Source organism: Lotus japonicus, chromosome 4, assembly GCF_012489685.1.
Source record: "Lotus japonicus ecotype B-129 chromosome 4, LjGifu_v1.2".
NCBI classification, from domain to species: Eukaryota; Viridiplantae; Streptophyta; class Magnoliopsida; order Fabales; family Fabaceae; genus Lotus; species Lotus japonicus.
In genome coordinates this window covers 60,449,846-60,515,011 of record NC_080044.1, presented here as the reverse complement: position 1 = coordinate 60,515,011, position 65,166 = coordinate 60,449,846, and the positions used below count along the sequence as shown (strand labels likewise).

General features: G+C 36.9%; 7 protein-coding genes across 14 annotated transcripts; 2 read left to right on the top strand and 5 right to left on the bottom strand.

Moving 5' to 3' along the window:
- The first annotated feature begins 5,003 nt into the window (after nucleotides 1-5,003).
- LOC130711231 (formin-like protein 20) lies at nucleotides 5,004-19,691 on the top strand. Of its 7 annotated transcripts, none has more exons than XM_057560759.1 (17): nucleotides 5,006-5,677; nucleotides 6,351-7,054; nucleotides 7,135-7,356; nucleotides 7,433-10,077; nucleotides 10,202-10,331; nucleotides 10,939-11,010; nucleotides 11,494-11,592; nucleotides 11,738-11,779; nucleotides 12,573-12,653; nucleotides 12,723-12,773; nucleotides 12,866-12,947; nucleotides 13,169-13,263; nucleotides 13,340-13,411; nucleotides 15,624-15,740; nucleotides 16,413-16,481; nucleotides 16,723-16,789; nucleotides 18,588-19,691. In XM_057560759.1, exons 1-17 carry the CDS (start codon nucleotides 5,605-5,607, stop codon nucleotides 18,632-18,634), a joined length of 4,668 nt encoding a protein of 1,555 aa, XP_057416742.1. In that variant the 5' UTR covers nucleotides 5,006-5,604; the 3' UTR covers nucleotides 18,635-19,691. The 7 variants fall into 7 exon arrangements, 5 of the variants coding, with proteins under 5 accessions (XP_057416742.1, XP_057416743.1, XP_057416741.1 ...); XM_057560760.1 differs by lacking the exon at nucleotides 18,588-19,691 and adding an exon at nucleotides 18,311-18,366; XM_057560758.1 differs by having other exon boundaries at nucleotides 5,007-5,677; nucleotides 12,594-12,653; nucleotides 18,560-19,691.
- Nucleotides 19,692-20,360: 669 nt separating this feature from the next.
- LOC130715166 (uncharacterized) lies at nucleotides 20,361-22,122 on the bottom strand. Its single transcript, XM_057565229.1, has one exon. The coding sequence runs from the start codon at nucleotides 21,665-21,667 to the stop codon at nucleotides 20,678-20,680; it is 990 nt and encodes a 329-aa protein (XP_057421212.1). The 5' UTR covers nucleotides 21,668-22,122; the 3' UTR covers nucleotides 20,361-20,677.
- A 7,838-nt stretch (nucleotides 22,123-29,960) lies between these two features.
- Nucleotides 29,961-32,302, bottom strand: LOC130710677 (uncharacterized). The gene is made up of 3 exons (XM_057560022.1): nucleotides 31,696-32,302; nucleotides 30,595-30,704; nucleotides 29,961-30,457 (listed from the first exon to the last, which is right to left on the bottom strand). The coding sequence occupies exons 1-2, from the start codon at nucleotides 32,140-32,142 to the stop codon at nucleotides 30,615-30,617; spliced, it is 537 nt and encodes a 178-aa protein (XP_057416005.1). The 5' UTR covers nucleotides 32,143-32,302; the 3' UTR covers nucleotides 29,961-30,457; nucleotides 30,595-30,614.
- A 1,018-nt stretch (nucleotides 32,303-33,320) lies between these two features.
- On the top strand, nucleotides 33,321-36,670 carry LOC130710675 (probable receptor-like protein kinase At5g61350). Its single transcript, XM_057560020.1, has one exon. The coding sequence runs from the start codon at nucleotides 33,711-33,713 to the stop codon at nucleotides 36,330-36,332; it is 2,622 nt and encodes an 873-aa protein (XP_057416003.1). The 5' UTR covers nucleotides 33,321-33,710; the 3' UTR covers nucleotides 36,333-36,670.
- Nucleotides 36,671-38,698: 2,028 nt separating this feature from the next.
- Nucleotides 38,699-40,491, bottom strand: LOC130710676 (probable xyloglucan 6-xylosyltransferase 5). The gene has a single exon (XM_057560021.1). It carries the CDS (start codon nucleotides 40,266-40,268, stop codon nucleotides 38,937-38,939), a length of 1,332 nt encoding a protein of 443 aa, XP_057416004.1. The 5' UTR covers nucleotides 40,269-40,491; the 3' UTR covers nucleotides 38,699-38,936.
- A 530-nt stretch (nucleotides 40,492-41,021) lies between these two features.
- On the bottom strand, nucleotides 41,022-45,431 carry LOC130716240 (pentatricopeptide repeat-containing protein At5g61370, mitochondrial). 2 transcript variants are annotated; one of them, XM_057566445.1, is made up of 3 exons: nucleotides 44,314-45,431; nucleotides 42,507-44,069; nucleotides 41,022-41,744 (listed from the first exon to the last, which is right to left on the bottom strand). In XM_057566445.1, the coding sequence occupies exon 2, from the start codon at nucleotides 43,995-43,997 to the stop codon at nucleotides 42,510-42,512; it is 1,488 nt and encodes a 495-aa protein (XP_057422428.1). In that variant the 5' UTR covers nucleotides 43,998-44,069; nucleotides 44,314-45,431; the 3' UTR covers nucleotides 41,022-41,744; nucleotides 42,507-42,509. The 2 variants fall into 2 exon arrangements, with proteins under 2 accessions (XP_057422428.1, XP_057422427.1); XM_057566444.1 differs by lacking the exon at nucleotides 41,022-41,744 and having other exon boundaries at nucleotides 42,320-44,069.
- A 248-nt stretch (nucleotides 45,432-45,679) lies between these two features.
- LOC130716239 (two-component response regulator-like APRR1) lies at nucleotides 45,680-51,675 on the bottom strand. Its single transcript, XM_057566443.1, has 6 exons — nucleotides 51,040-51,675; nucleotides 50,178-50,339; nucleotides 49,936-50,069; nucleotides 48,764-48,922; nucleotides 47,423-47,522; nucleotides 45,680-47,049 (listed from the first exon to the last, which is right to left on the bottom strand). Exons 1-6 carry the CDS (start codon nucleotides 51,218-51,220, stop codon nucleotides 46,094-46,096), a joined length of 1,692 nt encoding a protein of 563 aa, XP_057422426.1. The 5' UTR covers nucleotides 51,221-51,675; the 3' UTR covers nucleotides 45,680-46,093.
- Between the last annotated feature and the right edge of the window lie 13,491 nt (nucleotides 51,676-65,166).

Genomic DNA, 65,166 nt, shown 5'->3' with positions numbered 1-65,166 from the left:
TTTGCTTGAGTTTGGTATTTGTGGGTAGCAGTCTGTGTAAGCAGAACTTTCTAATAAGATCACAAATTAGTAAAGTTACACTTTGTTGTCAAGTGTCGTGTGTTTTGTGCTTTGATAAGTGTTGTAACCTGCTATGTGTTGTTGTGGATTTCTCATGCACCTCCTATTTTTCAACCTCCACCGTTAGTGTAGTAAAGATTGTTGTTTTCATATTGTATTTTCCCTGTTTTATTGTTCCTGTTTCTTTACTCTACTATTGTTTTCATTTTGTTTCTTTTGTTATATTTTGTTATAAGTCTAGTCCTTCTTGGACTGTAATCTCTTATATTTCCATGAGAGACTTTTTCTCATGGTTTTATCTATAATATTTCTCTTTTTCGAAAAAAAAATATTTTCAATATATTTTAGTCTATAATTTCTTTTATGTTTAGCCACACTGATATATAAGGTCTGGATCCGCCCCTCATTGAAGTACCCCTTGTACTTCCTTTCAATATAATTTATTGGCTTATAAAAAAAATAGAGATGACAATTAAACTCAAACTCATGAGTATCCCTGGTCTCGGGGCTTTTTTTTTAAAAAAATTATGGAAAACATTTATCAACTTGTAATTTTTTTTTTAAAGTAGTTTCCATTAAACTCAAGAAATAGACAACGAAGTCAATACATCAAAGTCTAGCAAGGACAAAACCTCAGTCGGTGTGTCCTTTACCCACACATGAGAACCGTAGGTGGCGGCATGCCGGGCCAAGTAATCCGCTACTGAATTCCCAGAGCGACTGACAAAAGATAAACGAAAGCTATTAAAACAGGAAACTAGAACACGACCGTCACATGGGACGCCTCCTTCACACCGGATAACAAAGTGGTGACAGAAATGAAGGCTGCGTTGCAAAAGTGAGGCGCCTTACGAAGCGACATTGATAAAAAGGGAGGTTCCTCATTGAGGAGACTCATGTGCATCGTACAACATATGTTTTTGGAGGTGTACCGTCAGACGCGACAAGTACAATAGAGACTCATCATGTGAGGAGACTCCCTTTAAAATATGAGTCGTCCAGTTTGAGAAGACTTCCTTTGAGGTGCCTCATTTGAGGAGTCTTGATGTCTATATATTTCATCTTTCATGCCACTCCACCTCATCATGACCTCTGCCTCTAGCACAAGTGAGTGTCAAAGTTGTGACAATGGATACATGTATTGCAGGTAGAGGCACATGTGATGAAGTGATTAATGATGCAGGGATTAGTGAAGGAGTGGAGAATGTGCGTGACAATGGGAGGCAATGAGGAAGTGACGATATGAGTCAAGGCTGGACTCCATGATTTCTGGTCGTGATTGCTGCTAAGAGCATCTTCAATGCTAGTTTTTATTTCTTAGTTCTTAGCATTATTGATGTGGATCCGTATTGCCACATGTGTTTAAGCAACTCTCAAGCAATTTTGCTCCAACCATGAGTTCTTAGTTCTTAGTTCTACTACTATTCATTTGGTCCCACCAACCGCATTATTTATACTTTTTATTTTCATAAAGTAATTAAAAAAACTCATAAAGTAATAAAATAATTTGAATAAGAGAGAAATAATTAATATTTTAAGTTAAGAACTCAAAAAGCAAAACTTCTTATATAAGAACTGAGTTCTTATTTTTAAGAACTAAGGAGTCCATGTCAGCACCTCCAATGGTAAAGTTCTTAGTTCTTAGTTCTTAACTCCAAAATAAGAACTAAGAACCTTGCATTGGAGATGCTCTAAGAGGTTGATAATGACACGATTGTGGGATGCACCACAATAGATTGCAACGCGCATCAACCGAAGAAGCATATAGCTTTAGATTGCAACGCTATCAACCGAAGATAGATAAATGATTTGGACGGGTTTAGATAGGTTGTCATGTGATTGGATAAAAAAAGCATAATTGGACAAAGATAGTAATCTTGGGCTTTGCTCTAACCGAGGTTATTGCCTTGTTCACATTAATGATGACCTTTTTGATTCTCTTTGTTTTCTAAGTTTCTCATTTCGAAAGGTGTAGTCCCTGAGGACGAGGCCCCCAACAATGGGGGGGGGAGAAGAGTAGGTACCAGGGGCGGATCCATACCACATATATCACTGTAGCTAAAAATAAAAGAAATTATAGACTAAAATATATTGAAAATATTTTTTTTTGAAAAAGAGAAATATTATAGATAAAACCATGAGAGACAGTTTCTCATGAAAATAGAAGAGTTTACAGTCCAAAGGTGATTAGATGACAAACACCCTCTGTCACAAAGTGATCTCCCCTGTATGTAGAGACATTCTTAAACAAAAAAACATGGCAAACAAAATGCTAGGTCCTTAGATTCACTATAATCAATCGAATCATACAAATCAAACAAATTTTATAATCAATTATGAACTACGTAATATATTAACACAGTCCAAAAATATATAAAAGGTATCCACAAATAACAATCCTTATTTACTCTCATTCTTGTCATCTCTATCTCTGACTTCATGATTATTAGTTTATTATTATGTATTAAGAGTTACCATTAATAATATACAATTAAAGAAACTGGTGTGGCTTTAACATGGATCCGCCCATGGTAGGTACGCAGGCGAGCTTCTTTCACTTTCGTTTTGGAGATAGAATTGTGGAGTAGCAAAAGGCACAAATAAGGGGAAGCGACGATTCCCCGGAGCAAGGCACTCCGCGGTTCCAAAGCTTCTTCCGGGTTGGGACAACATTTTGCAAGACTCTCCAAATGGAGTGGGCTTGTCAAGGTAATATATTCAGCTTCCAAAGCTTCTTCCGGGTTGGGACAACATTTTGCAAGACTCTCCAAATGAAGTGGGCTTGTCAAGGTAATATATTCAGCTTCCAAAGCTTCTATCAGAGACCCGAATCCTAGGGAATTGAAGATCTTGGGTTATCCATTTTTTTCCACTATTTTATACACATGTTTGCTGACTTTACAGTGAAAAAACCATTAGTTGTACCTTTCCAAACTAGACCATCATTCCATAGAATGTTCAACAATGGAAATCTAAGAATCTTCTCAGCCTCAAAAGGGAGAAATAAGGACCGCACCAGCTCCTGATCCCACACTGAACCATCTCTATTGATAAGTTGGACAACATGAGTAATATCATAATGAGTTGGCTTCAGAGACCGGAGCTTATTACCATTTTGATCCAGCAACCACAAATATCACAACCATCACCCACCCTCCAATAAATACCCCTCTTAATAACCCAACTCACATGATGAATACTTCTCCAAGTGTAGCTAGACAATCGTTCCGGACAAGCATTAATGAAGTTAGATCTTGGGAAGTACCTAGCTTTCAAACAACCATCAAAGAATCTGGGTATTGGACCATCATACAACCTTGCTTTGCTAAAAGAGCATCGTTAAACACCTTGGGGCCCCTAAATCCCATACCACCATCCCTCTTAGAAGTGCCCAACTTGTTCTAACTAACCCAGTGAATCTTTCATTCTCCTTCTTACTCCTCCACCAAAACTTGCTGATCATACTCTCAATATGGTTATATAACCCAACTGGCAAGGCGAAACAACCCATCACATACGTGGGCATGACTTGTGCAACGGATTTGATAAGTACCCCATTCCCTTCAAAGGAGAGGAATTTCTCCTTCCATCCCTTCAATTTCTTCCACACTCTATCCTGCACAAATATGAATACTTGCTGTTTGGACCTCCCAACAAACGTTGGCAACCCAAGGCACTTGGAATGACTCTCCACGACCTTAATCTGTAATATTCCCTATGCTTACAATCTTTTGGAACATTTCGGCTAAAAGAGAGTTCACATTTATCCAAGTTAATGAGTTGACCCGAGGTTTGTTGATACTCTAACAGTATCTAGTGCATCACCTCCACCTCCTGCATATTGTGTAACATCCCGATCTAACGACTGACCTCACGGTAATAACACGAGTCTTTTCAGTGCGCTTTGTCACTCACGCACTTCTCGGGAAAACTTCCCAGGAGGTCACCCATCATAATATTGCTCCAAGGCAAGCACACTTAATCTTGAAGTTTTTATGTTAGGCTCCCGAAAAGAAGATGCATCTTGTTGTTGTGAGTAGTACCAATCAAATCTTTTATGCCCTCCTTAGTCCCATACCTATACAATCTCGAAATACCTCTTGTTCGGGTGTGAGATCGATTCATTCATGTGCCCCTCCGCCTAGAAGCCTGCTAGGAGCCGCTCCTTGTCCGTGCCTCACTGCACCGGCGATCACTCCCTGGCCTCGTCGGCACTGGGTGTCACATATTGACCCTGAAAATCACTATCAGCAAAAAAACAGGTGTGAAATCTCATGAGCCTGCCTAGCAACTCTGACCCCATGAATAACATTTCTCTCTTGAGCCTTCACAATAAGGCCAGAAAAAACCTCAGCACAAAGAATAAGTAGATACAACCATAAATGATCCCCTTGACTCAATCCCCTAGAGGCCTGAAAAAACCTCGTCCCTGGTCTACCATCCAGCAAAACTGAGAAGCTCGCAGTAGTCACACATCTCATAATAAAATCGGTAATCAACCAAGAAATCCCATAACAGTGAAGTTAGTTTTCACAAAGGACCACTCAATTCGATCATAAACTTTCGCCATATCAAAGCTTCAAGTGTATTACCCCTCCTAAATTTAAGATAATTTAACTAATAAGGGAGAATCATAACAAAATGATGGAAATATAAATATTATATAGTTAATTAATAGTTGAGTTTAATTTCTATGCAACGACCGTCAACCAACCAATCAAATTGTAAGAGATGCGAGAAAATTTGATTTTTTAGTTAATTTCATTAATTGACGTGTCATATCCTTATAATCTGATTGACTAACAGTGCATAATCATTTTTCTCTAAATAATAACTCATGAAAATTGAAAATAAATTACACGTGCAGGGTAGCAGCCAGCCACGTCGCGAACCACGTAGACCTCAGACCCAGTTGCCCATACACATGTTGTCTGTACTCACAGAGAAAGAGAATTAGAGAGAGAAACTGAAACACAGACAGAGGTTTCAAATCTAACCTCTTTTTCTTTTCAGTCCACGCTTCCTCCAATGAATCTTTCCCCTTTCCATTCCAATTGTAAATTGCAGTAATAATCACCGTTTTCCTCCACATTTTCTCCTCTAATTCATTCACCTTTCTCTTCCTTTCTTATTACCAAATGAAATCAAACAGATAGATAATAAAAAGCGCATTTCATTTTATACCCGTACTTCTACTTCACTTCAATTTTTCCTTCTACCCATTTCTCATTTTCGATTTTATCTTCTTCTTCACTCATCACTCATCTATTCTTCTTCCCCTTTTTTCAAATTCAATTCTTCCTTCCACTTTTCATTACCTGAATTCAATTCATTTTCCCATTGGGTCACCCTAACCCCCCCTTTTGCGTTTGCTGCTCTCCTTCCTCGGAATTTAGCATTTTTAGATTCTGTTGGACTTTAATCGAATTGGGTATCTTCAAGATCTGCAGAACCATTTGTCCAGAGCAAAAAGTTTTGATCTTTGCGGTGGGACCTACTGGAACACCGGTTTGGATCCGATCGGGGTAGAAACAGCGCCATCAGATGGCGCTGTTCAGAAGGTTCTTCTACCGGAAGCCGCCGGATCGGCTTCTCGAGATCTCTGAGAGAGTTTATGGTATGCTTCCTTTCAATTTCTCTCTCTTTTACTTCTTCTCTCAATTTTTTTTTATTTTATTTAGTTAATCATTTTCTATGCCTAGTTCAGCTCATGAATGCATTGCCTTTTTAAGCTCTATATAAGTTAAGGGACTGATGGATTTTTAGTTTACTTAGGATAGTATTATTGAGCTTTAATTGATTTCATTTTGGAACAATATGCCTATGGTAGTGTGCTAGAACAATGTGGACTTTTTTTGCAACTTGAACTTTTTTAATTTCTCTATCACTTCTTCTAGTAGGAAGTTAGTAACTACTGGGAGTCATAGCAGCAGAAAATACAGCAGTATGTGAGTCACGCCGGTCATTCATCGAATAGGATTGCTTGTTGATGAACTTTAGAAGATTTTTTAGACTTTGAACATTCCTTGAAGATTTTATATTTTTATGGGATGCAACAGTTGGGAATTTTACACTGTAGGTTAGAAGTTCATTGGCAGAATGGAATAGTCTCCTTGGTTAATTCTTGATATTTTTCAGCTTCTGTTGAACTAGTTCTTTTCATATGCTCTTTAGTGTCTAGGATGGAAAAATGAAAACTTGGATTATGAAGTTCTGAATAAGTTTTCTAGTTCTATGATCCCTCTTTGCCATATCCGTAAGTCTTGACTATTCCTTACCCGTTTTTGCAGTTTTTGACTGTTGCTTCTCTGCGGATGTCTTGGAAGAAGATGAATACAGAGTTTATATGGGGGGGATTGTGACTCAGCTGCAGGATCACTTCCCAGATGCTTCTTTCATGGTGTTTAACTTCAGAGAAGGGATGAGGCGCAGCCAAATCTCAGACATATTTTCTCAATATGACATGACAGTTATGGAGTATCCTCGGCAATATGAGGGTTGTCCTCTTCTTCCTCTAGAGATGATCCATCACTTTCTTCGATCAAGTGAAAGTTGGTTGTCTTTGGAGGGACAACAGAATGTGCTTTTGATGCACTGTGAAAGGGGAGGTTGGCCCGTGCTGGCATTTATGCTAGCAGGTCTTCTATTATATCGGAAACAGTACAGTGGGGAGCTGAAGACTCTTGAAATGGTCTACAAGCAAGCTCCTAGAGAACTACTCCACCTTTTAACTCCTTTGAACCCACAACCTTCTCAGTTCAGATATCTTCAGTATATTTCCAGGAGACATTTGGGTTCTGAGTGGCCACCTCCAGAAACACCCTTATATCTGGATTGTCTGATTCTTAGAGTCCTTCCCTTATTTGATGATGGAAAAGGTTGCAGGCCTGTTATACGTGTTTATGGTCCAGACCCTTCAAAACCTGCCAACAGAAGTTCAAAGCTTCTTTTTTCAACTTCAGAATCTAAAAAACATGTTTCCCACTACCTACAGGTGCTGTATATATTTATACTACTGATACTGAATTGTGAATTAATTAGATAGAGTGTACTCTTAATAAATTTTAATGACAGGCAGAGTGTATGCTCGTGAAAATTGATATTCGTTGTCGTGTTCAAGGGGATGTAGTTCTCGAGTGCATACATTTAAGTGAAGATTCTATTCGTGAGGAGATGATGTTTAGAGTTATGTTCCATACTGCATTTGTTCGTTCAAACATATTGATACTGAGCCATGAAGAAATTGATATTCTGTGGGATTTTAAGGATCAATTTCCCAAGGACTTCAAAGCAGAGGTAAGTTATTGTTATTCTTCTGAAAAAGCCATTTTCTGAACAGTAGGAGTTAAACACATACTCATATCTGTATCAGGTGCTTTTTTTGGATGCTGATGCTGTTATACCTGATCTAAACACAGTCACGGTGAGTGGAGATGCGAATGAGACGGAAAGTGCTGAGACAGAAAGTGCTTCACCTGAGGAATTCTATGAAGTAGATGAAATTTTCAGCAATGTAATTGATGCACAGGAAGGTAGGGCAGAGGATGATTCTCATGCTTTTACTGACAATGCAATGGGTGATGAAAATCATAAAGAGGTCTGGAAGGAAGAGTTGGAGCCTCACTCTTTTCAAGATTGCACGTCGAATGATGGGATTCTCAAACAGGCTGACAAGACAGATTCTGGTATTAGTGCGGTGAAAGACATCTCTATTGATGATGTGAACTACAAGTTCAATGAGAACATGGATTCAGATCCTCATGTAGTGAAGGACATTGCTGTGGATGATGGAGAAATTAAGTCAACTTCCACTGCAGTCACTTCAGATATGGTGAAGCCTTTGGAAATGAAGGAAGTCACTGTAGATGTGCACCAGGAATCTACTGTTATGGAGAACAAATGTGAAGATAATGAAGCAACAGAAAAGGAATTAGATTCCATGGCCGGGGAGTATATGTCTGATATTTCCAAACAAAAATCTGGCAAACCACTTCCATCTACTGCCAAGAAACAACTTCCATCAAATTCAAAGCCAGTTGGAGATACCTTATTAACAAAGCAAAAGACTAAACAGCAAGAAACCCTTGGTTTTCAGGCAAAACAAGCTAAGCCAACTGCAGCAACCAAGTGGATTCCATCTAACAAGGGTTCTTACATAAATTCAATGCATGTCTACTATCCACCAAATAGGATTAATAGTGCACCAGCTGCACTGTCAAATTTGACCTCTTCAAAGGAGAAAATCGAAGATGCCAAAGCAAGATCTGTATCTGCTCCTGTTGTCTCTGCTTCCGCTGTTAATACTAAAAGTGACATGAAAACTCGCAAGTTGGCCATTTCAAAATCAGCAGGCCACATATTAGCAGAAGTAGATGCAAAACGTCCTTCATCACCATTACCATCAATTGAAGAGACATCTCTTCAGTCAGATACTCAAGTACAACAACAGAGCTCAGATCAAGTGCTACAGTCTCCCTTGCCATCTCCCCCTCCATCTCCACCCCATGGAGATACTACTAACTCTTCTTCACATGTCTTTAAACCCTTATCATTACAAGATGATGTATCACCTCAAGCCTCTCCATCATCACTAGTAACATCTTCAGGTGGAAAGGGGTCCATTGCACTGTCGCCGCCTCCACCACCACCGCCGCCACCAACTTTAGCATCATTTACTACACAAAAAGTATGGGTGGATTTACAACTTGCAACTTCTCCCCCTTTCTCTCCACCACCACCTCCACCCCCGCCTCCATTTTCTGGGCTGAATAAAAGGGACTCATTACATTCTACATCTCCCTCCATTTCTGAAGTGCTTACTACAGTGGTCCCTACAAGATCTCCTCCTCCTCCACCACCACCACCATTGCCTCCTCCAAGGTATGAAGTTCCATCCATTCCTCCTCCACCTCCACCTCCCCCCCTAACACCATCAACAACACCTCCTTTAGAGCATGGAGTTCCGCCAATGCCCCCTCCTCCTCCTCCATTTCCTACATCTTCAATACATAAGGCTCCAACTCCAACCCCACCAGCCCTAATCTCATCACATACAGCTCCACCGGCACCCCCACCTCCACCTCTCTTAGCTAATGCTCATATACCTACATTACCCTTAACTACACCTCCACCTCCACCTCCACCTCCATTGCCTTTTAATAGTGCTCCACCACCACCACCACCTTCACCTATTAGTAGGGCTCCACCACCGCCACCTCCACCTCCTTTTAGTAGTGCTCCTCCTCCACCACCTCCACCTCCCCCACCTCCTCCATTGCAAGGATCTGCACCTGCACCTCCCCCACCGCCACCTCCACCTCCTTTTAGTAGTGCTCCTCCTCCGCCACCTCCACCTTCCTTTGGTAGAGCTCCACCTCCGCCACTTCCACCTCCCTTTGGTAGAGCTCCACCTCCGCCACCTCCACCTCCCTTTGGTAGAGCTCCACCTCCATTGGGTGGAGGCCCACCTCCACCACCACCTCCTCCAATGTCTAGAGCCCCACCTCCACCTCCTCCTCCAATGCATGGAGCACCTCCACCTCCTGGTGGTCGAGGCCCCCCTCCTCCACCTCCTCCAATGTATGGAGCACCACCTCCTCCTCCACCTCCTGGTGGTCGAGGCCCCCCTCCTCCGCCTCCTCCAATTCGTGGAGCACCACCTCCTCCTCCACCTCCTGGTGGTCGAGGCCCCCCTCCTCCACCTCCTCCAATGCATGGAGCACCACCTCCTCCTCCATCTCCTGGTGGTCGAGGGCCCCCTCCTCCGCCTCCTCCAGGTGGTAGAGGTCCACCTCCTCCACCTCCCCCCGGTGCTTCTCCTCTTAGACCTCCTGGTGGTGGTCCTCCACCACCTCCCGCGAATATTGGAGGAAGAGGGCGTGGATATGCACGCCCAGCAGGAGCTAGTTCAATGGCACCCCGGCGATCCAACCTAAGGCCTCTGCATTGGAATAAAGTTGCAAGGGTGGTGCAGGGAAGTTTGTGGGAAGAATTACAAAGAAATGGAGATCCTCAAATGTAATCTTTCTTGTCTACTATTTCATGTGTTTGTCTGAATCATATTAATTTTGTATAATTGCACTCTGTCCTTATGATCTATATCCCCATGTTTTATAATGACTGGTCTTATGTTTTATCTTAGTGAACCAGATATTGATGTTTCAGAGCTAGAGAAGTTTTTCTCTGTGAATGTTCCCAAACCTGCTGATTCAGGTGGCAAATCTGGAGGACGACGCAAGTCTGTTGGATCTAAACCTGACAAAGTCCAATTGGTATTCTTCTGTATGAATATTATTGAAATTTGATTTCTTGAAAAAGCCATGTTTCATGTGTGAGGCGATTTGATTTGATTTTTTCCTTGGCCTTTCCTTCTTGAAATGCAATTCACCATATTTTGTAGGTTTACTTCACAATGGCTGCTAAAGTTCAACAGTGCATTTTTATTAGAAGTGGAACTTGATGCTATTGATTTGTAAACTTGGTGATTTACGTGTTAAAATGGGTCGTTTTCATAAGTTCATTGTGACCTAATCAGATAATTGTTGTCAACTTGTTGATGAGACAAATGTATAGTCTATACAAATATCCTGCACACCTTGATACATACATAAAGCATTAAATAATATTGGCTGTACTGATCTAGTAGATCAGCACAAATTATTGTTTTTTCATTGTCCCTTCTGATCACTATCTTTTTTATGCTCCATAAATGAGAATTCTAGTGTTTCTAATTTTATGAATTGTAAGGCGTATACTGATGTTGTATTTTGCCTGTTTGTGCTCAAACCTAATATTTGCTAGAAACTTATTGACTTGATGTTTATTTGGTGTTCCTTAATAACTGATCAAGTGCTTTTCTTTTTGTATTGTTGATTGTAGGTTGACCTAAGAAGGGCTAATAATACTGAAATAATGCTCACTAAGGTTAAGATGCCACTTCCTGATATGATGGTAAGCTGATACTTCCATATAAGCTATTTTATAGTTATGCAAGATGGGTAATTCTTTTGCAAGAATAGTTGCCGTGGAAATTATTACTTTTGTTTGCATAGTGGATGGTTCTTAACAAGTTAACATACTCCTTATGAGTAGAGTCAACCATCATTTTGGTTTCTGAAAGATGTGGGGTCGGTCACTTTAGTCCTTGAAAGATGAAAATCACCACTTTTATCCTTGAAAGATGACAAAACGATCAATTTGATGTTGAAAAAAGATTAGATTGATTGCATTTTTATATTTCAAGGACAAAAATGGTGATTTGCATCTTTTAAGGACCGAAAGTGATATGGTTAGTTTAATACTAAGGGCCACTGATAGTAGATATTGCCAGTAACAGTTTCTTGCCCCATCATATCTGCTGCAAACTTTTTCTAACTTCCGAAATCTCAACCTCTAGCGATCATTTGTATAACATGTTGAAATGGATATTCTCAGGCTGCTGTACTGGCTTTGGATGAGTCAGTACTAGATGTTGATCAGGTGGAAAATCTCATTAAGTTTTGTCCTACCAAAGAAGAGATGGAGCTTTTGAAGGTGAAATTTGTCAAGTTTATTCATACTGATATCGTATTTTGACAATTAAGGGTTCTAGTTTCTAGCATTTGCTTTTTCTCAAAAATGTATCCTTTTACTCTAATTTGTTTGCTTTCCAATTTTCCTCCTGTTTATGATTGTTCAGGGATACACTGGTGACAAGGAGAATTTGGGGAAGTGCGAACAGGTGCGCAATGATTTATTCTAGTTATGACTCATGACATTATATAGGGTAGTTATTGACAGGAAGCGATAACTGATACATTTATATGGGATGCCTTTTGTGGGTTACTTTTACTTACATGTTCATGCTTTGGTGTTATTGAATTTACATGAAGGTTCTGAAAGAAAAATTCCTATACTGCATTAGTGATGGGATAGATTTCTCACGCTTCAGTTCAGTTAGATAGGAAATGTAAATGTACAATAATGATAAAACTATCGAGTACCAATTGATTTGTTTGGTCATCATTGCTTTTGCATGCAACAAAATTTGGAAGAGGTGGATGGGAAGAATGATGACAAAATGATATAGCTAGTAACCAGAAAGATAGATAAAAAACTGAAAACTCTTTTTATGAAAACAATTGGTGTAATTTCAATTGAGATTTAGTTATTGCAAAACTCTGGTTATAACTAACAAGTATAGTTAGCTCAGAGATGCACTACACAACCTGGAAACTAGTGGGGCTTCATTTTAATTGAGTCCAACATTTAATTATATTGTAGGTAAAATTATTGGTAAGGAATCTAGTTCATGAAAAGGGCAATGTATATGGATTCAAATCTCACACTAATAAAATGTTAGTTTGGTTTGACGGTGTCTGGTTGGCATTTACATATCTGCACCATTCCCTATAGATATTTTGTTATAAACCAATTACTTTGGTCTTTGTTTATTTAACTTCCTATCATATATATGTATATGTTGTAATTATATTCTTATTTCTTATATATATATATATTTGGTTATATTTTAGTTTTTTTTGGAGCTGATGAAGGTGCCAAGGGTGGAGTCAAAATTAAGAGTATTCGCTTTCAAAATCCAGTTTGGGTCTCAGGTATGATGATATAATATGTGTTTTGTGGATTTGGTCTTTTCCTTCAGTCATACATTCCTCTTTATACAGGTTACTGAATTCAAGAAAAGTTTAAACACTGTGAACTCTGCCTGCGAAGAGGTACTTAGTATTGCTGAGTTCAAGAAAAGCTTAAACACTGTTTTCTATTGCTTGTATTTCTTTGACCTTGTGCTTTATTTTCTCGGTAATAGGTCCGGAAATCTGTCAAACTGAAGGAGATTATGAAGAAAATTCTATTTTTGGGTAATACATTGAATCAGGGAACAGCAAGGGGTAGGTCTTTCTCAGCCGTGCCAATTCGTTTCTGGACACAGTAGACATTTATAGTACTATCTCCGTTTTTAGCATTTTGAATCTAAGTTTTTGATAATCACTGGCTGTTCCTATTTGTCAGCAGTCAAACTATGTTATGCTGTTAGATCTTATCTTAATGTAGACAGTAGAATGTCCACTTCAGGGTTAAATATTAGTATCAAATGTTTTCATATTTGCAGGATCTGCTGTTGGGTTCAAGTTGGATAGTCTTTTAAAGCTCACGGAGACTCGTGCTTCTAACAGTAGGATGACGCTGATGCACTATCTTTGCAAGGTATAAATAATAAGTATCAGTTGTGATAAATGAAGATAATTTTTGGATGCTAACCCTTTTCTTTTTTCTCCCTTAGGTCCTAGCTGAAAGGTCACCTGGACTCCTTGATTTTTATGTAGACCTTGTTAGCCTGGAAAGTGCCACTAAGGTGATGACTTCTTTTGGTTCTTTATAGTTTGTTATGCCAGTTTCACTTTTCCACCTTGTTTGGAACAAAGCACCTTCCCTCCTGTTTTAATGACTACGATAACTACTCTGCTCATAAACCTAACCTAAACTGTGACTGGTATATAAATTAACCAAATACTATTTAGCCTGACAGGCCTTGTAATCAGAACAATATACTTCTTTTAATAATTTTCCAAAACAAACAATGCTTTCCGATGTATTTTCAGCATTCCCAAAGTAAACCAGTGCACGAGTGTGCTAACCAGCAAACTTATAAAATTAACAATCCAGTGCAAATTTTTTGATATAATGCAGATAAATTCAACACCTGTCCTTTGTAGCTGCAAAATGCCCAAGGTTTGAAAAAAAGACCTAAAAAACAATGGAGGCCTACCAAAAGAAATAATGCTACTAGAACGAATTGCTGCTGCTAGCAATCTACCACTTAGCTATCTTGAGATTTGGACGGGGAAATAATAGGGGAGAGTCACACAGACTTGGTGAGGGTATAAGCATCACAACCACTAATAATCTAAAAGGGAAACACATAATTAATGAGTTGTTCATTCCTTTCAAAACCAAATCATAAACTTGCCAATAATAAATTGAAATAATATTAATAAAACGTGTGCATGAAGAAGGTTAGCAATTTTAACGTGTTAACAATTGCAAATATAGAGGTATTTATTTCTTAAATGTGAGATAAGTAAGTAAAAGAAAAAATAAAATATATCAATTTGCAAAACAAAGAAAATCAACAACTCTAATACTATAGAGGCCACAAATTAGAGAACCGAAAATTAAGAGAACTCCATTTCAATGATAGTCCTGCTTCCTAAGGGTGGCCTTTCCCAAGGAAAAGCTCCATCTAATATCCCTTTCCTCAAGTCACATCACACATATCACATTATCTTAATCTATTTCATTGATAGTCCTCTTTGTGCACTGGTAACAACATTTTTAACAGACAGCTCTCTCCTTGACAGATATTCTATTTATTTCTTGTGTATTTCTTTGCTTTAAAAGAAACAGATGCATTTCAATAAATTTGTTTTAGAAGCTGATGAGTATGGAAGTGACTCAAAAAAATCAATTTACCCATTTCAATCATCATCAAAGCTCACTCTTGGAGACAAAAGTTCATACCTTTGACATTGTTATGTGGTCTTTTTTAGTTCTTTACCTAATGTAAAATGATAAGAACCTTGGGAGAACCACACCACAAAAGCTAGCTGTTGTAGTTGGAGAGCCCAAGGCCTTATAAACCCCACATTAGAATCCCATACTTCCAATGTGGGACTCAAGTCCCATACCTTGCAATGGGGTCCTAACATCCCACCACGCTCCGCAGCCCCGGCGCCCACGCGGGCTGGCTGTGCACTAGCCCCACGACTAGTCCCGGGCGAACACTGCAATGCCGGCGTCACCACCCGCGCCGCTCGTTTGCAGCTCAGAGACATGGTGGAAGGCTCTGATACCATTGATAAGAACCTTGGGAGAACCACACCACAAAAGCTAGCTGTTGTAGTTGGAGAGCCCAAGGCCTTATAAACCCCACATTAGAATCCCATACTTCCAATGTGGGACTCAAGTCCCATACCTTGCAATGGGGTCCTAACATAAAATATCATGGAATTTTGCAAATAATTGTGTTCAATAAAGTGGGGATTTACTTAATAATGTAAATATGGGGGAACGATAAATGGGCTTAGGGTGGCAAGTTGCATTTGCCCAAGCAAAGAGATGTAAAAAAATGTAAATAACTTTCTTCAACTTTGGCTATCCCTCTTGGTTTGAAGTTTGGAATTAATCCACTTAAAATTTAGTGCAAAATATTCCCTCTCAATCGTAAATCGTGCAAATTTAGAAACCTTAATTGGAAATGCAATTGTCAATAATCACCAAATCAAAAGAAATTTCACCTCCAAGCACGCATGTTGAATCAATTTCAATAACTCCCTTTTTATGTGAACCACATTCCTAGCTTCCTTTTAGTTAATGGGTGCAACGGTTTATTAACTTGATTTTGAAAAAATAGGTTTCTGCACCTTTGATTTACTTTAAGGGTCAAAGTTAAAATGGCTATTTGCATTTTATCTGAAAGAAACTGCTGTTGGGATGAGGCTAAATTACTCGTGATATTTGGTAATGATATTACAATTTGTATTGATTGAAAATATGACTTGTTTCAGATACAATTGAAGGCGTTAGCAGAAGAGATGCAGGCAATCATCAAAGGATTAGAAAAGGTTAAACAAGAGCTTGCTGCATCTGAAAATGATGGACCTGTGTCTGAAGGTTTCCGTAAGGTGTTTAGCATTTTAACTTTTGGCAAATATTTATTGGCAAATGTACATGAATCTTATTTAATGAAGATGAAAGAAAAAGGAATGAAAATCTGTCCTAATAATTCAACTGTATCATGGTAATATTTCCAGAAGAAAAATTGGTAAGAGAGAAACATTGTCCTAGAATAGTGTATTGCTAGCTATCATGAATGTCCTCATATTCACTCACAAACACACCCTTAAGGAGAATTTTTCTATTCTCCATTTCTTGGTTCAGTTTTTCAAGAATACATGGTCATTTTTGTCTTCTCTCTTTAACAGAATAAAGTTTTTGAATTGTGATTATGGTTTTATAATATAACAGGCTAAGCATTAACTTTTATTTTGAACAATAATAGGCTCCTAATCCTAATCTAAGTATGGAAACTAGTAATGAAATACAAAGAAATTTGGAAATGAATCCTAAGTGGTAAGCTAATATATTCTGAATTACTTTAAGATACATCCCAAATATGATCTGATATTTTTCATATAAACATTGATTATGTCAATGTGAATTGTGATTTTTAATTTTGTTATAATCAGTGAACAAGTCTTGGTCATATTACATAGACACATCTAAATCTACTTTACATGGTCTATTAACCGATTTACATTTCAATGTATTTGAAACGTTTTTTATGTTCTTTTCAGACATTGAAAGAATTCATAACAGTAGCCGAGTCAGAGGTGGCAGCTCTAACAAACCTATATTCTGTGGTGGTAATATGCTTAACCATCTTCTGGATACTTCACGCACCAATATAAAGAGATGAAGGGTTTTGATTTGTTCACCCCTTTTCTCTTCTTATCTCTTCTTTTCCTATCACATCACCTACCACATCTCACATCTCTTTCACTTTTGTTCCTATCTCTCTTTTGAGGTGTGTGGGTGGAAAGGGTGTCAAATGTCGATGAATTCTTATTGAGAGATAAAACGTTTGTGTAATTTGTATATGGACAGGGGAGAAATGCTGATGCACTTGCGCTATATTTTGGTGAGGATCCTGCTCGATGCCCACTTGAGCAAGGTAACTTTATCATTAATACTTGTTCATTTTATTGGTCTGATGTATGGCCGCTGGTCTTTTTTAATTGGAATTTGTTTTATCAGATTATAGTTTCATTAACTTTCTTAAGCAATATTTGTGGGGAAAGTACATTTTCATGACCTTTTGCATTGATGGTTACCACAAGAGTGTATTGTCTAGAAATTAGGCTGGGTTAGAAATGTGGTCTTAGAATTTGAACTGAGCCTAATTCAACTTTAAAAGACAGCTTATGAGGATTGCTCGACCCTTTATGCGGACTATTTTGGCAACATCTCTAATTAATGTGAGATCTTAACAACCCCCCACCTGAGCCCCCGCATGCTTGGACTTGACGCTCAAGCATGAAGATTGTAGAGCTGGTTTGATTTTGGATACAAGGAAAGCCATTGGGCTAGTTGATTTGCTTCATGGACATTGGTTGGTCCCTCAAGATCAGATTTAGGTTAAACTCTCATACCATCTTAGAATTTGCACTGGACCTAACTCAACCTCAAATAATAGCTTATGAGGTGAAGACTAGAGCCTTTATAAGAACTGTTTCGGTCATCGCTCCAGTTAATTTAGTATTTTAACTTCTGATGAAATCTGCACCAAGATACTTCCAAGCTTCTTAGAGTGGTAGCAGTGATAATGAGTAGTTGAATTGATAGAAATGCCTATCCTCCTTGGATCTTTGTTAAATCACTGTAGCGAAATTGACAGGTGACAGAAAAGTAGGAGGCGAGAGAGAGAGAGAACAATCAAGGAATTACAAACTAGATAGAGGGGGAATCTAAATGGGGAGGATTGAACTGAAATAAGTTTCATAATCCATGCGTGAGGAAGATGCAGTTTAGAGGATAAAGTCAAAGGTAAACATGGATTTGAAAATCAATGGTTGAAATTGTGATAAAAAGCTCATACGTATAACAAATTATGAAGTTAAAATCTTAACTGTTACTTTTTTTTGTATCAATGATTATAGTTTCACATTTATCCTCTTAGGCGTTTGGTACAAGGTTGGGAAATACATTCCCAGGAATAATATTCCTGAGAATCTAATTGTTGGGAATATCATTCCTGGGTAAGACTTATAGGTGTGTTTGGTTAGGATTTAGGATTCCCAGGAATATTTTTAAATTTAATTTAATTTAAAAATTCAAAAATTCAAAATGAAAAAAAATATGATGGAATTTGTGAGTAGTAGGAAGTTACATTCACTTTCCCATGGGAATGCAAGATTCCCAACCCATTTCATGGGAATCAAATGATGGGAGTTATGGAAGTTATTCCATTCCTGGGAATGTTTTATGCCCGGGCGTCCAATTTCCAACCTTGTAACAAACACGAGAATATGATTCCCTAATTCCCAGGAATGTATTTCCCAACCTTGTACCAAACGCCTTCTAAAGTGTTTTCATTTTAGAGGAGTCAAATCCTTGGAAAAAGTAGTGATATGTTCTCGTCTTTTCTATAATGCTCGAGCTAACTTAATATTGTTGCTGCTTTAATGAATTGCTGTTACTGCAACTCTTTTTAATTTTATATGGTTGAAATTGTGATAAAAAGCTTATACGCGTAACAAATTATGAAGTTGTTAAAATCTTAATTGTTACTTTTTTGTATCAATGATTATAGTTTCATATTTATCCTCTAAAGTATTTTCATTTTAGAGGAGTCAAATCCTTGGAAAAAGTAGTGATATGTTCTCTTGTCTTTTCTATAATGCTCGAGCTAACTTAATATTGTTGCTGCTTTAATGAATTGCAGTTACTGCAACTCTTTTTAATTTTATAAGGTTGTTTCGGAAAGCACATGAAGACAATTGCAAACAAGCAGAGTTAGAGAAGAAGAAAGCCGAGAAAGAGGCTGAAATGGAGAAGGCTAAGGGAGTCGACTTGACAAAGAAGAGTGCAAAAGATGGATAACGTCTTAAGTTTTCTTCTCCTTTACTCCGACATTACGTTCTTGCCAAAGAGCAGGAATCTACCCTTGTAAGGGGAATGCTTCTGAGACCAGTTATGAAGCCTCCCTTTCAACGAAGATGATGATGATGATGATGATGATGATGATGATGTGACAATTAGCCTTTCAAGCTGATCTGTTGAGGTGGAAAAGCAAATTCTTGCCACCTGTGGACCTTCGAACACAGCACGCTTCACAGTTGATTCTTTGATGGCATGCTGTTGAACCAGATTTCTACGGCGAATTGATCTTTTTTTGTTAAAATACTCGGGAAAGCCCAAATCTTGACGCAGAATGGATGCTTACTATGATTGGTTGAGATTTCATCTGCATCCATTGCATGCTATGGAAAAGATAGATCCAGTACCTGCCATGTTGATTCCAGAAGAAATTTTTGTAGTAGAGCATGTCTTCTGTTGCAGTTGAACTGGAATTGGCTTGCACCTTTCATTTGGCATATTTTGTCTGGCACCAAAGCAGATAGATGCTTTTGGATTTGCGAAGCGCAAAAGTCTAACCGTAGTACCATGAATCTTGTACAGAGCACTGACCTTCTCCTTTAGGATCCAATTCTTTCTCATGTAACATAGAAATTAGATTCCTTTCAGGTAGAGATTTTGGTAGATACCACAGAGAGAATGCTGTATAGCTATCAGGTTAAGAGAATAGAAATCAGGTCACTGTATTGTAGTAACTGTATTATAAGTGAGGAGCAGGCCAGGTTAGAAATGCTAGTTTCATTTTTCATGTGAAAAACAATACTTACTAGTGAAGTGCAAAACGCTCTTGTCACATTCTGCTGTGCCAAGAGCTCATGAAATTTACCACGCTGGATTGTGTGTGCCCACATTTTGGTTGTATAATAATAGTGAAAATTCAGGAATAATGCAGCTATTTAATGGTGCCGTCTGGAAATGTACCTCACTACTTGAATCCTTATCTGCATCTTGTGATAGTCATTTTCCAACTTTAACACTATTTATTATACCTGCTGATATTTAATTTCATTCAGAATTGTTTGTGAATAATAGAACAGGCTCTGCCAGCATCATAAAAGGCTAGTTTGTCAAGGTCCAATAGAAAATTGTTTATAGAAGAGCTGGTGCTGCTGTAGGGGGAAGAATTTACTTTGCTATTTTAGTTTGCATACTTCCCTTAAATAGTTGATTTAGCATGTCTTTGTGCAGAAATCTTCCAAGATCTAGTGGATGGCATTTCACTGTTTTTGCCATCCAAAATCGAAGCGTTGAAGTTGTTAAGAACCAATAATCCCAAAAAGCTTAAACTATTGGGTAAAAGATTCTGAATGATTTTATATTATTTTTCCGAGTGAAGTAACTGACTAATAAACCAGTTTTTTTGTTGTTTTTTGTTTGCAATGAATTATGAATTCCTTAATGAGTTTCAAAGACCCCCTAGCACGACAAATATCTTACCATTTGTTGGTTTTGGCAACTGTCTCTAGCGTTTGAAAGTACATTAAGAGACTTCAACTAATGCACAATAACTATGATATTCATAGTTGTCTGCGAAATCATTTTCGGTTTTCATTTGCCCAAAACACTCTAGTAAGTACGATGGTAAATTTCTGCTATAAGAAAAGCAATTAACATGAAGCATTTGTATTATTCACACTGTAAAAGATTGCCATTTCAATCTACAAGGTGTAAGCAATATAAAATATAAAGATCAGAGTTGAACAATACAACAGAAATACAAACAGTGCACTAATCTCTAGCTTCTTGTCTTTTCACATAGCTTCTCTGAGGAGATTGCTCTTATGAAAATCTTTATGCCTTAAAAGTTGCTCAATTCCCTTCGTGCAACATGAATAAATTTGTATATACCTTTCTATTAGCTCCTTCTCCTTCATGAAACATGAAGAAAAGCCATGAACAAGTTAAGCATTTGCCACTATGTTACTTAAGGTAGTTCTTCCAAATTCTTGGTGCCCAGGTAACCATTATTGTCCTCATCTGGCAATTCAATCCTGAAAAAATGCTTGTCTTCTTCACCAATCCATGATTCTTCCTTCAAGCTTTTGTAAAACATGAAGCTCACAATTGTGTCAAGGATGATGAAGATTGAGTAAAGATATGCAATGAAAACCCCTTCCAAACCCACAAAAGGTCCTGCTTTTCCAGCAACATGATATGCCTTCACAACCCTGAATTGGAACAAGGCTTCAATAGCAGCCAAAGCGACATTCACAGGCAATGCCAGGAACAAAGCCATGGATGTTCTTCCCCTTATCAAGACACAACCTTTCAGAATTGCAAGGTATCCACCATGTCCTTCAACACCAGAGATAGCCATTGCCATGTTGCATATGACAAGTGCATTTGCAAGAATCACAGAAAACAGAACTGCCCCAGATGCTGACATGAAAAAGAGGAAACTAGGAGAAGAAGAGAATCCAAGTCTTTCAATGAAGCTGAAGGCCAAAAACAAGAGGCCAAAAGCACTTGCATTTGCAGAGAGAATCAAGAAACAGCTGCATACATAGGTTTGAAGGAGTGGCTTGTAGAGGGATATTATTGATTTCAAGGAAGGTGATGAGAAAATTGTTTTATGGTTATTAAGAGCATGGAATGTGAATGCTTTTGCAAAAAGGAGAAAGGTGAGGGTGAAAGGAAGGGTGAAAATTGAAGAGCTGAGTGTTTGTGAAACCTTGAGGTTGAGAATGGTGAACAATTGTGAAGAGGAAGGAAAACCTGCAGCATCAAACAGAATCCTGAAGCGATTATAGATTTGAGGCAAGAGTGATGCAGGGGAAGAAGGAGATAAAGCCTGGGAGAGAAGCACTGAAGCTGAGAAAGGAAAAGCAAGAAAAGCTGCAGAAGAGGTGAAAAAATGATAGTTTTGAAGAAAACTGTGGATTGATCTCCTCAGAATCTTGCATGAAACTTCCATTGTAGTTGAAGATGTTGAATGGTTTGGGTAGCTTCTTAGTTCTGAGTTCTGAGTTCTCACCACCAATATAGAGAGACTCTTATGAACTCAAGTTTTCAAAGCAAGGTGTTGGTGATTTCTAGTTTTGTCTAAGTTTTGGTGAAATGGGTTTGCACATTTTTTTGGAAATGGTAGGTTAGAGAGTTTTGGAGGTTGTTGCTTTGGATGATAAGATAGGCCAACAAAAAGAAGCTAACAAGTGCTATCAGGTGGGAATTTTAGGACTTTGTTTTTACCTGAGATTTTGGACACATTGTCCTGTTTCTCTTTGTGTTCCACGACGACCTCTCACCAGATTAGCTGGTTTAATTAAGAGGGCACAAGCATGTTAACACCTTTTCCTTGGTGTAAAGATTTGATAGTATATTAGGAATTAGCAATAAGCCATTAAGAAATTTGGTGCGGCTGGTCTTCTGGTTTTGTCTTGATGATGAAACATCTCTCTTCAACTTTTAGGTTGCTTAAATTGCACATTGTGTAGGAGTTTATAATTGCTAGCTACATTGTCTTGATGATGAAATAGCATGTTTAGAACAACTTATCTTTTATCAGAATCAATTCTCAAATTAAAATATAAACAAAATAAAATTTTCAAGGCATATTTGGATATATGCAAAAAAATATGACGGTCAAGTCAAAATTCTTAGGGACATAAGCAAAAATAAGAAAAATTACTTTTATCCACAATAATTTAGGCTCACAGTAAATTTTTACCGTATATCCAACCATGCAGTATGAAACATTCTTGCTTCCCCATTTTTCTTGAAAATGAAGTGTCATCTTAAAATTTAATTAAGAGGATTTGATGACATGAGTGCAAAATTAAAAGGAAGCATATCAAGTGGGGTTTAATTCAAATTGCCGTAATATATAATGAAGATTGTATTTGTTAATATTAAAATAGTAACTTGCGATGCATGCTGCTTAAGGTAGGACCACGAATCTAGTTTTGACGCTTTTCATATGGTACAAGTGATTAATACGTAGCTTGTAAGCTATGGTAAGGTGAGTGTGCCATGAGGGTGGGGGAAACAACTCTTGGTCACACAATTATAGATAGATGAAAAAAACTAGTATGTATCTCTCCATGTATACTCAATTACAGGTACATGTTTTACTCCTAGTAACCGGGGAAAAAAATTACACAGCCATGTATATGTATGGAGCAAATCTTAATTATATAATTATACTAGAGTCGCTAAAAATAAGAGTTTTTTCATTGTTTTAATTATGATCAAAATTGACATGATTTTATATTTTAATTCATTAGTAGTCTAGGTAAGTATGCAATGATTAAAACTTGCTACCCCCACAATTTGATAAGAAGGACCTCATATTTTGATATGCCCACCATATAGGTTAATTTATACCCACTCGCACATCAAAAACAAAAATGTAAATATTTGAACTATAATTGAAGAGTCAAGGATTATTTATTAAAAAATCAATAGTCAAGATGATGATCCTATACTTGCTTTTTTCTTTTTAGATCATATACTTGCTTGCGTACATATAATAAATTATAGTATTTTTCTAAATTTCAATTATTAATTTTTCAATCAACGCTATTGTGACTACTAATTAATAAAGAGTTTCTTTAGTAATTGGCAAATTAAACGCCCGACAAGGTGAGGTTGGAAATTAAAAAAAAAATCATTTGTTATGAGAGATTGTTACAGTTTTACTGTGCATACTTGGGTGCCCACAAATTCAAATGAGTGTAGGCTACAGGAGTGAAGTGTACCAATAATCTTTTTCCATTTAATATGACATGGATAAGTAAAAGCTGACTAGATTCTTTTTTACACTATTTACGTTATCACCCTAGTTGAATTTTAGTTTACTAAATATGCCCCACGTTCTTAATAATTACCTCCATAAATTAAGTTTTTAACCACAATTTTTTTAGATAAGCCAGGGTGCCACCCATACATATACACAAATGTCAAAGAAAATACAAACCTAAACAAATCAAACCCATAAGACTTATGTGAGCTGCACATACTTCCTCTTCTACACCACTACCCATTACCCAGGAACATCATCTTCTCTAACCCAACCTAAACAAATCAAACCCAAAAAACTTATGATCTTCATCTTCTACCTCTATCATCTTCATCATCTTAACTCAGAAAAAAGACTCATTTAACTGGAAATATTTTTCAGATTGTGGAAACAAAACACAAATTATATATATTCAAAATAAAAGCATGGAACACTCGATTCTTAAATTTCTATGCTACATTGTCACTAAATCCTCGTTGTAATGTCCTTTTAACATAATCGAATATTGTTATAATGGTAATTGTTTGGGCATTGTAGAAGATAAAAAACAAATCGGATTCATAATATTAGAGAAACAAATCAAAACAATCTGATCCTTGTTCGAAGCCCATTTATTCCTAACATATTCAGAGAAACAAATCAAAACAATTTTGGCGAGTATCATCAGCCACCACCCCGATTCTCTCCTCTGAACCAAAGAAGAGGCGAGATCGAGAGAGAGGTTTCTGGGTCCACCGTTGTTACCATTGTGAGATATCAGTCCTCCTTCGGTTTCCCCTCGATCTCGTCCCTCACCCTCTCCCAACCCAGATATGATACCAGATCCGGTCACAGCCCATATTTTTGGCACAAGTGTGGAGAGAGGAAGTGGCTCAGAATTTTTCTTCCCATCTCATCAACAACACCACCACCGCCAATGCACCCGTGGGTGACTCATTCGTCCTCGCCGCCGAGAAGCGTCGCCGTGCCGACGATGGTGACGGCGGAGAAGTCGCCCCAAAGAAGCTGATATCGTCGTAATGAACAGATGTGAAAGAATGTCTGAAAAAAATAACATGTTTATATTTTTTCACCTGATAGAAGGACTAAATTCCGAACAAAAGTAAGTTTTGGGGTTGGTTTATAATTACAATAAATTTATTGGGTTGATTCGGAGTTTTAAAAAGTCCACAATTTAATTTAGCAATAAATCTATGTGTAATTATCCTACTGGTACATGTCACTCCTGTAATTAACCCACAATTTTTTTGCTTCTACCAGAAGAAATGCCCAATTTTACTATTAAAATGAATTTTACTCTCAAATAAGGCAGTGGCACAATTCAAGGAAAAAAAAATACACCAATGATTTACCTTCTACTCCTACCACAAGGCATCAATTGTTAGAAATAGTACCACCTTAGAACATCTCCAATGCAAGGTTCTTAGTTCTTATTTTTGAGTTAAGAACTAAGAACTGAGTTTTTAACCATTGGAGATGATGACGTGGAGTTCTTAGTTCTTAAAAATAAGAACTAGGTTCTTAATAAGGAGTTTTACTTTTTGAGTTCTTAGCATAAAAATTAATTTTTCACTCTCATCTAAATTACTTTATTACTTTATGAGTTTTGTTTTATTACTTTATGAAAATAAAAAGTATAAATAATGTGGTTGGTGGGACCAAATGAATAGTAGTAAGAACTAAGAACTAAGAACTCATGGTTGGAGCAAAATTACTTGAGAGTTGCTTAAACACATGTGGCAATACGGGCCCACATGAATAGTACTAAGAACTAAGAAATAAGAACTAACATTGGAGATGCTCTATAATGAGTTTTACTTTTTGAGTTCTTAGCATAAAAAATTAATTTTCTCTCTCTCATTCATCAACTCATTCAATTTAATTATTGAATTAACATTTAAATTTAAATCAAAAGTATATGAAAATAAAAATATTACTAATATAATGGTATTGTGCGACTAAATGAATAGTGCTAAGAACTAAGAACTAAGAACTTGGTTCGAGTAAAATCTTCAAAGAGTTGCTTAAGCACATGTGACAGTATAGACCCACATGAATAGTACTAAGAACTAAGAACTAGCATTGAAGATGCTCTTAAGATGATAATAATATTCACAAATCTAGCCATCAATTAATTAAACATCAAATCACATGCACATCACGCTTAACTAAATAGTAATGTCAATTAAAAGGCCACGCATGAGGTAATGGGGTGGCCGTGGAGCCAAAGGTTAATGGTTATATATGTATATTTAAAATTAGGATAGTTTATGGATGTGGGGTAGCTAGGGGCTGATCTCTTATCTGAGTTGATGTCATTGGTGACCAATGAAAACAGGGTGATTCTAGTATAACTATGATGTAGTTTTTTGAGCTGAACTATGATGTACTAGTTGGTGACCTGATAATTAGTTTGAGGGTTATATATTGATTCGATTATTTTCTCATACGGTTGGAACACTGTCTAATTAAACAATATTTGTATTTTAGTTTAGTTATACTTTTTTCCCTTGGTGAGATGTCAACATATTTGTTGACATTCCAACTGAAATTTATTCGTAATCAGGTGATATGGCGTACAAACTATACTAATAGACATGAAAGAGAGTCTAAGAAGACAAAAACTGATTTCGAACTTAGGAGCACTATGAAAAGCAATAACTATAAACGAGCATTATGCAATAAGTGCAAGCATTATGAACGTCCCTAACTAGATATACCAATCAAAAGTGTCGGTTCCTTTTATTTATTTATTGTTAAATGTCATTTTTCTAAAATTAATCTAAATTGATAACAATACATACAATTAGTTTAAGCAATACATGTTTAATTTCAAATAATAATTGTGTGTTAGATCAGGAGATTGAACAAAACAAAAGCTAGCAGTTGACTTTTAATTTTTTACCAATCACTTTTTTTTTTATCAAATCAAAGATTCTTTTTGGAAAAAGTTGCATTTTTTTTTACATCAGAAAGATAAATTACACCCGTTAGAAATTGATCTCTTGACCTTCCTCACCCCAAATCATATATCATCCAACTTTTACCACTTGAGCTATCCTACGGGTATAAAATTGTTGGGGTTGATTGCAATGTAAGTCCCACATTGCTAATGAAGGAGAAAAAAGATCAAGTTATGCATCTTGGAGAAGTCCCACATCGCTTAGATTAGTGAGGGGTGGGAGGGTCCAAGACTATATATAGGGATTTCAAGCTCCTTGTTTCAACACACCAAAACACCAAAGATGTAGCACCTGAAAACACTTTAAGTTTATATTTGTGTTTTCCTTTTTATCTTATGCTCTTGTTTTAGAGTATTGTGAGATGTAGTTTAAATATTTACTCTGGAGAGTGTGGGTGTACTGAGGTTATGGGGTGGTTGAGAGTGAAGTCTATGTGTTGTAACAATTTTCACATAGTGTTTATTCTCTGGTTGTCGGTTTTGACAACGGCCGTGATTTTTTCTCCGGTTTTGGAGTTTCCACGTTATATTTTTGTGTTGTTGATTGCGCTACAGGTTTATTTTACTTCTTCAGCTGTGTTATTTCCTAACAGTGGTATCAGAGCTTCCGGTTCGATGGATATCACTTTGTGTGGTATTGCGAAGGTGCTGAAGAAGTGTGACATTGTGAAGTGCTGTCTTGGGAGGTTCTGGCTAGGAACCAACCTGGTGCACGGTTTACAGTCGGTCTGCAGCTGCGATGATGCTGTGATGGAGGAGTTGATGCAATCATGATTACACAAGGCGTTTTGGGCATGAGATTGTCCAGGTGGCACACGGGCATTGGTTGATATAGATGCAAGGTGTGTGGTGATAGCGTGCGGGCATTGGTTGACATTGATGCAAGGTACGTGGTTATGTCGATGGCTGATGAACTTCCGGAGAAAGCCAACATGGAAGTTGCACCATAAATTTTCAGCAAGGTTTCGGCATGTGAAAATTCTTGGAATGGTTTAGTTCCAAGTGAAGAAAATTCTTGGGATGGTTTAGTTCCAAGTGTAGTGTACTCTTTTATGGTGGAGTATGATAATTTAATTTGTCGGTATATAGACAATGAAAATTATGTTTGTCGGTGAAGACAATGATTGTCGGTATAGACAATGAGACTGAAGACCATTACAATCAAGGTGGAGATTGTTGGGGTTGATTGCAATGTAAGTCTCACATTGCTAATGAAGGAGAAAAAAGATCAAGTTATGCATCTTGGAGAAGTCCCACATCGCTTAGATTAGTGAGGGGTGGGAGGGTCCAAGACTATATATAGGGATCTCAAGCTCCTTGTTTCAACACACCAAAACACCAAAGATGTAGCACCTGAAAACACTTTAAGTTTATATTTGTGTTTTCCTTTTTATCTTATGCTCTTGTTTTAGAGTATTGTGAGATGTAGTTTAAATATTTACTCTGGAGAGTGTGGGTGTACTGGGGTTATGGGGTGGTTGAGAGTGAAGTCTATGTGTTGTAACAATTTTCACATAGTATTTATTCTCTGGTTGTCGGTTTTGACAACGGCCGTGGTTTTTTCTCCGGTTTTGGAGTTTCCACGTTATATTTTTGTGTTGTTGATTGCGCTCCTGGTTTATTTTACTTCTTCAGTTGTGTTATTTTCTAACAAAAATTGCATTTGAAAGAACAAATGAATATTTGTTTTTAAATTAAAAAAAGAGTTACGAATTTCTTTAAAGAATTCCTTTATAAATATACTAGTAAGTGGCCCGTGCATTGCACAGGGCTTTTTGTTTAAAAATATTTAATTAATTCAAAAAATTATTAATATTATATTCATTGAGATTTCTACTTAAAAACAATAATAAATATTTAGGCTTAATAGCCTTTTAATTTGGTCCCTCACTTATCACGATTTTTCACTTTTGGTCCCTCCAGAAAAAATTAACAAAATTAGTCTCTCACATTTACACACTTTTGTCGTTTTAGTTACAAATAATAGGGATTATTTTTGTAAAAAATTAAGCAATGTGAAAGACTAAAAGTGCAGAATCGTGACAAGTGAAGGACCAAAAGAGTTATTAAGCCAAAAATTTAATATTTAGTTAGTATCTTATTTAAAATGTAACAATATTTAGGTATTATAATATTTAATGCTATATTAAATCAAACAAAACATTCACCCAAAAAAAAAAGAACTCACGGAAAAAAAAATATTAAAACAAAAAAGAATGAATGCATTATATTTGAAAACAATTTTAAAGAATTCATCGGATTGGATCGATCCAATGAAACCGACGAACCGAACCGAACCAACGCAATTGGATCAGTTTTTTTGTTATTCGGTTTAAAATCGATCCAAACCAATAAAAACCAATGAAGATTGGTTCGGTTCACGGTTTGAACAATTAAAATCCAATGAACCGATGAACCGAACCGATGATATATGCACAACGATTTTATGTGTATAGTAAATGAAACCACATACATGAATAAAATCAATATTTAATGCATGTTGCCTTATAAAAAACTTAAATTCAAAATGTTAAAATTAGTTTTAACTTTCTCTCCAATCATTTCATATTTTCACAGAATTAATATCAAACTTAATATCCATAAAATTGGTTATAACTCAAGTGGTATGGGTTAGGCCGTTAGGGGATATATGGATTGGGTAAGGGAGGTCCAGGGATCAATTGCTAGAGGGTGCAATTTATCTTTCCGATGTATCAAAAAAATTTCCATAAAATTAGATTTAAAAAATTGAAATCAAAATAAAAGAGTTAAATATTTTTTAAGACATATTAATTATTAACTTTAATTGAAATAAAAAAATAAATATATTTTCAAAAAATTCAAAATTAAAAAACTAATGGTGTTCTAATTTTTTTTTTTGGTCATAAAAAAAATTAAAAACAAAAACAAAAAATCTACAAGGCTAACAAATCCCTGGCCAAGATGGGATTAAGTTGAGAAGGAAGGGACTCTAAAATGAATGAAGGCACACGACTCATTTGCTCCCAAACCGGCAAGCCTTCAAGTGGTCCCCGCCGCTACTACCCTCCACCGTCGGTCCATTCGCCCAACACACCGCGAATAATGCCCTCATTCCCATCTGATGAAGAAAAGCTTGGTAAAAAGAATATTTATTTGATTTAGAAAATTAAAAACAGATTTTAAAAAAATCAAAATTAAACGAATAATGATGTAAATTAAAAAAAAATCAATATTTAATTGATTTGTAAATATTCTTTTTGCTCACCATAACCATATTAATGTTTCAAAAAAAAAAACATAACCATTTTAAAACCAATATAATATTAATTAGATTTTAAGCTTCTTCTCCTCCCTTTTCCCCTTTGTCCTATTCTTGTTTTTAGTCGGTTGTTTAGATTGAAATTTGGTTCGATACACACACTTCTTTATTTGGTAAGAATGAGATGCCCAAAATATTTTTCTTCAATTATTTGCTGAAGCACCTCATCCTGCAAATAAGTAGCTAATATCATATACATGACTTCATGATCGAACAGAAAATCATATGTTAAAGGAACCAAAGCCTCTCACCTAACAAAAACTTGATGCTACTGAGAATGGACGTTTGCCTGAACCATAATTTTAAGGTTACAAAAGCTGGCAGTTTTTGCAGAAACAAAACAAGTTTGGGACTTTCCTAAAGCTAAACCAAATACGATTTCCACATTAAGTTAACTTTTGTGGGCTTGAACAAATGCAACATGTGCTCCGGACAATATATATTTGAGCACAAAGAACTAGTTATCTAACTAACAACAGTACAGTTAGATAGTGCTCCGGAGGCTTGCTTGCATAAGTTCTGTGGTTCCCTGCTAAATGAGTCATTCGTGAATCATGAGGACTTCGGCACTTCATTCATCAGCCATCATTTAGTCGTGTTCGAGATGCCGCTTCCAAGTACATATTTGATCACTCTGTTGTGGCAGGAACATGTGCAAAGAATCACAATTAGCTCTGTTGTCAGTTTACAACCTAACTAGCACCTGCAGCAGCCATGCACATTGCAAAATATACATGTGAGTAGTTGTATTGTATTTAAAAAGTGGAAAGAAGAATAAGATAGCAACAATCTATACTAAAGCTCTTGATCAATGCTCTTCATGAATTGAACATGACTTACAATTCACAACCCTTAGCCATTCATTCCACCACTTTTGCAGCCAAAGCCTTGTGGCGAGCTATTAGTATTTCATTCATCTGTGCAATCTGGTTCAAGAGTTGAGCAATTCTCTGTTCACAAAAGGAGGGGAGAAAAGGAAAACTATCAGAGTTTGTGAATCAACACCATCACAAAGGAGGACAGTCAGGAAATGCAGAAAGTGCTAAAAAATGCATGCCTTCATGATAATGGATAAATAAAAATGTCTGTGTTAGGTAAAGGGAATGTATTTGTATAGAGAGAGGGTCATTCATTCATGCACACATGCATAATTCCCCATCCAATTTATAACAATGTAGCCAAGCAGAATAAAATGCCTTCACAAAACCCAAAAATAGTCCCCCCCCCCCCCCGGCTAAACAAGGCCATATTATTCTTTTCTACCACTTTTATCCAATCAACTCCACTTGCAATCAACTATGCATCCTGAATATTTCAAACAGGATTAACAATACTCATAAGGCCATATTATTCTTTTCTACCACTTCCATCCAATCAAGTCCACTGGCAATCAACTACGCATCCTAAACATTTCAAACGGCATTAATTAACAATGCTCATAAGGCTTTCCAGTTTCCTGTTAGGATACGTAACAGTGATACCATTAAATATCAAAGTACCTATATACTCTACGCCACATAATAGAGAGACGTATCTTCAAATCATGGCAATGGCATAGACTAACCCGTATGGAAGAGCTTATTTGAGCTTAACTTATAGCATAAGCACTTATGCAAGTGTTTGAGAGAGCTTACGTAAATAGCTTATAACCTACCTACAAGGTTGTTTTGAGCTTAATTTCATAAGTCATTCAGATTAGGCTATGAATAAGAGCTTATGCTTACCTATATCCGAATTTCAGCTTATTTCAATAAATTTCTCAAATTAGCTTATTGAGTTATTGTCATATACCCTTAATCAAGCTGTTTACCCAGACACACCCTAAAACCATGTTCCTTCCCAATGTGCAATGTATTTGACAAGTAACTAAAAATTGGAAATTGGCATGGAGCATCCAAAGGTAAAATGAACAAAAACAGGAAATGCAAGAATCAAACGAACCCCATCTTTCTCCGTGATGATGTTGATGAGACGAGTTTCATTTGGGGTGAGGCTCCTCCTTCTTCTTCTGTTCTTCTTAGCCATCATCACGAGGATCCAGCATGAGAACACAACCGCTGCAGCAGGCAGCCACCCAATTAACCAAAATGCTGCCCCTCGATTCCAGAAGGAGGAAAGCTTGGAGCGCAAGAACTGGAACCCGAAGCTCACCCACCCGGTAAAGTCACCGCCTTTCCGGACATGGGGATCGACCCATGTGTCAGAATCAGTTGTCAAGCATGAGGAAGAGGACGACGATGAAGGAGGAGGAGAAGGGGATTGTGGGGTGTCTTGATTTGAGAGATTTTCATGGTTGATTGGAGGGAACACCGCACAGTCGTTGATATCGTGAATAATCACCATTGGCGAATCAATGTCTGTGGTCTGTGTGAGATTGATTGGATTCATTGCAGGAAGGGAAAGGGGAGGAATTGGGAATATGAAGTTTCGATTGAATCAGAGACATAACCTAACATTGTAAGGGTTCGGTTGGATTGGGTGTGCAGAGAGCCAGAGACTAAGCTCCACGAAATGATCTCTGAAGATTTTGAATGGAGGATTTATGTCTTATTTTATTTAATAAGGCAAGAAAAATGCAATGAAAAATGTACAAAGTGGAACTTAGCCCATATACAAAACTAACCATGTAGACATTTAACAAAAATGTGAAAGTTTTTTTTCTTAGGACAAATTTAATGCTTTGAAAAAAAAAAGGTGCTAACCACTTTCAACTTACTTTTAAAGTTTGACCAAACATATTCATTATGTTAAACAAAGTCGAGGAAAGATATATGAAAGAAAAATGAAATCCACTAGTTTATACCTAAGTAAAGACAAGTGGAGAGTTTGAATTCTCTTTGGGTTAGTAAAATTTCAGCTGGTGAGCAATCTAATCGGGGAGATTCCCCGACACTCCTACCTAGGAGTGAGCCTCTATTGACCTCCCTAGCACGTCACGAATGCCCTGTCCGGTAGTTTAGAGGTGTTTTATCTCTGTTCTATCATACCATTTTGTAAAAAAAAAAGACAAGGCACATGCTCTTTTTTTTTGTTACACGAGGAAAATTAACGACAAAGAAAAACTAACTAATAGCATCTAAGAACAGTGATGCATAAACAAACGAGGGCGGGTTCCTCCACATTTGAACTGACGATCCATTCCTGCAAGCCTCCCTTTCTAAGATAGAAGTATACATAAATAAAATACTATTCGTAAAAATAATATTATTGCATTTTCTACATTATAAGGGTAATTTTATAGAATATAATAAACTAAACTAAAATATTACAATATAAATGTTTAATTTTTTTGGTTATCAACTTTTTTCTACTTTAAAATATATATATATTTTTTTTAAATATTTATAATGCTGATTAGTTTGTAGGTATTGAATGTTTTTTTTTGAATGTTGAAGAAATGTAAGTGTTGATCATCTAATCTTGTGACAATCCTGATATTTTTCAACCAAGCTAAGTCTATTTTTAAGAGAACAAATTTGTACCAAATTTAGAAAACAAGAACGCGTTCTGAATAATGTTCTGTTGCATTGCATATCACCTTCATCATGCTATAAAGTATGTATGTAAATTCTTGTTTCTAAACCGAATAATGCTCTGTTGCATTGCATTTGCATCACCTTCATAACGCGGTTTACACTTGTTCTCATGAATCAAAAGCATTTTATAACAAACATCCTCAGTGACATTGTAGGGTCCAACGCATACCTCGCTATGATTCATCATTCATTTTACCAATTCTCTTCAACAAACAGAACATTCTTGTAACTCAGTAACTCTCTTCCAAATTTTGCACCATTCTTGTTCCATAACCATCATACAGGTAATTTCTTCACCAAAATCCTCCTTCTTATTAATGCATGCACCTCCATCTTCATGAATATTCATATTCATTCCACCACCACCCTCATTGCCATTCCCAAGTTATTGAATTTAAACCTCAAGATCAACAATAGAAAATGAAAAATGAGGATAAAAGGGTGGTGAAATTTCCCTTTATTTTTTCCTTGTTTTCTATTATTTTCCTTAACCTCACAACAAACTGTGCTTCTTCCACCACTGACCCTTCTTTCTCCCCTTCTGTGAATTACCTCATTGATTGTGGCTCCTCCAATGCCACTCATCTCAAAGATGGTAGAACCTTCAAATCAGATCGTGAGACCACTTCTCTCCTTTCCACAACTGAAGATTTGCAAATCTCAGTTGATTCCATCAACATAAACACCCCTCCATCTTTACCTTCTTCATCATTACCTTTGTTCCAAAGTGCTAGAGTTTTAAGAGAGGAATCAGCATACACATTTTACATATCCAAACCCGGTAGACTTTTTGTTCGCCTCTACTTCTTCCCTCTCCCTGACCCTTCTTTCAATCTAACAAGTGCTGTTTTTTCTGTCCAAACTGATCATGTTGTGTTATTACATGAATTCTCTGTGAGGAAGAATGACTCACTAGTTTTCAAGGAGTATCTTGTCAATGTTCCGGATAGTAGATTCTCCCTCAAATTCAAGCCAAAGAAAGAGTCTTTTGCATTCATCAATGCAGTTGAGGTTGTCTCTGCCCCTGACACTCTTATATTGGATTCAGCAACTGCAGTTTCACTTTCCCCAATTGGAGAATTCAAGGGCTTGTTGAATTCTGCTCTCCAAGTATCCTACAGGGTCAATGTTGGTGGCCCCACCATAAATCCTGAAAATGACACCTTGTCAAGAACATGGGAACCTGATGTCCCATATAACACTTTCCCACAAGGGTCAACTAGTGTTGCTGTATCCAAAAAAACCATCAAGTATCCAAAAACTGGTGCTACACCTTTGATTGCTCCAAATTTGGTTTATGAAACAGCAGTGCAAATGCAGGATCCTGAAGTGATGCACCCAAATTTCAACCTCACCTGGATGATGAATGTGGAAAAGAGCTACTCTTATTTAATAAGAATGCATTTCTGTGACATTGTGAGTAAAAGTCTTAATCAATTGTACTTCAATGTATACATCAATGGGATTGAGGTTGTGTCAGCTTTAGACCTTTCATCAGAAACCAAAGCTCTAGCCACTGCATTTTACAAGGACTTTGTTTTGAATGATTCTGCCATCACAAATGGTTCAATTCAGGTTCAGGTAGGACCAGCTAATCTCAAACAAGGCACGGCCAATGCAATTCTTAATGGAATTGAGGTGATGAAGATGAGCAACTCTGCTGATAGTTTGGATGGTTTTTTCAATGTTGAAGGGAAATTCAAAGGACCAGGTTCAACTTCCACAGCAATGAAAATTGCTGCTGGTGTTGGTTTAGGATTGGCTTTGATAGCATTGGTGTTACTATTAGTGATTTGCATCAGGTGGCAAAGAAGGCCTGAAGAGTGGGAAAAGCTTGGACCTTTCTCATCATGGATCCTCCCTCTCCGTTCACCCTGCACAACTAGATTATTTTCAAGCAAAAGCAGAACTCAAAGCTCAACAACCAGACTCACTTCCCGCAAGAGCAAAAATGCTCATTCTGTACACCACCATTCCCCAAGAGGGCCTGGAAGATTCTTCCCTTTCAATGAACTTCAACAAGCCACACAAAACTTTGATGAAAAGAGAGTGATTGGTGTTGGAGGCTTTGGGAACGTGTACCTCGGAACATTAGAAGATGGGACAAAGGTTGCTGTGAAACGAGGAAATGGTAGCACAGAACAAGGCATCAATGAGTTCAGAACTGAGCTGAACATGCTTTCCAATCTCCGCCATCGCCACCTAGTCTCATTGATGGGATTCTGTGATGAAGACAATGAGATGGTTCTTGTGTATGAGTACATGGCGAACGGCTCCTTTCGTTCGCACCTTTACGGCTCCTCCAATTTCCCTCTTTTGCCGTGGCAAAAGAGGCTTGAGATTTGCATCGGTGCAGCTCGCGGGCTGCACTATCTTCACACTGGTGCGACTGAGAGCATCGTGCACCGTGATGTGAAGACAACAAACATCCTCTTAGATGAGAACTATGTTGCTAAAGTTTCAGACTTTGGATTATCAAAAGCTGTGCCTGATGAAGCTCAAGTTAGCACAGCTGTGAAGGGTAGTTTTGGGTACCTTGATCCTGAGTATTATAGAAGCCAACAACTAACTCAAAAATCTGATATATACTCTTTCGGGGTTGTTCTTGTTGAGGTTCTTTGTGCTAGGCCTGTTGTTTGTCCCTCACTGCCTAGGGAACAGGCTAACTTAGCTGATTGGGCAATGCAACAACACAGAAGAGGCATGTTTCATGAGATAATTGATCCTCGCATTGTTGACACTATAAGTCCTCAATCCTTGAAGACTTTTATGCTTATTGCTGAGAAATGTTTAGCAGATCAAGGTGTTGATAGGCCTAGCATGGGGGATGTGTTGTGGCATTTGGAAAATGCTTTGAAACTACAAATTGATGATGAGCCTGGAAATAGAAGAACAGATTCAACCACTTCTGATCAACACCCAAACAAATGTGATAAAATAGCAGACCACTCATCAGCTGCCCACACAAGTGATGTTTCTGATAGAACAGATGATGATTCTGCTTCTTTGTTCTCTCAGATGGTAAATTTGCAAGGAAGGTGATGTTAACACAGAATTTACAAACAGGTTCAAAGGAAAAGATGTAATCTTGTTGCCCCAAAAGGACTTGGATTTGTTGTATACAAATGTTTAGTTATGAAGTTTATGCAAGTGGTGTGGAGCAACCTGTAGGTTCTAGCCTCTAGGTATCTGATAGTCTTGGTCATGGTACATGCATGCTGTGATTAGAGAATTTATTAGTTTATGTAGAAGAAAAGTCTAATTTTTTCTCCCTATTTTGTTTAATCATAACTGCTCATAGCTAACACATATATATGGTGTGAAAATTCATGTATCTGAAGCTTATTTTGAGCTAGTTACATATTACAGCAAAAAGTTAACAGCGCTATGGAGTATTTTACCTTATTTGGTTTAGTATAAGCTTTTCCCAAGTTATCTAGCATAGGTTATGCATCCATCCCATTCAAAGTTGCATAACACATTTCAGATGAGTTTCTGATTAAAGGCTGCAGCCTACAATGACCAGTTATTTGGACACGAAAATATGTTCGTAGTGTGTAGATAACAATTGAATGCAATATGAATGGACTTTCAAAATATATTAACATAATTTTGAACCGGTGCCGATGAAAATAAAAGCATAAGTCTTGGTCTTCTTTTGAACCAAGTTTATGATGTATGAAAACTAGAGCTCATTCAACTTAAACTTTAATATTAGCTTGACAAACTTAACATTTTGCTTGAACTGTCTTCTTGTGAATCAATCTCTCTTTATTTATATGTGTTTTGTGGTTTAGTTTGTGATTCATGACTACAAATGAATGTTTATTAGCAGTTACAAGTTTTACTCTGTGCATTTTCTGTGCTTGCATATCCTTCTATTAACCAAATGAAGGATCATTAGGCGTTACGGTATTGATTTTACCTTAATTTAATAATTTCTCTACATGTATATAATTTTTGTTCTAATTTCTTTTTAAGGAAACTCCTCCAAGCAAACTAAATAGCTGCAGTAACATACATTCTAAAGGGTATTACCCGGGTGGAAAGGTCAGAGTAGGCTTTGCTTAAATAAAATTCATTATTTAATTAGCTTAAATTTTTTATGGGTTAAGTCTGGTCTGGTACTTGTCAATTGTCATAAAGCCTTGTAGCCTATGTAAATGTCAATTTCATAATAAAATCTCTAAGTAAACCAACAAATCTACTATAGATAAGCTTAGTAAAGGTTGAAATATGATGGACTATGTTGGTTTCTAAGCGACTGAAAGTCTATTTAAAATCCTACTTCATATTAAGGTATTTAAATATGTCATAACTTTTAAGCTTTCAGCTTTGCGCTAGGCTTTGCCAAAGATGACCTTACTCGGCAATTAGAAATGCTTAACATAAAAGAACCAAACACCTGTCATTCTCCAGCGTTCAGGAATGAATCGGCCCACCATCAGTCTTTGTAGTTATCATTAAAAATTAGTTTGCTGTTATAATATAATTTTTTCTAGCAGAATCACTTCCCTATCAGTCTATTCTGATAATTCTACTCAAAAGTCAACAATGATGAGGAAATTTATTACCATAGGGAAACCATATGCATGATGCAATCAGGAAAAGTGCCATGGTCACTCAAGTTTTAAACAAAGCCAGACCATTATTTCTCACTTCAATGAAGTTGACACATCTTGCACATTATCGAAATCCCTGATTTTATAACTTTGCAATTACAAGAGTACTACATGATAAATAGAGACAGATAATAATAAGTAATGTGATACGGAAGGAAACTCTTAAAGCTTCTCAGAACACAATTAAAGAGTGTACTTTCATGTTTCTTAACACTCTTTCTTTCTTGATACTTTTTTTCAATACATTCTCTGTTATTACATGAATTTCGATGTGAAATTTCACTAAATTAACTTGGATTCATTCTATTAGCGGAAGATTCTCTCTTTAATGCTCTGAATTACTCCTAAATAGGAAGAAAAAACAAGAATTGAATGGAAAAAAGCTTTTCTAGAAGTAAGGACCATACTAAAAGCTGTATCATCCGACAAAGAAGTAAGAACAATACTAAAATTTAGTATCTGCAACAAAACAGAGCCTCAAAATGCTTTCCCAGTGACAATAGTGCTGCAAAAAAAATGGTGCCTAATACACAGATATTCATCCTCTCGTTAGCTATTAAAGGACACTCTAAACATTCTAGATTCACTGTCCAGGAGTAAAAGTTGAATGCCTCATATCAAAAGTTTGCTTCAAATATAAAGTTGAGCTAACTATCATCACACATTGTCTTTGTCGATAATCATACCATTTTTACTTTGCCTTCTCTTGGACACATTTGAGATCTGGGGCTCAAATTTAACAGAAACAGAAACTAGTACTTACCTCATATTACAAATCACACCAAATTCAAGAGGAAATGAATGAAACTATATTTAAGTTCATGTAAAAAATTGTTTGCTGATTGCTCAATCAAACATGGCAGAAAGAAGACAACTAATGAAAGAATTCTATCCTAACATTCTCAAGGAAGTGCTAAGATAACAGAAGAAGCAAAAGTTACAATGTGAACTGTCACTAAATCAAATTCAACTTCTAATTAAATACAATATATGATATCGCCAATTAAACTAGTTTTTTTTCTCACTAGCTTTTTGATCCTCTGCTTTCTGAAGAATGCCTTCGAATATCAAACTGGTCTACAAACTCCAAAGGAGTAACTGTCTCATTTCTGATTCTCTTGATCTTAGGGCTTAACAGACCGCGATGCCTGAACCCGTAGAGCTTGAGCACCTGATTATCAGCAAAATTGAAAGCCCTCTCCATGCTACTGAGGCACTTCTCAACAGGGTAATCTCCGTAGCTCCCACAGGGCTTGCACCCCACAAAATGTGTCACAAACGGCCACCTCTCGTCCCCTAGCCCCGGATGATACTTCTCGATCATCTCCTCGTACCGATCGACCAACCCGGCCCAGTACCCGTGCAAATAGAACGAATTCTCAAGAAACGTCTTATCCATCCACTTATCCTTCTTGGACAGCAACAGATATATCAATGCAGACTGATCATCCGCCTCGAAAGCCGGCCTCCCCTTGAGATTCGCAGTGAGGACCTTCCCGGCCTCCTCACGAACCGGCCCTTTAGGACCCATTGGAGCCCAAGCATCAAGCAAATCCAAAGACCACTGGCAATTCCTGAAAAGAAAGCTCCCAGTATTGACAGCAATCCAAGACTTCTGCTCAAACAACAAATCAGGGTACCCATGAAGCACCAAGTTATAGTCATCATACTTAGACAAAGGAAGCTCAAACACCATGTCAGTGAAAAAAGCATCACTATCCATCCACCAAATCCACTCCACCTCAGGGTGTGACAGCATCAACCTCCTAATCATAGGCAATTTAGCCCAATACCCAGCAAGCTCAACATCAAGATGAGCCAAATTATACACAATTTCAATCCCATGTAATCTACAGTAATCAATCTTGTTCTTAATGGACTTCAACAAGTAATGGTCACCAATTGGATTATCACAGGGCTTCGGTGGTGACCCAGTGAGGAGTAAGATTCGAGCTTTACCTCTAACAAAATTTGGGTACTCAGGATTCTGATCGAGCCACGCCTTGCGCTGAAGGTCCCAACCGGTAATTTTGGGGCCGAGGGTGAAGGTGGCGTTGGGGCTGAAGAACGTTTCGGCGGCGGCGGCGTCGTCGGGATCGGAAGGGTCAGCGTCGGATCGGATCTCGGCGAGGATGCGGTTGGTTTCTTCGATGACGTTCTGGTTGACGGCGTCGGCGTCGGAGGAGCTGAGGTTGACGCCGATGGTGCCACGTAGGACGAGAATGGTGACGAAGCCGCAGAGGATGGTGATCTTGACGTTGTTGAAGGTTTTTTGGATCTGACGGCCGCGGCGGCCACCTCTGGCGGTGGTGGTTGGTAAACCTGTTGTTGTTCTCTTGTGAGCTGACCCGTTCATCTTTCTTCACTCTTTGTCTGGAATTAGATTGATGAAGCAAGTGAAATGAATGGATGTAGGAACATGGATGATTTGTTGAGGAAAAACAATTCTGGTTTGTTTGTTTGTTGGATTGGATTTGGAGGGAAAGAAGAAGAGATGAGTTGAGTTTGTACTTGGGTTTAGAAGGTGAAACAAAAAGGTACAAGTTTGTGTTCTTTTATTATAGTGGGGATCTTTCACACATGTTCAATACTATTGTTCATTTTAATATTTGCAAAGTGAACATTTGTGTCTAAGTTCATACATGATACGCGCATTAAGTGACAAAATCAAATAGTATTATGTTGGTTTCTTCTTTTTTTACCTACTTTAAATGCATATTTTCTCCTTAATTTTGGCATTTCATTTAATTTTATAGTTAGATGGAGCTACAATCAAAGGAGTAGACTATCTGAAATGAGATAGTTCTAACTTAAGTATAGGTCTTGAGTTTGAGTATTTGTGAGTGTAGTTGCATTAAATACTTGATATGATTGTATTAATAGATGATGCATATGTGGTTTAAAGCAAGATAGATAGATGGAGCTTATGCTGAAAGAAAACAGAAATGTCTTATTTTGAAATTTGAGATTCCTCCTTTTCAAAAAAAAAAAAGAAATTTGAGATTCCTCTATGGGTTAAAAGTAAGAAGTTAGAAACAAGTTTCAACCAGACACTACTAATAGCTAGGCATGGAAGTTGAGAAAAAAAGTTGGTCCAAGATACATATGGTTTGATTATTTTCAGTCTTTATATACAAGAGAATATAGATGAAAAAAATTTGGTTAAAAATGCATGCCGATTGTACATTCAACCAATACACGGTTTCGAGGTGTAAATTTAGAGGTATATGTTGATTGAATGTCTGCTAAAAAACATAAGCCCGAACCGCCCATATATATTTTCAGACAAAAAAAGATTCAGCTGAAAGTGGAGAAGTCAATCCCACGTATTTACATGTTTTAATATTAGAGTGTGTTCCACGTATTTACATCTGATCAACGCATAATCCAGCTTTGGCCGTTCTGGCAATGGAACCTTGTTGTCTCTGGTATGTTATGCGCTTAATTCGCAGTTGATTTGCTATATAAATTGAACGCGTTCTTTAATTCATCTAATGATAGCATCTTCTAGGAAACACCATGAACATCAACATCAACAAGCAGGCCAATAGGAAGCGCGTACACTCCACTTCCACAGGAATAAACAATAGTACACTCATGCATCGGAGAGAAACAACTGGCAACGTGGGTGAGAAATGCCCAACAGACAAAGGGTGCCCACAATATCCCCATATTGGTATATTACCCTTGTCTCTTTCCTATCCTTAACTTGCATCTGCAATGGCCCATGTGAAGGGTTTCAAATCTTGCTCTAGCTCTCTCAGAAACTCCATTTTATACTAATTACTGCCACGAGAGACTGTCTGTGACTCTGTCCTACTAACTGTCTTGCCTGGAGATAGTTTTAGAATGCATGTAACTCGGAAAAATGAGCATTTTTATGACACCAAATAAGCCTCAAGAACCAAGAGTTTAGTCATAGAGAAAACAGAAACATGGCCTAATGCAATGGTGAAGAATTTCCAACAAGGTGATAAAACTTGAAACACATTGTTTCCCCAAGTATGTCATTGAAATCAAACATAAAAAATACTGAAATACACTGTATCATTAGCTCAAGTAATTAGCCATCAGAGAGTGAAACAATTTATTACCAAACTCGGGTGTGAAAAACCAGGGTAATAATTGTTAAAAAAGAGACTACACAGGAAAGCAGATAGCACTAGAGGTACTAGTTTCAGATAGTAACCAAACTGCAAATATTTAGATAGTTTATTGCCAAGTTACAAGATACAATTCTAAGAATAACAGCCTGAGAAATATGATACAAAGCTCCTCTATTGTTTACCCAAGATGCCAGAAAAGCACATTCTCCCTAGTCCCTACCAAGCTGATCAGGTTGATGGTAAAGTAATCAATAATCCAAGTAAAAACTCATGGGCGATGCTGAAAAATATTAATACCAACTGACACATAATACGATGCAGTTTAATTGAGAGATCATATAGGTTTTTCATGCATGATATTGAACCAAATCATGCAGAGAGCATATAGTTAATAAGCACAAACCTGCAGCTATACAATATTAGTATATTACAAGCAAGCCCTCAGCAGTCAGCAATAATAAATTGTTCACAAGGACTGCATAACTTACGAATTAAGTTGCTCCAGATTTTTTTTGTCGCTTCTTTTTCTTCTTCACTGCAGTAGGTTTTTTTCTCATCTTCACTTTCCCTAATAACTTTTTAGCTTTCTTTGGAGACTTAGCTATTGGGCTGTCTGCAAGGCTGATTTTTTCAGGCCTTACAGGTTTGAAAACTTCTGTAATTGAAGGATCCAAAATATCCTTTGAGCACTGAAGAGTGATGCCCATACTTGTGGCTTCGTCCCAAAGTTCTCTTCCCTTTTCGAAATCTCCCCCTCTACAAAGCTTTGGAATGAGCACATCATAAACCGGTCCATAACCTCCCAATGAGCTACTCTTCATTTTCTCAAACAATTCAAGAGCATGATTAACCCTTTCAACCCCACAGAGAATACCAATCAAACTGAAGTAAAACTTATGGTTTGGTACCAAACCTTTCCCAATCATTTGATCTACGATCTCTTTCCCTTTACCAAATCTGCCACTCAGAAACAACACCCTTACGACAAGATAATAGCTTACCCAATCTGGAGAGACACCAGAAGTTTTCATCGCTTCAAGTATTTGACAAGATTCCTTAACTCTTCTGGTCTTTCCTAGACAAGAAAGCAATATGTTATAACTGATTGAGGTCGGGAAAACCTTATGGGACCTCATTTCCATCATCACATTTAGAGTTTCAGGCACAAGTCCTGAAGGATTATGTCTAAGATTCCGTTCACAAAGGCACCTGAGGAATGTGTTGTAGCAAACTAAGTCTGGGATAACACCATTTGATTTCATTTCTTTAATAATTCTCCTAGCTTCCTTCACATTCCTATGCACTGACCACCCATAAAGAAGACTTCTATATATGCAAGGTAGCGCGCCTGTAATCTTGTCTTTGTGGTGTAAAACTACCCCTTCAGCTCTCTTAGCATGGCCTTTAGAGCAAAGGGCATTAATAATAGCAGTAACTGTGAATTCATTAGTAGAGCACTTATACTTATCCAGGTTCTTGAAAATACCCAATGCCTCATCTTCTTTTCCCAGTTTAATCAAATTCTCAGCTACAAGACCAAAAGTCTGGGCATCCATGACTCGACCCTCCTTCTTGAGATCTCCAATCAAGATATCCATTGATGTGTAGTCTTGCTTTTCAGCAAAAACTCTCAAAGCATAATTATAATCATTGTCCTCCAAGTCATGACGCAAATTCTTACTAGACCATAAGAAGAACCTGAGTAGTCTTCTAGTCTGCGCCTCGTGTTTACTCGATTCAATAGCCTGAGCTACAAGAGACGAAGTTAAAGAACCCTTGAACTTATTCAGACTTAACTCCAGATCATCTAGCCCACCGACATTGCTCGTGACAATGCCACAGAGCTCTTGCAAATGGGGAGGTGCAGATATTGGCTGCAATGTGGAGCAGAGGGATGCTGAAAGTAGTTGGAAATTCCGGGTTCTCGTTTTTCGCAGACAGCAGAGTTTCCAAGCAGAGTTGAGCATCTTGAATTTCATTTCAGAATTTCATCAAACACGTTATGTGCACACTTGTTGTGACTCCAAATGGTGAATACATCCAACATGGAACTGCATCAAATGTTCAAAACATGTAGAAGATGATACACCGCAGGACATGAAACATGTTTCAATTCTTATACTGACAAATAAATGGTTTTAAACACAAACTGAAGTTCATGATTTGAGCCAAAACACCACAAACTACCATAAAACAGGCTAGTTATATCCTAAAATTTCAAACCTGAAGAAAGCAAAATGATGGTGTGAAGAGAGAGAGAGAGAGAGAGAGAGAGAGAGAGAGAGAGAGAGAGACCTGAAAACCAGCTCTGGAGGAGCAAGAAATGGGTTTCTTCTGATCCTTGACTGAAGTCACAAGCATGCACATAAGGCGTTTGATGAATAAGGTGTTCAAGGTTATGTGCATAAAAAAATCTTACAAATTTCTTTCCTTCAAAAGAGAAAAAAATAGAGTTAACTTCAACAACAGACACATAATTTTTAATTTTCCCTTTGTATGTTATTTTGATGAGAAATGTTTTATTTTGATTATTTATAATTTAAAGTAATGATACGTAGATCCTAAGAATTTCAGATATATAATTGACATACGCAATTGACGAGGGTTTTCAACCGCCGCTAAACACGTATGTCAATTGTATAACATGATTCTCATATGTACAACAATCATTATTGGATGGTTTAACCTTATAAAATTATTGTAAAAACAATTTATAGAAACTTGAAGGTGAGAGGAATTCAAGATGGGGAAGCTAACTAGGAATTAAAGAAGCTAGGCAACTCTTCCATCCAACCCTCATGATATTCATGACTTTGATTTATTCATAATTTCTTTGTTTTCCACATTTTTCTTTTTTTAAATATCTCTTCTATTCTCATCACATCACATATTATATGTCTTTTTTTTATCTTTTATTTCTTTCTCACTCTAATTAGGGGGTGAAAATGAGGTATGTACAAAACTTTAGTAGATATCAATGCTTAAGAGGTGTCAATTTTATTCTTCCTGTTAATTTCATGTAAGATAGGTCCACATTTGAAAATTCTTTTACAATTGATTCTAAAATGCTCAATTCTTGTCAATTTTATGAGTAGCTTTTAGGTTTCAAAAATGCTTCTGAGATTAGGACTGGCTGGTAATTTCAATTGCTCTAAAGCCAGTTTAACTGAAAGTCTTGAATTTGTATGGTAAGTAATCCAAATCAAACCTATCCTTAATCAAATTGGGACTTGCACTTTGTCTTGCATCTCTCAATGCTTTGCTTGTCATGTATACACGGATTGGTGTGCATGCTTTCCAACTATGTATGATTGCTTTTAAGAGTTTGGTGGCTGCAAATGTTCCCACATGCTACATAATTAAACTACATTTAGAATTTTTCCATTCAAGCAAACGAGAACCTAGTTAAGTTTTTGTCTCGTTTCTCGTTGTTCAGCAAAAGTGAACCTGCTGTTACTCAAACGAGAACATGTTACGTTTCAGTGAATTGCATTTTGTGCCCACCAAGAGATGCATTTAGATTACTACAACTAACCAACATCAGAAAAATAATCACCCAGCCACTTGAACTAAACTAGTTCAACATCAAAACACTTTTAACAAAGAAAATTAGGGAGGTAAAATGCTTTAGCAGGTTGTGAAACTGGTTTGACAATAAAACTCAGACAATATAACTCATTTCTTTGGACAAAATAAAGGTGCTTAACATTTTCTCCACAACTATAAGCATCCACAACCTGCTTCAAACAGTTTCAATTAGACAAAAGTGTGATACTTTCAACCGCATTAGATATAACCAGCAGGAAGGATACCTTCTGTAAGAGCTCAATAAGATGGATCATTTGAGGAAGTAAAATTCAAAAAAGACCAAGCAAGAGTTTGTTTGAACTCCAAAGGATGACGGCTTACACTCGAATTGGATCAACACTTCCTAAGTATAAAGGGCACTGTGGTGATCATGCAACGATTATCCATCAAAGCAAGGCACAGTGCCAAGTCCTCAACAGGACAACTTTAGTGCAGGAAGGAATTGACAGCCTCTGCACCCTTTGGTCGAAGAAGCAATTTGACATTCTCAAGCATCCTCAAGAGAGGAATCTCTTGCTACGTGGTTATCTTCCTCCTCTTCCTCCTCCTCATCATAGTCAGCGGAAGCAGGTTGTCCATTAAGATACACATCAACACCGCTCAACTTTCGGACAAACTGTCCCCTCACACGAGGCCGCCTTTCAGCAAGCCGCTTCCTGTTGACATACCGAATTTTCTTATCAAAGCAGCGGTCTTTCCTCTTCTGTTTAAACTTCATCAATGCTGCTTCTCTCCTATCAGCCTTACTCAAGTTTACTTCGCATGAACCTGAACTTCCTAATGATGGCCATGAATGAGGTGTAGATACCTGACCAGGTTGTAAGCAAATGTTCATTGGATAATATGGGAAGGATGTCATCCCATTCGCATGAGGAGAACACTGGGCAAGGTGATTGTACTGCGCAATCATAGATGAATTAGCATGGCTATGGATGTCTTGCATATTTTTTTGATATAGTTGCGCAGATGATGGCAACATAACATGATTAACAACTCCTGAATTATAATAATATGGATAAGCATGTTGAGCAGGCATGCCGGACGGTTCAAGCTTAGAACCACGACTTCCATTGCTTGGATACAACGATCCCTGAGGATAATATTCTTCCCTGAAATTCTTTTGCTGTGAAACTTCCACTGATGCAGGTGGAGTACAAGATCTCTCAATAGAGAAAGAATCAGGGAAACTATTACTGCTGGGTAAGTCCTCTTGAGAACGGCTTTCAAACATTTCTTGATTTTCATGTGTTTTGAGGTCATTAACCCTCTGTCGAGCACATGCTTGATTCATATCTTCCACCCTCACTTGAGTAGTAGCATGGTTGTCAACATGAGCAATCTCTTGAACGTTGCTCTTCAGTGTTGTTGCTTTGACATAAGTGAAAAAGGCTGATGACTCTCCAATCCTTAGTTCACTCTTCTTAGGACCAGATGAAAAATTTCCTACAAAATTATGAAAATAAGGAGATAAAAATGACAAGGGGTACTTGCATCAGTCAAATTTTATTCAACTTCAGGAATTCAAATATCCCATAACAATAAATAACACCAAAGCATGAATAAATGTACTTATTTAATTTTCTTGAAATTCAAGAGAAGATATACAGAACAAAATTGGCAAAATGGTGAAGATAGGAAAACTAAAAGCTAAATGTTAATTAGTGTCATGTTATGGCATTCAAACAAGAAGTCAATCACAATCACAGAAAATGGCGAGCTGGGTGTTACATTATATACTTCAACATCGACGACATGCAAAAGACTGTACAATTTCATATCTTGGAAACTAGCAGTTGAAAGAAAAGGATGAGCACACCTGTTCTGCGATCACTTATTCCGGGTACATTAGGCCGACATTCTGATATCTGAGCACCCGGAAGCTCCTCAATGACAGCAGCAGCTTTAGAAATACTAACCTGGAAAGGTATATGACAACATAAATTATAATGTAACATGTCATGAACTTCAGTTATTAGAAGCAAATCAGTCAAACAATATCTCAATTCTTAACTGCCAGTAGCTGGCCCAAAAAGCATTGAAGTGATGCAAGATCTACTACGCCTATTTACAAATGCAAAAGTTCTCACCCTTTCTGGCTTTCTGCACACTAGATGTGCAAGGGTCATCAACACATTTCTGCATGTCCATACATAATCCAATGGCTCTATACAGATGCTAGATATAAAAACTATTTATGTACTTTTTAACAAACAACTTAAACTTTTAGGTTAGTTACTTTATGATTTGGTATCAGAGTTATTATGATCCAATGTTCTTGAGTTTGATGCTTAACTCCTTATTGCACCACTCTAATAAAAAATGATTAAATTCAGCAGAAGGTATGAGGTAGGTGAGCCTATGTAATGTCTAGTTTCAACACTTCAACAAGCCCAAAGGGCTTTTGCAATGGGGGTATGTTATATATAAAAACCATTCATGTACTTTCACCTAACAACTTAAACTTATGAGATAATTGGTTTATGACAACATAGTTGGAACTATTTATATCTTCAATTTTTTTGTTGAAATAGCGATTTATTTATTAACTTCCGCATAGTTTTGCTTTTGGTTTCCATGCTATACAGTTCAAAATTTACTTTGGATGCGAATTTATTCATGACTTGCATCCGAAATGTAGGTTAAGATTTCATTTATAAATACCATGAGCTTCATTTATATATCATAATTTTTTAACAGTACCTAAGATTTTGACGGGTTCATAGTGCAATCTCTATGGTACCAATAGAATTGATATCTCCTTTTTTTTCGGAATACAACATGAAACTAAAAAGCATGCCAATATCAAGGCAATCTCTATGGTACCAATAGAATTGATATCTCCTTTTTTTTCGGAATACAACATGAAACTAAAAAGCATGCCAATATCAAGGCAATCTCTATGGTACCAATAGAATTGATATCTCCTTTTTTTTCGGAATACAACATGAAACTAAAAAGCATGCCAATATCAAGGCTTACACTTCGAAATGTAGAATGATTTGCAAAGGAAGTTTAGAATTGATAAAAAAACACCATTTCTTCAGATAATCAATTTAATTTCGAGATTCCATATGGCACACAAGCTCATCAATTTCTTATCATGCTGAACCAATTATTTTCATTCTTTATTACTTAGTAATGTTCTTCTAACATTCACCTCTGGTTCTTGTTGGGCTGCCTCAGGATTGGTGCTTCTTTTGGACCTGTCATCCGTGTCATCAGAGAACAAGGTGGTACTGTTTGTATTGGCATCACTTGGGTCTGATGCTACCATATCAAAGTCATAACTCAAGATGTTTTTCTCTGCAAGTCCAAGCTGTTACAATAGATGTAGAACACAAATTTCATTTTCAATTTGAGAAATATAAGCTGTGAATGGAAATCTAGAGAAAAAAGAAATATGAAATGGAGATATGCAAATGCATATGCACAATAAAGAATCAAGCTTGAGTTAAGGAGAGGCAACTCAAACTTCTATACTTCAATTATGGTTATTCCTTGTAAAGTTGAGTGTATGGAAGTCTTCTCTTAAATCGAGGTGGGTTCCTTCCATTTCCATATTCTTCAGATATGATAAAATCATGTAATAATTTTTCATAAGAAATGAAACCACTAATCAACGTCTGTTAGAAGCAATGATCATTAAGTACGTACTTCAATGAACATCTTGATTCAATTTTAACTTACCGACAGTGAATCAACAACTAAATTTACTAATATTGTCAGCATGTGACATTTAGCAGTACTTAGTTTGTAAGTTAATAGTTTACTTTAACACATGCTTCAATGTTATCAATGAAGGATGTCGGTAAGCCAAAATCCACCATAACAATCAGGCAGATGGCCTTGCAGCCTATTGCGGAAGCATGGCGGCTATATTAAAAACATAGTATATAATACAGAATATACCAAAACTGCAGAATACAATAAAAAATAAAACTATTATCAAATGTTTAGAACAATAAACTAAAAAATAGTACAACCAGAAAACCCAGAAACTGGGTGGTGGTGGATTGATTGTATCAACCTTAGATCTGACAAAGAAACTAGAAAAATACTAGGACATATTATAATTTTATGCATAATATCTTTATTTTAAACTAATTAAAGGTTATTCACGTATAACTTAAATCTCCACAGACTAATTCTTTTAATTTAATGGACATGTTGGTTTCATAACAAAAATTGACAGCATGAAGTAGATGTGCTTTCGGTCCACAAAGTAAGTTACTCCACAGCCTTCACTTCATTATTCATAAAGCTTAAGCCCTAAAGTAAAAGGAAAGGAGATGGGGAACATCCATCAATATGAAGTAGTGTAACACATACCATGCGCCTCCTTCTCCACATGTGTGTCCACAAATTTAATAGTTCATTAGTGCGTAACGGCTTTACTAGATAGTCTGCTGCTCCAAGTCTCAAGCACTTTACAACGATTGGTACCTCGTCTTTTGCAGACATCACTTGACCAAAAATAGAAAATAAACAACATTAATGAGGAAACAGAATATAATTTGTCTAAAATAAAGAGTCTTACAGGTTCCTTATGAAGATAAAGAATCAAAGCTTACTTATAACAGGAATTCGGCGCAATTCTTTATCCCGTGATAAGTACTTCAACAACTTCATGCCCTTCTTTATTGGAAGGTCAACTTCAGCTAGTATGATATCTATATATTGCCCTTCCGCATTGAGAGCATCAATTACTTGCCTTGCTGATCTTACTGGAGTAACTGTGAGCATAAAAAATTGTAGTTAACATATCTCAGAAAGCACGCAAGGAACAACCAAACGATTTAATCATACAAGTTGAATTGCATCCGACGGCAGAAATAGAAAGCAGTCAATCAAATCATTACATTCAAAGGTACTTTTTCATTCATAGAAGTCAAAAATGAAGGAGGAGGAAGGGAAAGGGAACTCCAACAGTGGAGAATCCTGTTATTCCTGTATGTGATCATACTTGTGATCTCTGATTCTTAAAGATAAAAATCAACATAGAAACCAAGATCACCCAAGGAAAAGAATATAACTTGGATCAATCAGTCAAGAAAGCACAAATACTTGGTCAGACAACACAAAATGAGTTTGTAAAATGAGTGGAAGTAAGTAACTCAATAACAAGAAGGCAGCAATTTGGTCCCATGAAAATTAAAATTTGACACATAAAAATAGCAACCCTAAATTACCCTTTCATATTGTTGCCCACTTCCAAATCAGTGTTATCATCTAATGAATCCAGAGAACTCACAATCACAGTCACACTTCAAGCAAAGCAAATTCAAATTTAAAACTTATAGACAAGGCATATGAGCAAATAAAATTCATCTTCACAAGTAAACATAAATCCTGACTAAATAAAGAAAACATAAACACACAACACACAAAAGACCAGCTAAATAACAAATAAGGAAGGAAGGGACTCATACATACCCTGATAAGAACATTTGACAAGAAGGGTAAAAACCTCCTCTGAGCTCTTGGGATCATCATCACACAACAAAATCCTGACTTTGCTTCTGTCAATAAAAGCATCACCACTCTTACTATTAGCTCCCCCACAATTGTTCTCTCTGCTATTCAAATTAAGAATTTCCTCAGCTTCACTCTCCATCTCTATCTAGCAACCCCTTTGGCCTATGCTATTGGAAAAACACACAACTCAACAACGCTGTAACAACAACCTAACCTCCATTCAAAATCAAGTTTTGCACCACCCTATAACCCAATTAAGATGGATCCACTTCAAAATCCAATTTTTCACACACCCCTTTATCTAAAATCAATCAAAACAAAAAGGGGTTATCAAAATCCAGCTGCTGAACTGGTAGTGAGGGAAAACTGCGCACGTTTAGCAGCATGTGAGAAAATTTAGGGGAAAAAATCGGTTTGGACTTCCTAGTCGGAAGGAGAAGAAAAGGGGTGGCTGAAACACGAGTCGTCAAGGTTGTGATTGCAGAAAAATCGCAAATGATGTTGGTCGGGGTGCTAACGTGCGCTGGGAATTGGGTAATGGATGAGGGACACTTTGGCGTAGGGTAGCAAAAGGGTGATGACGTGGAAAGAGAAAGGGGCAAAAGTGAAAATAGAATGAGAAATAGATATTAGTGGGTGTGGCTGTGGGTTGGGGTTTAGATATTTTGTTGGAGATAGAGAGAAGGCCACGTCACCTGAAAATCTTCTTCATTCAAGAGCCATTAACTTACTCTCACCAAAATATCCCATCCTTAGGAACTAGGGGTGCTTGCTACGATACCACAACACTTAGTGTGGGTATGATACACGAAAAGGTTGTGGATCAATCACATCCTCCGTATTTAAAAAGAAAAAAATGAAAATATAAATTATTTTTGTTGTGGACCAATCACATCCTTCATGTATGATACATTGTGGGTATCATAGAAACCTCCGGAATTAGGATGTCTTTAAACTCTTACAAAACAAGGTTTTGACTGACACCTGCCATCCAGCTCCCATTTGAAAAAACCAAATATATATTAGTAAGAGAAACTAAAGCCTTCATAATCAAGTACAAGAGAAGAAAAGCTGGATCAAGAGCAACGAGCTTGACATCATACTTTAGAGAAGTGATTTTAATGTCACATTTATAGATATTCATTTCATTTTCTTCCGCACTTTTAATATGTAAAATGTAGAATTTATATGTTGAATTTAAAAGTGCAGTATGTAATTGATTCATTGGGTGGGGAGAAAATGAATAAGGGTGACAAAATTAATTACTCATACTTTCTAGTATAGCTATTTAACCATGTGCTTGTTATGTAGTTTTACACTTTGTATGTTACGTGGATGTTCTTGCCTAAATGAAGGAATTTTGATCCATTAATTTGTGTAAGTTGGTTTATAAGATTATAATGAAAAATTTGTCGTGAGGCATCATTTTTTCTTGGATCACTTCGATCTAGTTTTGTTTTGCGAAGGGGAATGGTGAATAATAGTATCTTAACTTAAGAAGTAAAATGGACCAAAAAATACAAAGAATTGTTCTATAACTTTCAAGATGCCTAGCAAAGGCCTATGACAAGTTGTCTTGGAAGTGTTTGGAGGAAACTCTTAAGGTTTTTTCTTTTTCGGAGGTTATTGCTAATTTGATTATGAAATGTGTTACTTTTATAAGTTTGTTCTCCTTTGAAATCGCTCTTGTCTTCCTTGTTTTCATCAAATAACAAACCTTTGGAAATGTGATACCATGCCTCCATACTTTTTTGTGTTGTGCACGGAGAAACTCTCAGTTTATATTCAATATGCAGTGACTGAGAACATTTGGCAAATGATTCGAGTATTGAAAGGGAATCATCCCTTCCCCCACATCTTATTTGCATACGAGGCGTTGCTTTTTTGGTAAAGTGTGCTAAGGTTCGAATAGTTTCAAACATCCTAACATATTTTGGGAAGAGCTCGAGACGTATGGTTAATATTGGCAAGTCGAAAGTCCTTAGCTCGAAGGGTGTGGTTATTGTTAATCGTATGATGCTCTCGAATATTTGTGTCGTTGCAATAGTACGTGACTTGGGAAGATACTTAGGGTTCCCCCTCAAAAGTAGTAGGGTTACTTATGAGAGGTTTTAGTACTTGCTATTTCAAATTAATAGATGTCTTTCATCTTGGAAGTCCATTTGCTCTACACAGTAGGGCGAATCTATCTTGCAAAACGTGTGATTGCATCCATTCCTCTGTATATAATGCAAAATGTGTGGTTGCCTAGGAGGGTCACACACCATATTAAACCATATTAATTGTTTTTTTTTAGATAAGCAAAATTTGTATTGATCAAGAAGTACAAGGGGTACTTCAACCCAATACAAGAATGTCAAAATCAAATAAAAGTACTACATACAAGAATAAATTAAAAACATAATGCTGCAACAAGCACTACAACAGCTAGCCAAAAATTCCCCACTAAAAAGCCACCAAACAAAGCAAATCAACCTCAACATAAACAGCCACGGCCCAGCAGCAAAGCAACACAACAAGAAATACCAATTGGAACAGCACCAACAACACGGCTACAGCCCACCAAGTTGCAGAAAAACACAACACAACAATTAAGAGGAAATCACACACATGAGTGGATTTGAATGCCACTCAAACAGAGAATAACCAAACCCCCGAAAGTTAGCCTTGTTCCATTGCCATGACCGCCATTTCACCCATTCCAGTGCACTAGCCCAGCAAGCTTGCTCATTCCTGAACACAACCCCATTCCTAATCAACCAAATAGTCCAAATCGTTGCAAACCATACAGACAGCATACCCATCTGATGTTGCTCCTTCCACCCAAAATTAAATTGCAAAAAGTGTTCTTTTATGCTCCCTGGAAGCATGGTTTGGCAACCAATCCAACAATAGCAGTCCTGCCACAATTTCACTGATAATGGACAGGTAAGGAATAAATGGGCAACCGACTCAACCTGCAACAGACAGAACTTGCACAGCTCTGCTCCATTTTGCATCATGATTCCACGCCTGAGCAAGTTCTTCGTAGAGGGAACACGATCAAGCACACAACGCCAAGCAAACGCCTTAACATTTGATGGAGCAAAAGAGTGCCAAATATCCTTGAAGACATTGTTAGAAGGGCCAACCGCTGGTTCCTGCAAAAAGACATAAGCAGAATTCACAGAGTAAAGACCATCCGAAGACGGTCTCCAAATCCACCTGTAACAAGCTCCCTCGCGGAGAACACCAATGTCAACAACATTCAACATAGCGTCCAACATATGCTGCTCACGCTCTCCCAACGGACGGCACCAAGGAAGTGTCCACTGCCAAATACCATGAGACCACGTCCCACATTCAGAAATCAATGCACGCTTGGTCGTAGACAAATTATAAAGCCTATAGAATCTCCCTAAATGGGCCACCACCTGTCCAGTCCTCCAGCCACATACTTGTACTATCCTCACCCCTGACCGTTTTAGCAACCCCACCATCAAACCAATTCGTTACTCCCAAACAGCAAGCTGATTGCACATCCCGCCACCACGTCGATTCCTTCATAAAAGACCCATCATCATATTTAGCTTTTATTATCCTACACCACAGAGCATCTTTATCAGTCTTCCATCTCCACATCCACTTACCAAGAAGAGCTTTATTAAACAACACTAAGTCTTTCAATCCCAACCCTCCAACCTCCTTCGGAAGACAAATCAGGTCCCAGCTTACCCAAGCAATTTTCCGGTCTCCATCACTCCCACCCCACAAGAACCGACGCATAAGGCGAATGCAATCCTGAACCACACAACCTGGCATTTTAAAAAATGACAGAAAGAAAAGTGGAAGAGCAGAGAGAACACTTTGAATGAGGCAAACAAGCCCTCCAAATGATATCAACTTTTGTTTCCACATAGACAGTCTACTTCTAATTTTTTGCAACACTGGCTCCCAAGTTTTGGCACAGCTTGGCCTTCCCCCCACCGGAATTCCCAAATAGACAAAAGGTATACTCATGACCTTGCAATTCGGAAAGGAAGTAAACTGTTGGACAACACCAGAAGTAGTAGCAACAGAAGGAAAGAAATAGAAGAGATAGAGTGACTGAAATTAATAATACTATTATTTAGTAGAGAATTTAATGGTCGCATCCCTGCATGATATAGAGAAAATTTAATTGTTGAAGCAAATAAGAACATGAATTTCAGCCCAATAATGAACTTTTTGATAAATAAACATTTTGTGGCGGTTTAAGTGGCGGCCTATAACCGCCAGAAATTGTTGTGGCATGAAAACCAGCGGTCGTGTAAAAACCACCACAAATACGGTCGTGGCATCCGGGAAGGTGGCGGGCACGGTGACCGCCACGTAAACGTTTAGTGGCGGTTAGTAACCGCCACAAAATGAAAAAAAGACCGCCACTAAAAAATACTTTTTTTGTAGTGGATGAAAATTAAACACAATATTGAGATTTTAAACCATCAAAATTACACAAAAAAATCCAACACAACACATAAATCTTTTTTCCCCAAAAAAACTAACACACAATTCCTTAAAATATAGAAACCTAAAATTTCACCAAAATTATCTCTTTGATTTTAGAAACTAATTGTAAAAATTAAAATGGTAAAGAAAATATTTTCAAATTTATTTCTGATTTTATTTTATATGACCTATTTCAACTCTCTTTTGCATCTTATAAGAAATTCAATTAAAGTCGTAAACACATACTCACTATTTTTTTTGTCAACACTCCCTAATATTCTTAAATCTTATAACATTACTACTTTAGTGTATAAAAGTAAAAAAAATATAAGGTGATGAGCATGAATTACCGTAAACGCATTTACATTATTATTATTATTATTGTCAAAAAGCACTACCATTACTTTAATTTCTAAAGCGCAAAAAAAAGCGCTAGTAATCTTAATACTATCACAGTACCACTACTCTGACAAAAAAAAATAATAATACTACTTGGCCCTTACGGCCCAACACACAATCACTAGCACAACACATAATCACAAGCCCACACACATCTAACCCTAAGTTAAAATAGTTCACACTTTAAAAGGTAAAGGGACGCAGCCGCACAGGGAAACACAGGAGAAAGAGAAAAGGAAAATGGGGGAGAGAGACACACAGAGAGAGAGAGAGAGAGCAAAGAGAAGACGAGGGTGAAATAGTTGGGAGAGGTATATGTATGAATAATTCCGGATCTTTTTCTCGATCTCTTTCTCTTATTGTTGATGATGATATCGTTACATGATCGAAGTTAAAGCTTGAGCTTTTCCAGATCTGTTGATGATGCGTCTCAGTTCGTTGATGATGATGTTGTTACAGGATCATATGTACGTAAATCTTGAAATTTTCCAGATCTGGATTTGTTGTTTCTCTTTCTCGATCTCCATCGCATGCCAAGGTTTGGGTTGTGGGAAGGTTCTGGAAGCACAAATTTATGGATTTTTTATGTTTCTGTTGGTTATGTTTTTGTTGGTTAATGATGTGTCCCGATTTGTTGACGATGATGTTGTTACAGGAGCAAAGGTAAAGCTTGAACTTTTCCAAATCTGGATATGATGTTTTTCTTTCTCGATCTCTTTGCATACCCTGGGTGTGAATTGGGGGAAGGTTATGGAAGCACAAATTCGCATACAGGAGTTGAACTTTTCCATATTTGTTGATGATGTGTCTCGATTCGTTGATGATGTTGTTACATGATCATAGGTACGTAAATCTTGAAATTTTTCAAATTTGGATTTTTCGTTTCAATTTCTTGATCTCTCTATTTCTTGATCTCTATCACATGTCTTGGGTGTGGGTTGAGGGAAGGTTCTGGAAGTACAAACTCATGGATTTTTTTATGTTTCCGCTGGTATGTTTTTGTTGGTTGTTGATGTGTCTCGATTTGTTGATGATGATGTTGCTACAGGATCAAAGGTAAAACTTACTGGATCAGAGTTAAAGCTTGAATTTTTCCAGATCTGTTGATGATGTGTCTAGATTCGTTGAGGATGGTGTTGTTAGAAGATCATAGATAAATCTTGAACTTTTCCAAATCTGGATTTGTTGTTTCTCTTTCTCTTTCTCGATCTCAATCGCATGCCTTGGGTGTGGGTTGAGGGAAGGTTCCGGAAGCACAAATTTATGGATTTGTTTAAATTTATGTTGGTTATGTTTTTGTTGTTTGATGATGTATCTCGATTTGTTGATGATGATGTTGTCACAGGATCAAAGGTAAAACTTGAACTTTTCCCCATCTGCATATATTGTTTTTCTTTCTCGATCTCTTTCGCATACCCTGGGTGTGTGAATTCGGGGAAGGTTATGGAAGTGCAAATTCCCATACTGGATCAGAGTTAAAGCTTGAATATATCTAGATCCATTGATGATGTGTCTCGACTCGTTGTTGTTGATGATGTTGTTACAGGGTCACAGGTAAATCTTGAACTTTTCCAAATCTGGATTTGTTGTTTCTCTTTCTCGATCTCTATCGCATGCCTTGGGTGTAGGTTGAGGGATGGTCCGAAAGCTAAAATTTATGGATTTGTTTATGTTTCTATTGGTTATGTTTTTGTTGGTTGATGATGTGTCTCGATTTGTTGACGATGATGTTACAGGATCAAAGATAAAACTTGAACTTTTCCAAATATTGATATGTTGTTTTTCTTTCTCTTTCTCTTTCACATGCCCTAAGTGTGAATTCGGAGAAGATTCTAGAAGCACAAATTTATGTGTTTGTTTGCTTTTATTTCTTAATGCGTACTATTTTCATGGCTTTCCTTATGCTACATGTTAGTGAGAAAAATGGTTTATTTAGTCAATTCTAAGGTAAGCCCGTTTTTTTTTTTGATACATCGGAAAACTTCCTATTTTCTTATGTATGATGTTATATATTTAATTTTGGTATTAGATTATTCAATTTTTAAAAATTGTGATTATTGTATTGATATATTATATATATCTTTTAAGTTTTACTAATTTATTTATTATCTCTCTAGTTGTACAACATTGGTGAATGACATGCCATGCTTCACTAATGACATGAGGGACTACATGCAATTTTATGATCTCCTTGGTTTTAGTTATGTGGATTTTCATTACCCTATGACTAATCATTTTTATATCATATTTTGTTAAATAAAAATCTCACTCTTATTTATTCACATTCAGGTTTTATTGAAGATTTGAAGCAAATTTGAATCGTTACTAGAGCAGGTACAACTTCACATACAAGGATTATTTTTTCAATATTCCAATTGTTATTTATTTATTTTCTCTCATGTTTATCTCTCTGTATGTGTTGCTCTTCACCATTTCTTCTTCTCTTCATAGAAAATAAATATTGAGAAATTTTATATTACTAATCTCTAAATAATTTTTAATAACAGTATTAGCTAAAATGTTAATCAATTATATTAAATAATAAGTTAAAATTATTAAATAAATTTATATCTTAATCAAATAAATATTAAAATGAAGACAATAATTTAATTTAAATTAAATAAACTGATATTTTGACATTTTAATACAATAAATATTTCATTTATTTTTCCAGCTTCTTTTTCTGCTTTATGTTGTCTTAGTTTTTTGAAATTTTTTACATACCCTTCACATTTTCTCTCTTGAGGAAACAAAGTTTTTCACTCACTCTTCATATTTTATCTCTTACACAATAAAATAACACTTTTTTTAAGTCAGCTAATAGTATTTGTTTTTATGAGTCTTTTGAAAGTAACAAAATAATATTTTTAACTAAAAATTAAAGAAGGGAGGTGTGTATACGAAGGATCTACAGGAGATCCATCTTCTTATATCAAACAATAATATGAAAACTTATGTAGTGGAATAAATGTTATTCTAGCGTTCAAAATCTGGTTTGGTCTGAGGTGATTATTGATTCGTATATATTTTATATACAATACCTTTCTAAAAAAGTGCATTATTTCCAATAGCATGTTTCATGTTTGGATCAACGTCGTTTTTTCCGGCAAAAACAATTCTAGCACCTTGAAGAGAAGTCTGTTTCATGTGAGTAGCTTTTAGATGCTAGAATTGTGTCTTAAAAAAATAGTTAATTAATCCATAAGTGTTATTAAAAATCAAGCGATTTTAGAGAAATGTTATTGTAATATAAAATATACACGAATCAATATTCATCACTTTAGATCAACCTTTGAAGATTAAAATCACGTTTATTCTACTTTGGTTTTCAAATATGAACATGTGTTATTTTGTTCCTTTAAATAAGGTACTACATAAGTTTTCATGTCATTGTTTGATATAAGAAGATGTTCTCCGGTAGACTCTTGGTACCCACATTTCTTTTCTAACTTAGTTAAAAAATATTATTTTATTGTTTTCAAAATGCCCCTATGAACGAGCACTACCAGCTGATTAAAAAAAGTGAATCCATGTTGTGTAAGAGATAAAATATGAAGTGTGTGTAAGAAGTTTTGTTTCTCCATCTCTTTGATTTTGTTTCTTTCCCCGAAGTTGGGCAAGAAAATATAAAAAGGAATGAATCACACAGACATGTATTCTATAAAATTGTTTAATTTGATACTTATGTTCTTCATTTTATATTTATATTTAGTACATTAAAAATAAAATTATTTAATACTTATTATTTACTATTTAATATAATTATTCGAAATGTTAGTATTGCTACTCTTAACACTATCACCATACCACTGTGCTAAAAAAAAACTACCACTAGACCCTTACGACCCAACACACATGCAATCACTAACCCACACACATCTAAGGTTAAGTTAAAATAGTTCACACTTGAGAAAGGTAAAGGGAAATTAAATAGTTCACACTTCAGAAAGGGAAAGGTAAAGGTAAAGGGAGGCAGCCACACATAAAAAAAAGGAGTAAGAGAAAAGAAAGTTGAGAGTGAGAGAGAGATGACATGAGAACACAAGAGAGAAGTAAAAGTAAAAACTGCTTGAAATCTACTAATTTGGCATATTAAACCTCACTGCTTTAAAGTATAGTAAAAGTAAAAACTTTAGGGTTTTTTTTTTTTAGACATCACAAATGGGAAACATTCAGTGACAATGAACAAGTGAGGTCTTTAAAAAATCTCATGTCAAACAATTTTTAACTTAAAATTAGTTTTTAAGCTATAAAAATTAAAAATAGACAAACAACTTTTTTTTTTAAGTTTTTATTTTGAGCTTTAACTTAAAAGTATCTTTTAAACTTTGAAAAAGCTCTGGGGCTGCTGGACAAATTTCCTTAAGTTGACAAAGCATCAAGACAAATTTTACCTATTCATTCTTCACATTATGATCCAAGGTTGGATAAGAAGCCACCAAAACCTTACATGTAGAGATTTTGTATATCCATACAAATAGCTATACAATTTTAAGCTAATTGGAGGACAGGGTATAATCACACGACTCATCTTCGACATGTCAGCTTAGGTCAGGAAATCAAAACAGTGTACATCACCTTACAACCCCGGCCTGCATCTCCAACACACCGTGTTCGAAATCACCAGGTAAGTGAAAATGACTTGTTCTTGCCGTGAATCGTTTGAAACGTAGAGTGTAGTAGCCAAATAGATGGCTAGGCCTTAAGTTAAGATAAGCCTTGCTTTCAAGTATTTTTCGTGCTGAGAGGAAGCAGATGGCATAAAATATATATCTGCTTTCCATAGTCACTATCATTTACCAGCCACTGCCAGTATAATTATGATGGCAATGCCGTGATCCACCACTTCTGCCACCGGTTCCTTCTGAAGTGCATGTAGCCACGACCACCACTCCTATAACCCCCACTGTACATCCAGTTCTTTGGATGGGTCCCTAATCCATTAAGCTCCTTCTCTTCTCTCTATCATTATACTCCAAGACAAGCCTCTTAATATCTTCTTTCTCTTGAAGTTCAGCTGCTTCTTTCTGTTTTGTACTCTACAGTACACCAGTGACGAATTGCGTGGGATATAGTGATATACATCTGCTTTGTCTGTTGTTGCTTGTTCCCACGTTTCACAAGAACTTTCACCTGGACTTGGCAGATGATCCTTGGCATATCCCTCAAATGAAAGTAACATTATATTATATATTCCTCCTCCTGTAATACAGCCTTGAGCTCTTGATCAAAACTGGTTTCTTCCAGAGGGTCCACCTCTCTGTCACCTTCTGTCTTACATGGGTACTCCTGCATCAATCTTCCTCATGAGAAGCAGGTCCAGGCCCTTCATCATCGTCGTCCTCCTCAGTCTCAGACCCATCCATCATCATGATTCTCCTCATCCAACCCATGATCGTCATGTCCTTCCTCATCAATTACATCGCGACCTGAATCAGCCTCACCGTCATTAACATCATCTTGCACTCCGTTTTCCTCTGCACCATTATCAATGCTCTGTCCATTGCCAATGGCCATGGCGGAAGTGGTCCTTCTTGAAGGTTTCTCAGCCTCAAAATGTTTTTCACCATTGGCCTTATCAGCAGAAACAACGCCATCATGCAAACATATTGGGACGAGTCCGCAAACAGATCATGGGTTAGTTTTTCGTTGCTCCCCTTACAGAGTGGTTTGGAGGTTGTGTTATCATTGATGAGATTTTTGTATTATGATTTTGGGCCCATACCTATTTGTATTTGTAAAAAAAGCTCGAAGTTATTTTTAAAAAAAAAAATCCAAATCCGATTTTGTTATAAATAGTGAATCATGCATGCTGAAGACACACTCCTAGGGCTTCGGAAAATTGAGGGCTTGTGAGAGTGAGTGCCACCAAATCTGATTTTCCGCCGCTGTCTTCGCTGATCGTTAGCTGCTGTCCCATTTCTGGTGTTGTCATGGAGTATGAACCTACTGTCTTCATTGGTAATGAGTGTAAAGTTCCAGCTGAGGTTGATGCAGTACGTCCTCCTCACCCTGAGGATCCAACCTTCGGGGTGTTCCTGGTCGGAAAACTGCTGTGCCGCGCGGCGTTCGACTCCGATGCATTCATGAGTTCCATGGCGGAACAGTGGAAGCCGCAGCATCGGATGGAAATTCGTGAACTCTGGCGGAACTTGTTCACGTTCCGTTTCTTTGACGAGCTGGATAAATATGACGTGCTTCATTCAGGCCCCTGGAAATTCAATGGGTACATTCTGGTGTTGGAGGACCTCCCCGCCAATCGAACTCCGGCTGAGGTCCCGCTGGTGAAGGTCCCATTTTGGGTCCAAGTGCACGGCCTCCCCCACCATATCAGAACCGAGGGGACCGCTCGGTTAATTGGTAACTCTTTTGCAGGCGTAGGAAAGTTCATTGATTGGGACCATTCAAACAGTTATGGAGATTTTGTTCTCCGTATTCGAGTATGGGTCGACATAACTGTTCCTTTGACAACTAGACTTCTCTTGGAAGTGGAGGGGGAAATTATTCCTGTTCCTACTGAAGTGGTGTTCAAATACGAGCAGCTTACCAACTTCTGCTATCACTGTGGGCTCCTGGATCACGTCGTGGAAGACTGTGATCAGCTCCCTTATGGGCCTTGGATTGCTCATATGGAGACTCGCTATGGAAAGGGTCCTGCATTTGTTTACAACGGCGCTGGTTCATCGCACGCTAGCGATTCTTTTCATGGAGATGGAGAGAATGCAGGTTCAGAAGCAGACACTTTGGGGGAGCCAGAGGCAGGCGCTGTTTTGCAGCCAGCTGTGGTGGAGAAGCCAGGCGCTTTTTTTTATTCCCCGGGCACTTCTTAGAACTCTTATGCTGCAGCTGATTTGGTTCAGGACAAAGCAGTGATGTTTCAGCACGATGTATTGGTCCCTGGTCCTGAGCTAGTAATATTTTCTTTCAATTTAGTTTGATTTATTTTGTTTTTGGAAAGAGATATTACCTTGATATTAGGCATAATTAAGAACATACTTGAGCTTTGAATGTGCATATATGATGTGATGTCTAGCACATGAATGTTTTTATGATTGGGAACTGTAAGGTTTGATGTTTTAATGTTTAGTCCAGTATATTATTCTGGTATCACAAACGTGTCAATTATGTAGTTGTAGTCGATTGTGGCTGTGGTCCTCCATATCTCATCTGCTTTGTTCAAAAAATGCAAAGAGGAAGCCAACTAAATGATTGCAGGTGGACCAAAGACACATGGTTTGCTAAATATGAATGTAGTAGAATTTTGCTTTGCACCATTTTTTGAACATTACTTTGAGGATTTGATTAGATGATGACTTGCAAGATAGCCTTTATGGTTTTCTTCGAAGGAAGGGGTATAGATGATGAACTGGCCATTTTCTTGCATCAGTACATGAAACACAACGATAAATCTGAGTTAGTAGGATGGATGCATGGAAAGGGTTAAATTTTTCATTGAAAGGAAATAAAGGCATTAATATTTCAACATTGTAGATGATACAAGCTGTGAGTTGATATATATCTCATGAATTTTGTGACTGAAGTCTCAATCTGAGCAGGTAGATTTTGTTTGTTTGCTGATAACTACTTTAGATTTATAGTTGGTAATTGGTATTGGCGTAAATTACATAAACATGATGGGTTTGGTCTGTTTGGCGTGCAAGGAATGATGCTATCTTTAATTCGATTGAGGTAGATGTTGAGAGAGTGTTTGAACGTATCAAATTCATTTCTTAGCAGTGGTTGAGATGTATAGGACAAATGGTTTCTTATACTCAATTTTTGAGTGGTCTACAAACCCATTATCATGTCCTGGGGGGTTTTCAAATGGATAGTCAGATCCATTATATGTCAATTTCAAGGTAGCCACGAGGAGTGCATTAGTGCACAGATGTGTCCCTTGCCAATGGTGGCTCATGTTTATTGCTGAATTACTATGGTCTGTAGCTTCTGGTATATGCAGCTATGGTTCTAATTAATGAATGGCTCCCTAGAAGCATTAGACTGTTGTGGGTGAGGGTTAGAATTGAGAAGGGTTGGTTTTTACATGATTGAGTTGGGGGATTATCAATGATTGGTAGTGATTAAGCTCGCAAGCTAGCTGCTGTTCATGTGGCTATTAGGAACTACTAAGGTCTTAGGACTTTGTTAAATAGCTATAGCTAGGCTTTTGTACCCTACTGGTATAATTTATTTTGGAAATTACAGCTTTGGGGTATTTTTTTTTTATTTACCAAACTAGTATAAATCGCCACTGTCAGTAGCGATTCTATTTTTTTTTTACTTTTTTAAAGAATCGCCAATGCTATTGGCGTTTTTGTTTTTTTTTTTCGTTTTTTACATAAATCGCCAACATGGTTGGCGTTTTCTCTTCTTTTCTCTTTAATTTTTTTTTACTTAAAATTGCCAACATAGTTGGCGTTTTCTTATTTTCTTTTTTTTTTTTAAAATCGCCAACACAGTTGGCTTTTTTTTCTTGTTGTTTTTTTAATTTTTTTTTAAAATAGTAATTAAAAATTTAGAATGATATTTAATCAATTGATACTCACACACAATTTTGTGTCATTACTCACTTTTGCAACACTTTGATCATAAATATTTGAACTGATATTTAAAAATAAACATATGCATTATAAAATAAAAAACCAACATGATTGGCGATTTGAAAAAGGTTGGAGGAAAAAACAAAAGGTATAAAACGCCAACTGGGTTGGCGATTTTAAGAAAAATAAATAAATAAAAGGAACAAAAAGAAAACGCCAACTATGTTGGCAATTTTAAGTTAAAAAAAAATTTAAAAAGAAAAGAAGAGAAAACGCCAACATGGTTGGCGATTTATGTAAAAAATGAAAAAAAAAACAAAAACAAAAACGCCAATAGCATTGACGATTCTTTAAAAAAGTAAAAAAAAAAAATAGAATCGCCACTGACAGTGGCGATTTATACTAGTTTGGTAAATAAAAAAAAAGTACCCCAAAGCTGTAATTTTCAAAATAAATTATACCAGTTGGGTACAAAAGCCCTATAGCTACGTGCAGCAATTGTTGTACTCCTTCTTATCTCTTTTGTCATTTACTTACTGATTTCTTGTATATGGGTTATAGACCCTTGTGCTATTTTATATACATGTTCTTTGACTTAAAAAAAATTATAGGTTTCCCCGAGAAAAAACGGTGCTTCTATAGGAATTATAGCTTTTATGTTTTTGGGATTTGACTTCTC

Coding starts and splice junctions, on each gene's coding strand:
- LOC130711231 (XM_057560757.1), top strand. CDS start 5,605: ATGGCGCTGTTCAGAAGGTTCTTCTACCGGAAGCCGCCGGATCGGCTT. Junction 7,055..7,134: donor ATGTTTCCCACTACCTACAG/GTGCTGTATATA, acceptor TTTTAATGACAG/GCAGAGTGTATGCTCGTGAA. Junction 16,482..16,722: donor CAAACCTATATTCTGTGGTG/GTAATATGCTTA, acceptor GTATATGGACAG/GGGAGAAATGCTGATGCACT.
- LOC130715166 (XM_057565229.1), bottom strand. CDS start 21,667: ATGGAAGTTTCATGCAAGATTCTGAGGAGATCAATCCACAGTTTTCTT.
- LOC130710677 (XM_057560022.1), bottom strand. CDS start 32,142: ATGAATCCAATCAATCTCACACAGACCACAGACATTGATTCGCCAATG. Junction 30,705..31,695: donor TCATCACGGAGAAAGATGGG/GTTCGTTTGATT, acceptor TTTTGTGAACAG/AGAATTGCTCAACTCTTGAA.
- LOC130710675 (XM_057560020.1), top strand. CDS start 33,711: ATGAAAAATGAGGATAAAAGGGTGGTGAAATTTCCCTTTATTTTTTCC.
- LOC130710676 (XM_057560021.1), bottom strand. CDS start 40,268: ATGAACGGGTCAGCTCACAAGAGAACAACAACAGGTTTACCAACCACC.
- LOC130716240 (XM_057566445.1), bottom strand. CDS start 43,997: ATGAAATTCAAGATGCTCAACTCTGCTTGGAAACTCTGCTGTCTGCGA.
- LOC130716239 (XM_057566443.1), bottom strand. CDS start 51,220: ATGGAGAGTGAAGCTGAGGAAATTCTTAATTTGAATAGCAGAGAGAAC. Junction 48,923..49,935: donor TGTGGAGAAGGAGGCGCATG/GTATGTGTTACA, acceptor CTATTGTAACAG/CTTGGACTTGCAGAGAAAAA. Junction 47,523..48,763: donor CAGCCCAACAAGAACCAGAG/GTGAATGTTAGA, acceptor ATACCTTTCCAG/GTTAGTATTTCTAAAGCTGC.